The following is a 69,865-nucleotide window of genomic DNA, read 5'->3' on the forward strand; positions in this document are numbered from 1 at the left end:
ATTATGCCCTTTTGCTTCCGATTTCCTCCTGTCTCGGAGCCTCTCCTCGATCTAAAGCCCCCAGTGCCCTCAGACCTTGGGTAGGGTGGATCCGGAACAACACTAGGAGAGCGCTTGTCTTGTTCCTTTCCTATGGTTTGGATAGGAAATTTTGGGGACTGTGAGGTTTCAACTCTATAAATCCCGATCATCTTTGGACTGGCTGACATGGCGGTAGCAGGACAGTCTGGGGACTGCTCTACTTTGAGGGCTGTGCCAGCCTTCCCAGGTGGGGACATTTGCTGGGAGCACTGAGCCGGGGGTACCTACCACTGTGGACACTCAGGGTGACTTGTTGGGTCTTGCCCCGGTCTGTGTTCATGCCGGTTCCACAGGCATAGATGCCACTGTCACTCTTGGTCAGCTCGGTGACCTCTACTAGGAACAGCTTCCTATCTGGACAAGGCTTCAGGGTGACTCGGTGCTTGTACTCTTCCTTGACGAAGTTCTTGTTGGATACCACGGTGGCACATACTCCGGATTCGGCTATTTCCCGGCACAGATAGAGCCTCACGTGCATTTGGGGAAGTGGGCACTCAATGGTAATGGATCCACCAAGCATTCCCTCCATCTTTACTTCTGGGAGGATCCTCAGAGCCCCAGCCACTGCAGGGAGAGGGAGTTCGTGTAGAGGAAGCCGCAGGCCCAACCACATCCCCAACTCCAGGCCCCAGCCTAGCCCCACACTCCTCCCCAGCTCCAGCCCCAGCTCCATCATCACCCCAAGCCTCAATGAGCCCTCAGCCTCGGCCCCCTCCTGCTCTCTTGCCCTTGCCTCATCCTCTGCCCCCCTCTCATCCCTAACCCTACATGTACCCTCAGCCCGGCTCTATGCCCTGTTCCCTTTTGCCCAAGCCTGACCCAGACAGACCTCTCCCAGCCCAAGCCTTAACCTAACCCTCAACTTCATTCAGACCCAAACCCATAAGATCCCAGACACCAACCCCCTAAGAATATAGTCAAACCTCCTGGCCCACCCGAGGATGAGATGCTGTGCCATGGTGGCCCCAAACAGCACATAGCACCCAAGTGACTTCAGTGTGGTGTTGGGAGGCACAGTGGTGTTTTGCTGCAAGAGGTTTTCTATCTAGTTTTATTTTGCTCAGATCCACTCAGCCAAAACGACTGTTCAGCCTCGGATTTTATTTTTTTAAGTCATTAAAAAAAAAAAAAGCATTTATTGAGTGCCTTTCATGTGGCAGGAAGGTAGCTGGCATCCCTGCCTTGCACATAATAAATCATTTAGCAGGTGATAGAAGTGAACAGTCACACAGCACAGGGTAATAAATTCCACGACAGAGATACACAGTGTTCCTTGGAAACAGCAGAGACCCCAGGACCAGGTTGTTGCAGAGGAATAGTGCAGTCTGAGGAAGGGTTTCTGGAAGAAGTGATGTCTCAGTTGTGCCCTGAGTGTGGAGGGCAGTGGAGAGAACTATGGTCATCCTCACTGAAGTAGGGAACACAAGGGTGTGTGTGAGTGCGTGCATGTGTGCATGGGTGTACGCATACTGCATGTGTGCTAGGGAGGGTGTGAAGCAGGGAGGAATAAATGCATGGTTCATGAGCCCCTGAAATCAAAAAGCTCACGCTTTGGCTGAGAAAAGGCAGGTCTAATGCGGTTGAGTCAGCTGGAGAAGAAGGTAAGTCCAAGTATGATTAACTATCACCTAAGTGGGTCCCAATCAGTGTCCACATATTTCTGGGAAGAGGAGCATGGGGTGACATGTGTGTGTTGGAGTGAGGCCCGGGGACTTGAGTGGAGGAGGAAAGACTCTTCTGGGCAGTGAGTACGGCCCCCAAAGAGGCTGGGATATGAGAAAGAACATGGCATGGGGGAGGGGTGGCAAAGAGGAGCCAACAAATGTCTTGAAATTCATACACTGACCACACATTGAGCATAGCTCCAACGAGTTTAGAGAGATGAGGACAGTCAAGGAGAGAAGCAGAGCCTGAGGCTCCCGGGTGAGCAGAGAGAGCTGAGGAGGACGTCTGGGGAGAGGAGGACGTGTGGGCAGCAGTGAAGAGGTAGGAACGGCCGTGGGCGGGCCAGGGCAGAGGGGCCGTGAAGGGAGCATTTGCTGGGGCACGTTCAAATCTCAGAGTGTAGCTGGTGTTAACGTGGTAGGGAGGAGCAGAGGGGCCACCGGACACGAAATAGCTGACACGGGAGCCTTCACATGCATAATCCGACGCTGCTTCTAATCTGTTGGAAACTGAGGTGTGTGAGGCAGCCTCATGGGTAGAGCGTGACCCATTCAAAAGACAAAGACGCAATCCAGGGGGTGGGGGAATTACCCTGTGCGTCCAGACAGCCCACACCTGGGTGCAAGGCCGTGCACTTGCCAGTGAACATGTATTTTTAGACCAACTCCGCCAGCAAGGGGAGTAAATACCACTTTCCCAAGTGCAAGATGCTACTGTGTGGGCAGGGGTGAGATGGAGCAGGGGAGCGAGGGGTGTCCACCTATACAGACACCTCAGTGACCTCACTCTGCTCAGGGATGATCTGGTAAAGCCCTGGCTGACCCAGACCCTCCGTCAAAGGTGTTGAAGCCCTAACCCTCAATGTGGTGGTGGTAGGAGGTGGAGCCTTTGGGAAATAATCAGGGTTAGATGAGGTTCGTGGAGCCCTCATAATGGGATTCATGTCCTCATTCCCTCCTTGTACACAAGAAGAGGCCACGCGAGCACCCAGGGAGACAGTGGCTGTCTATAAGCCAGGAAGAGGACCCTCACCAAGTGCAATATTTGCTGGCATCTTGATCTTGGGCTTCTAGTTTCCAGGACTGGAAGAAAGAAATACCTACTGTTGAAGTCACGCTGTCTATGGTAGTTCACTGAAGCAGCCAGACTGTGCAAACTCTGAATGGATGAAACACAAGAAAAGCTGCTGGGTACACTGAGCTCTGGCCCCAAGGAAGCACGAGTTGGCGGGATACGAAATGATCAGACCCCAGCTCTCCTTGGAGTTCGTGGCACCTTCTAACCCATACCCAACGCTCAGAAAAGCAGATTTCCCAAAGAGAGAAAAGTGAGAATATCTCCTGGTTTGGAACTTAATGCACAGTGTGCTCAAGATTCATGTGGGAGGAACTCACTAGGCTACAGATGGCTTGATCTTCCCTTTTGGCAAGGTGGTTACATCCAAGTAGGGTGGGGCCTGTGGACCTGCATTTCATGTATTTTATTTTATTTTATTTGAATTCAATTAATTGACATAAAATGTATCATTGGTTTCAGAGCTAGAGGTCAGTGAAAACAGTCTTACGTAACACCCAGGGCTCAGGACATCACGTGCCTTCCTTAAAATAAGCATCCCAGGTACCCTTGAATTTTTGCAATTCTGAACTATGTGGTTATTAGCTCCAAATGATTCTGGGGACTAAAGGGCGGGGTGGGAGAGATACCCAAAGGACCCACCCTGCTTACTATTGGTATTTTAGAGAGGCTATTGTAATGTAAGTGACATTAATCTCTAAATTGGTGACTTGGTTTTCCATGATGATGGTAGGGGACAGGGATACATGCCGTTTAAAAAGTCACTCTCAGTACGTAATTGGATATAAAGATATATATTTGGAACATAGGGAAAACCACAAAATTTCCATATTTCCATAATGAGAATCATGGCAAATGCCCACAGGCCTTGGCTGGGGTGGTGCTCTGGAGACTGGGCTTTGGATTCTATGTAGCGATGGTTTTTCCAGATGAGAACCCTGTCAACTTAGAGCAGAATTATTTCTGGAAGAAGGAAGTTAGCTTGAGGTTTTTAAGTTTATCACATGGAGTGTGAATTTCTAAAAAAGAATGAGAAACGTCCTCCCCAACTTCCCACCCCCACATATGCCAACATGTGTGTCTAGGCCGGCTGTCTGCTCTTTGTCCTGTCACAAGAAACGGAGTGTCCCCTCTCCCCCCAAAAGCCAGTCCTTCCTCCTGCGACCCGAGTCTGTCCTGAGTCACATTCTTTAGACCTTCTCCTGCGCCGCCGTCCCTTTCTCCTCCGTGTACCAGTGGTCTCCTCTCTGCCTGCACGGCTGTGGCCTACGCGCTTGCTCTGATGTTGCGCATATTGAAAAAGCCCTCCTCTTACTTTTTGCCTTCCCTTCAGCTGCTGTTCTCCCCTCCTCTGTTCGCTCTCCCAAACGCGTCATTGTGATCATGGAATCCACCTGCACACCTCCCACTTCCTCTTCACCCTACACCTGTCAGAGTTTTGTCTCCAACATTCCACTAGGATGGCTGGTCAAGGTCAGCAGAAATTTCCTTGTGGCCACATTTGGTGGCAAGTCATTGACGTGCCCTCTTGGCAACATCTGAGGGAACTGCTTGAAATGCTTGCTTCTTGTGGCTTCCCTGATGCCACAGTCTTTTCTTCTCCTTCTCTATCCGCCTCTCAATGTTGGGCTGCCCCAGGGCCTGGAACTTGGGCCTGTTCCCACCTGCATCTTCCCTTCCTCCTCCTGCACTAGCTCGTTTACTCCCATGGCTTTAATGCCAACTCTACATAGATTTCACCAGAATATTTTTCTCCAGTCTTGTCTGTACCTCTGAGCTCTGGAATCACCTTTCTGATAGCTCCACTTGGACTCGACTTGAACATCTAAGATATATTTCAAACTCACGAAGGCAAAACAAATAGACAAACAAAAAAGAAGAATTCTTGGTTTCTCTTCCAAAACCTGTTCCTTCTAAGCTCTTCCTATTTCAGGGGATAACACCAGCATCCATCCAACTGCTAAAGTCCAAAACTCATTCCCATATCGTATTAAAGAATCAAGAATAAATTTTAGGATTGTGTGTGTGTGTGGATGCGCGTGCACACGCATGCACACATGCACAGACCGGGTCACAACATCAAGTGTATGTATTATCATTTTTTGAGTCAAGGTAAAAAAAAGATTTGAAAGTCCACACCACGTAACACTGCCTTGCTTTATTATGGAGCTTCATCTAGGGCTGCAGCCAATGTGGTCTACGGCTTGGGCCCCATGCACTGGGCCCTGGGAACCAGGACCACCCCCCAAATTGGTACAAGCTGGGGCAGAAATACAGGTAAAGGCCCAAACATCAGACATGTAAGTATTTTAAAGTTATAAACCAAGTTAATGAACTGTTGAATAAAATGTGTTCTATGCCCTGTCTTGGCAAATTCACACACTTTTTAGATGTCCACTCCAAATCATTTCTAGGTGGGAAGAATATTTCCTGTTCCTAGCCTCTGTCCCCTCTGCCTTCTTTTCTCAGCACCACCTCCTGCCCACACCACAAGGATCCTGGTACGCACACAGCAGATAACCCAGCTGACATGTATTAGCTCCACCCATCTTATTCCAAATGATCACCTGTGGCCACCCTTTTATAGAATTAGAATTCTAGGATAGAAGACCTGGGATAGAGGTCGCACAGTCATTGAAAGTGGGCCCATAGTCATTTGGACAAGAAACTTGAGGTCTAGAAGAGGGGACATGGGTGCAGGCTCAAAGTGGACAATCTCCTTGGGCCTGTGAACTCCTCACCCTGTGGGAAAGGCTACAAATGGAGACGGACCAGACCTAGACCAAGGATCCCTCTGGCCCAGCTAGAATGGAGGTATTGCTCAGGACAGACTGCGGTGGTACAATTTAAGTACTCTTCATTCCTAGAGTCTTTGACCCCCACCAACCCCTCTCTCCTCTCAGGCCTATGTTTAGTTAACCATCCACTGGGTTCACATGAGCCCTACTACCACCTCTCAGTCTGACATTTCGTTAAAGCTGCATTTCCTTGGTCTTTTAGGGATTTTTAATCTTCCACTCAACAAATATTTGACTTTATTCCATATTCAAGACATCAGGAAGAAAGCAAATAGAATTAAAAAATAATTTTGACCCTCAATTAAATAATAATTTTTAAGCTTATCGTTTAATCAACAAGATGAACAGATGCCAAATCACAACATAAGGCAGAATGAGGCCCACTACGGGGATTCAGAAGATAGGGCTCTGGAAAGTGTATGAGAAGGAGGTGGAGGCTGAGGTGGACTTTCAAGGATAAAAGGTGGCGATGAGAGGAAGGATGTTCCTAGCAGAAGGAATGGCATGAGTAAAAACACGGTGGCAAGAATGTCCTAGCACATGTTCAAGGAGAAGTCCTCTTTGGCTGGAGGTTAAGAAAGTGCAGGGGAGGGTGGTAAGGTCGGAGGGTAAATGAGGAGCACAAAGGAGGAGTTTGTAGGCAGTGGGAGCCACTGAAGGTTGCTGGGAAGGGCAGTCCTGCGATCAGAGTCAAGCATTAGAAAGCGTAAGCTGGAGCCACAGGTGGGTCAGGTTGGAGGAAGTGGGGATGACTGTTCTTTTCCTTTCCATTCCCTTGAGGGGAGACTGCCACTGCTGCTCATTCTGGTAATGCTAACCCAGAAACTACATGAAGTGGCCATTGATTGGGTCACAGTCTGGGTGGGGATAAATGGGGAGACATGGTGAATGGAATACTACTCAGCCATCAAAAAAATGAAAACTTGCCATTTGCAATGACATGGATGGAACTAGAGGGTACTATGCTAAGGGAAATAAGTCAGTCAGAGAAAGACAATTATCATATGATTTTACTTGTATGTGGAAATTTTTTTAAACATTTTATTTATTTGACAGAGAAAGAGAGAGCACAGGTAGGGGGAGTGGCAAGCAGACGGAGAGGGAGAAGCAGGCTTCCACTGAGCAGGGAGCCTGATATGGGGCTTGATCCCAGGACCTCGGGATCATGACCTGAGCTGAAGGCAGCCACTTAACTGACTGAGGCACCCAGGTGCCCCTCATATGTGGAATTTGAGAAATAAAACAGAAGAGCATAAGGAAAAGGAGGGAAAAATAAAACAAGACGAAATCAGAGAAGGAGACAAACTATAAGAGACTCTTAGCTATAGGAAATAAACTGAGGGTCGCTGGAGAGAAGGGGCGTGAGGGGATGGGGTAAGTGGGTGATGGGCATTAAGGAAACCCTGTGATGTCATGAGCACTGGGTGTTATGTAAGACTGGTGAGTCACTGACCTCTACCTCTGAAACCAATAATACATTATATGTTAATTAATGGAATTTAAAATTTAAAAAAAACATTAAAAAAATATTCTGGCATTTTTCAGCTGATATTGGAGATAGTTAAGATGGATAGGAATTTGAAGTGAGATTTTAGGCATGTTGCATTTCCTATCTTGGTGGAACATAGAAATGGAAGTTCCCAGAAGACAGCTGTAAAGTGGTATGGAACTTGGGGAACGGATGAGGGTTACTGAATGGGAGAGGGAGTCTTCATTTAAAGGTGAAGCTGTGGGACGCCCGGGTGTCTCAGTGGTGGAGCCTCTGCCTCCTGGGGTCCCGGGATCAAGTCCCGCACTGGGTTCCTTGCAGGGAGCCTGCATCTCCCTCTGCCCATGTCTCTGTCTCTCTCTGTATCTCTCAGGAATAAATAAATAAAATCTTTAAAAAAAAAAAAAGCTGAAGTTGAAAACCAGCAGCAAAAGAGATTCAAAGAAAGAGAAGGTAGAGGTAGGAAGAAAGGAATTTGGAGGCACTTGCCTTAAGATCCCCTATTATCAGGCTAAGATGTCTAGGAGAGGTGACACCTTCAGCCCTCATGAGTCAACATCGCCCCGCAGGAGATGTGTCTGGAGTGGAGAGAGGGGCTCTAGCAGAGAACGGGGGAGGCTGCCCAAACTTCACGTGGTCTCCATCCGGATCCCATCCTAGTCTGGTCTGCCACTGGTCTGCCACTAAATCTGTCCAGGGACGTCAGAGCCAGAGATGGCCCGCAACTCCCCTACCTGTGGCCAAATTCGAGCCTCATAAACCGTGCACAGTGCTTTCCCGTGGCACTTACCTGGCAAGAAGCAAAGTGACCAAAGCCAGAGGTCCATGGCTCCTTCCAGAGCAAGGTCCCATCCAAGAGCCCCTGGAGATGGGAACAGAGACCCCCTGCTCACCCAGGAAACCTTTACAATCTGGAGCTTGAAAGAGATCTCTGGCCTCACGAGGAGCAAGGCTTGAAAATGAGGAAATGACAACTTGTCTTGTTTGCTCTCTTGTCTTAGACTAAAAAAGAAAATCGCAGCAAACCACAGCGGAAGTTAGGAATTGAGAAAACATGTTATGTTGAGTGCAAATGGGTCACCAGGGTTCAAAGGGCTTCTAGGCAGCTCCTAAAAACCATTAGAAACTCTCAGGTATGATATTTCTTTGCCTTGGACACTTTTTCTTTATGTAGATTCACTAACTTGTGAGCTCGCGTCACTTGCTCTATCCCTGTCTTCAGGACGAAAGAGACCTGTCACCAATTTTCTCCATCTGAGGAAGACCGGGTGGATAGAGGCTCAGGCCTGAAGCCACAAGATGCTGGGGGTAGCCCTTGAATTTCTTTGATGGATTATTTTGAGAACCTGCTACGTGGGACTACTAACCACAGGTTTTGGGAATTCCCTCCCTTTCTCTAAGCCTAGGTCCCTTTATCTAAAAAATGAACGTGGGACTAGATGGGAATAACATCCCCACCCATTGGTCCTGGAGTCTTAATTAACCCCAGTTTCCCCAGCACCTCATATCAACCACCTCCCATCTCCCCCAGCTGTGCCCTAAAGGTGTTGCCCTCTGGCAGGCGCCCAGGCCACCGCCCAGTGCCCACAGGTCCGTGCAGGAGATGATGCGACAGTGCTTAGGGTCACAGGCAGCCTGGCAGAAACGGCCTTCAAGCCCCTGATGGTCCACGGGGCAGGCCCAGTGACTGACGGAGAAGAAACAAATGCTGAGGCGGTCGGTCGTGAGGTATCACAGGAAGAGCTTTGGGTTCCAGTCAGATTGTGTGGGTTCTGGTCCTGACTCGGTGCTTGCTAGCTTCGGGCCTTAGTTTCCCGGACGTCCCAGGGCTCCCGGGAGGCCCAGCGGAGGCCATGGTCATGGAAGTGCTTGAAGGGCCCTTTCCCGTGGAGCCGCACGGGGCTATTCCTTATCAGGAGATCCCCCGGGCTCCATTCCTGACGGTTACATATCAGGTGGCTTCCCAGCGTCCACGCCTCCAGGCACGGCAGCCTCTTGAGCCCGTGGAGGCCGGAGGCCCTTTCCACCCCCTTCCTGGGAAAGCTCTCGGTGGTCCTGCGCCCACTGCTGCCCGCCGGCCCCCCCACGCCGGATTTGTCACATGCTCTCCAAAACATAAAACGACAACATCCGCAGTACAAGTAGCGTGTGAGGCCCAGAGCAGGTGCAGAGGAAACGTGTGTGGGGGCGGGCAGCCTGCCCTGCCCTGCCCTGCCCTGCCCACCCCCACCTGGGTTTCCAGCAGCCCAGAGCTGAGGTCGTCCTGATTTCCTCCAACCACCAAGTGGCCCAAGGTGGAGGGGGCAGGCCTGAGGCCTGGTCAGGGTGAGTGACCACCAGAGGTCTCGGTTCTGGTCAGCCTCCACCTTTCCCTACTTGCAGGGCTCTTCCAAATCCCCGACAGCTGTCCCACAGTGGACATCTGCCACCTGCTGGGCTCCAGGCCTGCGACCGCCTCTGGAGGGAGAGAGAATCCATGAGTGAATGTGCCATAGGTGTGCCAGTGGGCGTAAGAATGTGTGCGGTGTGTGTGTGTTGTGTGGTTGTGAGTGTCTAAGAGTGTGCGGGGTGTGGCGTGTGAGTGACGAGGGACATATGACTGTGCGCGTGTGACTGAGCGTGAAGGACACGCCATGTGGGATGCGGCGAGGGTCGGCCCGGGAACGCGTCATGTGTGATATGTTAGTGTGTGGGTGTGTGGTGTGTGGCGCAGGGATGGGTGTGTGGCGCGTGAGGTGCGACTGTGAATGTTTGGAGTCTGAGGAATCAGAATTCGGGCCCCGGGTGGCCCTGTCCCTAGCATCCCCAGGCGTGACCCCAGGGTCACCGGGCCTGGGCCCCAGGGGGAGGCGGGCCCCTGGCTAACCTCAGAGCCCGAGACCTTTGCTGTCTTCATCCTCTCCCCCCTCTCCTGGCTTCCTCCACCGAAATTTCATGTCTCCCTTCTGACCCCAGTGCCCTGAGTTCCACTCCCCGGAGAGGGTGAGAGGCCGGAGCACGCCGGGAACTCGTTGGCCTTTATGTCTTCTGGGGCCGGTGCTGCACCAGAGGGGATGAACCCCAGGGGGAAAATCCCGAGTGTAATGACAGGCAGGTGGATAGCACAAATGACACCAGGTACCCCGGGAGCTGTTCTAAGTCCTCCAGGTAAATGCACTTAGTCCCCATAATAACTTGGGTTTTATCATCCTCCCTATATCACAGGTGGGAGAAGAAAACTACTGTTTTTTTTTTATAAGATTATTTATTTATTTATTCATGAGAGACACACAGAGAGAGAGAGAGAGAGAGAGAGAGACAGAGACACAGGCAGAGGGAGAAGCAGGCTCCATGCAGGGAGCCCGATGGGGGACTCGATCCCGGGTCTCCAGGATCGCGCCCTGGGCCAAAGGCAGGCGCTCAACCACTGAGCCACCCGGGCTGCCTGAGAAAACTACTTCTCACGAGGTTGCTGTGAGATTGCCCGAGGGAAGCACCACAGAGGGTCTCGCACGATGCCCGGAAGGTAGGGTGAGTGCCGTGGAGAGCAGCCCTGTCGTGACGGTGGACGTTGTCCTTATGGGTTGTGCTTGGTTGTAGCATCACCTGACTGACCTCCTACGTCACCAGACTTCGAACAGCCGCCTCCTGGGCCTTTCCAGACTGAGCGCTGAGATCCTAGGTGGCCCTCCCCATGACCCAACACTGCTCTCCCCAAAGACAGACTGTGAGAACCTCCACCCCCCCACCCCCGCCTGCTGGACTCACCAGAGAGCCCACTCGGGTAGAGGTACCTGGCTCAGGCATCCTGTCGTTCCCGCTTTCCGAGAACTTGGACCACAGGCTTGCCTGTGAGCCACTCTGCAGGAACGGGGCTTCGGGAAGGTTCACTTTACTGCTAGCCTACTCCTGGCTTTGTGGTACAACAAGTGGTAAGACTTCTGCCCTGAATATGGCTCTACTTCTGTTGGTACTCTAAGGTTAGAACCCTGATCCGTAGGATTTGGCATGAATTTTAATGTGACTTATAAGAAAAATCTGGAATTTAGAGTATTCCCCTCCACACATCTAATCAAAGACTTTTGACTCTAGTGAGGGTGGATTGGCTGCCCATTTTTTAAAAATCAGCCTTATGAGGGACATTTCCACTTGTGGAATCTTACAGTGCCATCTTCCTTCTCCTACCGTTTCAGCTCCCCCGGCCAGCTGGGGGCCAGAGGTCTCAGTTTTACGTCACTTCTCTTGGTGTGCCCCCTGTCTCCTCAGATATGTGGTCTTTCTGAGGTGATCCCTTATGTAATTTTTATTGTGTAGACTCCCCTGTAGAGTTCATCATTTCAGAGAAGCTGATGGGGTGGGGTGGGAGGACTGTCCTTGTTTCTCTGCCTTGGGGACCAGCTTCAAGACCTTCCCACAGTCAGCTCCTCTCTGCTGTCTCCTCTCCTGAAGAGAAATGTTCCGTCCTGACTCTTGGGAAAGTCTTGGACAAACGACGTATACATCTTTACACACCCAAACCAACGACTATCAGCAGATATTTCAGCCACTATTGGGTCTTAGTATTATGGAATCATTATATTACATAAAAGATTTTTGAAAAGAAAAAAAAATCAAGATAATTCAAGGACTTGAGGTTTTTTTTTATCATCAGAAATATTTCAGTGGTTTTCTGAGTGTTTGCTGGATACCGATCGCTGCTATTTGGTTTATCATTAATCCCGCAGTTGATTGTTATTCCCCAGCACTGGGCTGAATAGTGTCCCTCAAAATGTACACCCACTGGAATCTCTGAATATGACCTTATTTAGAAATGGGCACTTTGCAGAGGGAATTCATTAAGATGAGGCCAAACTGGATTTGGGTGGGTCCCAAATCCAATGACAAGGGTCCTTGCAGGACACTACACCACGTGAAGACACAGAGAAACACAGTGGGAGAAGGCCAAGGGGGGATGGGGCAGAGGTTGGAGCAGTGCAACTGTGAGCCAAGGATCTCTGAGGATTGCTGGCGGCCCCTGGAAGCCAGGAGAGAGGCCGAGCCTCCTCAGATTCCCCCTCACATCTCCCAAAGGGCTCAACCCTGCAGACATCTTGATTTCAGGCTTCAAACCTCCAGGATGGTCAGACACTAAATTACGGTTATATTAAGCCACCCAGTTCATGGTACTCAGTTACAGCCACCCTCGGAAATCAATACATTCCCCCAAACTAGTGACTTTTTAACCTATGAGATATCCCATTTCAACTACAGACCAGCTCCCTTCTTCATGAAAAGATTTAAGGTGGACTTGGGGTAGTATGTGATTACACTGCTATCACCTATTTATAATATCAATTCAGAATCATGTAAGATTGTCTATGGCTTTAGTGGCATTTCTTGGCCTTTGATTCTAGGGACTGGGATAGGCTATGTGAGCTCAGGATTGGCTTGTGGGTTATTGGCACTAATACGGGCGCTGCATCTTAATACTTCTGCCCCAGGCATGACGCTTTGCAGGTCGGGGAGCAGCTTCCAGGGGAGAAAGGAGTGATAGGTTCTGATGGACCTTGTAGTTTTGTTCTTCTGGAATGATGGTCCATTATTATATGGAATGATGGTCTATCGCCATTACAGAGAACAGAGAAATAAACATTTCTGACGACCACCTCTCTGGGTCGGGGTGGAGCCGAAGGCTCTGAATGAGGTCATGGTCCGGGAATCAAGCCCAGGAACTGCAGTTGGTAGAGCAGGAGGGGGGAACAAGGAGGAATCTGATATCTGAGTCTTGTCAGGGGCAGGCTTAGAAGCACAGCGTGTCAGAGGCAGTATGTTCGAGATCAATGTGGAAGTAAAGTTTCTGCCCCACATCAGGCAGGATAGAAGCCTGGAAAGAACTTTCTCCCAGAGGGAATTCTCATGTACAGAAGCCCTGAGGATGAGTCTGGCACGGGGTTGGGGCTTACAGGACATGACAAGGTGCAGTGCCAGAACCTAGGAATGGCCTTGCGGACATGGGGGTCCTTTATGTAATTGCTGTTCCCCAAGACACTTTGGGTCAACTGTTCTAAAAGCTTGGTTATCATTTAACTAGCTTCTAGTTAATATTTCTATGGAGGGAGTTGACTCATTTGGTTACTTGATTTTTTATTAATAGCCTCTCCATCTGGGAGGGTACCCCAGGAAGTTATGAGATTCAAGGTCAAGTATTCCATGGATGCTTAGCAAAGATTTTTTTTTTTTTTAATGCCAAAGAGAAGCACAGTTACATTTGCTTTTGGTGTATTACATTCTGTAACACAGAACTTTAAGGTCCTGACCATTGGTGGAGACCCCAAACACTTCTTTTATTGAAGATCATCTTGGTCCCAGTTGTAGGCAGTCTGCTAGCCTCCCTCAGCCCAGCATTGGAGGTGGGGGGAACTTTGACTAAGGGCCACAGCATGGGGGGCCTAAAAGTGGGACCAAAGCAAAATACTCTGAAGGGGTTGTCTGGGAAATGGAAGGTATGGGGACAAATGCAGTCTGAGCCTTCTTGGTGGCAATCACGGTCTTTAATTATCAATGAAGTCACATTTTTGATTTGTAAGCAACTGTCAGCTGGTAGGTGCTGGTGGAAGTACAGAGCTCAGAGGGGAAAAGACCTTAAACCTTAGCTCTTTGGAGATCAGCCCCTCCCTGGCATCATCAAACACCTCCTTTCCTTCCCTTTGCTTGGAAACTCTTGGCATAAGTGGCTTCACATAAGTGGCTTATCCACGTAAGTGTATAAAAGAGTGGCCAAACACTCTTTTGGGTCATCTGAGTGACAGAAAGGGAAAAGAGTCCTCCTCCCCGGGGGGGGGGGGGGGGGGGGGGGGGGAGTAGGGCATGTGAAAGACCAGTCTCCATTATGTTTTTCTCTTCCTCTTCCTCCTCATTATTCTAAAACTCTGCCTCCATCAGGAGTGCAGGGGCTCTTGTAGAGAGATTCCTGGCCAAGAGGACAGGAGACGCCACCCCTGGTTTTGACACTAGTTTATGATACATGGTACCTTCGAGCAAACCTCTCCACCTCTCAGGACCTCAATTTTGTCTGCTGTGAAGTGGTTAGCATATGTGTTTATGATTCCTTGTGTGTATGCCCATGTTACATGATCCCTCAGGCCCTAGGACTCCAGACAGGTTATGATTTCTCCCACTATGGGCGGAGGTGAGTGTCCCTGGTGAGGATTTCAGGCCTTGGTGAGTATAACTATACTGAGAAGAACTGCAGCTTCCGAGGATTCAGTGGTGTTTACCTAAAGGCTGTTGGCTGGGTCTGTGGTCTGTGTCCCAGTGTCTAGAAGAGCACCTTGATTCTAGTGCGTATCCAAATATGTATTTGAAGGAAAAAGAAGAGAAAGAAGGAAAAGATGGAAGGGAGGAAAGAAGAGAAGATGGAAGGGAGGGGGAGATGGAGAGAAGGAAGGGTGGAGTGGAGAGGACAATCCCGTTGAGGATCCCATTAGAAATGTGCAGAAAAGCCTTCTTTCTGAACTTAGCTCCCCACCCATGTGATCTCTTTTTTCTGAAAGGTGCCTCTAAGATCTTAATTCTCCTATATCTTGGGTTCTCTTGGTAAAAGAAGCTGCAGAGGGAACCCCTCTGGACCCCTCAACCCCACCAGGAACAGTTAGGCCAGGTTTGAGTACTAACTGAGTAGGGACCAGCAAATCCTCTGAGCGCAGGTAGGAAAGTGGAGTGTGAGTGCAGTGAAGCCCCCTGGAGCTGAGGTCCCCTGAGGATCAATATGATTCTGAAGGCGATTGTCATGAGTGGTGGGAGAGGACAGAGCAGCTGGCGGGCGCCTAGGCTTCCCCGTGGCCCTCCTGGACGTCGGCAGCCATGTTGTTGGTCTGGAGCAAGAAGGCGGTGTAGGCCATGTCGGCTTCCTCCTTGGAGGACTAAGGGGGCAACAGGACAGGAGTCAGTGTTTGGGACACTGGCTCAGGGGGTGGGGGTGGGAGGGAGGGTAGGCACTAAATATCCTGCATCCGTAATCTTGGCCTAAGCACTCCAAGCCTGTGTTGCCCTATTGCTCTCATTCTAGTTCTCCGTGCTCACCAAGGACTAATTTTGAGAAGCGGAAAGTTACAGTTTCTAAAAATATCTCCCCTTGTCTCACTACCGTCTTCTGACACGTAGAGTGGAACCACCTCTGTTGCTTGGGCCTGTCCCCGGAAGCTCTGCCCACACAGTCCACAAGCGAGGTGCTCTAGACTGGTGTTAGCCACATTGGTTCATGTTTTTCTTTTACCACCTGCTCCGAGATGGAGCTTGGCAACGACACAGAGCTGGAGGGGAAAGCCATCTCCAGGACCAGCTTAATCCCCTACTTGTTCCAGATTTGGGGGGCTCTGCTGCTTCCAGGGAGAGTGGATATGATAGCAAGCATTAACACCCTGGGATTAAGGAGGCACAGGGGGTAGGAGGAGGGTGATATGTGACCCAGTGCCAGGAGTCACTTCTGGTAGGATTGCGAGTTATATGGCACTTGGTTGGGGCGGGGAAGGGCTTCTGGTGACTACCAAATTGCCCAGTGCCAGCAAATGTCTTTCAAACCCAAGCAGAAGGCTGGTCCTGAGCAAATGCTCAAGGGAGGCTGGGTGGCGTCAAGTGCACCCGTTCCCTCCGCAGCCCAGGAGAAGGATCCACCTAATCACCAGCATTTGACATTTGACCTTTCCCACCCTGTGTCTGCAAGCGTCTATGCACTTTCTTCTTAACCCTCAGCCTCGCTGCCTCCCACGTGTTCGCAGCCCATCAGCTCACCCCCTCCCCCTGCCTCAGCCACACAGGTGCCACAAGCAATAAGACACATCTTGTCCTCCAAAAGTTCTCCCGAGCACGATTTCCACTACCTTCCCTATTCTGACATCAGCTCCCACCCACGTTGAGGTAGTTTCTTCTGAAGTCTAACTGCTGTCCCTCATGTTGCACTTCCTTGTCACACAATGAGGCCTCCCTCCTCCTCCTCACTCTTACTCGTTTTGCCTTCTTGGGTTCTTCAGACTCCATGGTCTTCTCGGTGGTGGTGGTGGCAGCACTGCACTCTGAGGAGCAAGGTGGGGAGATTAGCCTTCACTGGCCTTATATTCCCACCCCAGAGGCAGGGTCAGGTCTAACTCTTGCTCTCCCAGGGAGGGGTGTGGTCAGGCATTCCCCTGAGTGAGAGACCTACCATCATGTCCTTCGAGAGTTGTCTCCTGAATGACTTGAGAGGCTCCCATGTTGTCATTGGCACCAAAATCCCTGGAGTTCTCAAAGTCTGACATGCTAATGTCGGTCCTGTAGCTTCTAATCGAAATCCGGTCTGTCCAGGAGAAAGAGGAGTTGGCGGAGGGACAGAGGACATAGGCGGGCAGGATGTGCTGCCTCTGAGGGAGCCCCGCAGCATAGCTGGAGGGGGCAGCACGGCAGGTCTCTCATCTCTGACTCCGACCCAGAGCAGAATGGAAATGATCAGAGTCTCCTTCACCCTTCCCTTCTCACGGAGAATCAAGACTCAACAACCCCTGACCTTTCTTTCTCTTTTCTTTATTTTTTTTTAAAGATATATTTATTTACTTATTTATTGAGAGAGAGAGCATGGGAAGGCGATGGGGCAGAGGAAAAGTGAGAGAAAGGGAGAGAAGCCAAGAGCGATGCCCAATGTGGGGCTCAACCCCATGACCCTGAGATCATGACCCGAGCTGAAACCAAGAGTCAGATGCACAACCGACTGAATCACCCAGGCACCCCAACAACCCCTGACCTTTCAAAGCATAGTGCTTCCTTCTGTCCTTGCATCAGCCCTGTGAGGCACTTATTACTATTATTACCCCAAGTCCTGGGGAAACTGAGGCATGAAGTGGGGATACCCGAAGTCACACGGCCAGCCAGTTCTCAAAGTAGGCCAGAAGCGTCATTCCCCCTGCATCCTGAGTTCCTCCTCCTGGCCTCTGAACGTGGGCCCTGAGCCATTACAGGTGGCCTTCCAGAGAGAGCAGCGCTTCATGTGAATTTCGAGTACGAGCTCATCTTTGCCCACCCCACTTTCCCAGAACGCTTTCTCAGGGACCGTGGCAGCCCCACGCATGAAGGCAGCTAAGCACCCCGGTGAGGCCCAAAGGCTCAGGACTGGAGATGGAGGGTGGGGCAAGGGCATCCCGGGTACTCACCAACATTCTTCCTATGCCGCGCTCTGAGCACCGCCACTACCACGGCCCCCACTGCCAGCACCAGGCCCAGGGGCACCAGGGTGGAGAGAAGCACTTTGGAGGTCCCGCTTTGTCCTGCGGAGCTGGAAAAGGGACTGAGTTAGTCACTGGAAGGGAAGCCTGGGGTCCCAGGATGTGCCAGCAGGTTGGGTCCCACTAGCTTCCGTTCCCTCCTCTTGATACAGCACCCAGCTCTCCTCTTGAAAGGAGACTTTCCAGACATGGCAAAGGTGGGGACTGGGCCTTCTCTGCGTCTCAGGCCTGGGAAATTGAACTGAACGGTGGACACCACCTAGGCCGCAGGAGAAGGGTAGAGAGCACCACCGGCCCCTCCTGCGCACACACCAAGGCAGTGAGGGCTGCCCCACCAGTGAGAGGCACACAGGCTCTCCTCTGTGGTCCCCACGGCCCAACCTCAGGCCCCCCTCCCCTGGGAGGTTCTCTCTCACCTGCTGGTGTCTACGGATGCTCTGTTCCCACCAGCAGCGTCTCCAGTCTCCACTGCTACGTTGTCCACCAAAAGCCTGGGATTCTGAACGACTTTGCTCTCAACCTTCCGGACATTTGACTCTACCGCCTCCTCACCAGGAGCAGCATTCACCTGGCTGACATCTTGGGACCCTGGAAAAAGACAGGGGGGGCTGGATTATTGTTCTTTCTCTGTTTTCACTCCTTGAGGTTAGGGAATCCGAGGAGAGGGATTTCATTAGCAATCACCGCGCCAGGGTGAGGTCTCGAGGCTCTTAGAGTCCAGGAGAACTAGAAACAGATGGCCTCTGTCCCATTCGCACCAAATTCACTTCCGTCTATAAGGCTCCACGGCATAGATCCGGCTCTGCCTAAGGGCTGACCCATCATTTGGAGACACGGAGATTTTTCTGTTTTTGTTTTTGTTTTGTTTTGTTTTGTTTTGTTTTTTGATTTTTCTGTTTTTGAAATCCTGCCCCCGGGTCTCCTGATGGCAGGGCTGAGTGCAGTCATGCTGCCCCCTGCTGGTAGCTTGGCAATGGGCCCCTCGGTGAACCAGACCAGTGGGACCCAGACACAGTAGGATTTCTAGAGGGACTAATCATACCCTATAGGGATAAAACATTTCATGCGACGTATTAAAAAGAGCCTTAAAATGCAAACATGCTAGAAGAAGTTGCCTTAATTTTCTCATCAGATCTTATACATGAATATATCTGGCCCTTTTTTGAGAGTAGGCTTTGGCAGAGTATAGTGCATGGGATAATGACTTTGAAATTCCACTGTGTAGAAGATTTCTTTTATAGAAAGGGCTTCAAAATAGCTTGAAGGGGCAACCATTGGATTTGTCTTGAAGCTGAGGTTGTACGGCAAACCCATTTTTTTTTTTTTTTTGGTTTGTACGTTTATTTCAGATGCTCCTTATATAGGGTAAATGAGACTAGATAAAGGATAAGTCTCCCCCTGCTTCCAGTTTCTTGTAGCCAAACCTGGGAGCCACCTCCGTTAGAATAGCTGGTAGGTAGGAGGCTGCTCTGGTGTCCTGGGGAGCACAGACCATCTTGTCTTCAGAGACTTACCTTTTACCTTCTCCTTGACTGCCACGTAGACAGCCATGGTCTCTCCGTATCGGAGGCCGTTCTTCACTCCACACCAGTACCAGCCTTCATCCTCCTTGGAGACTGGGTCCAAAGACAGAGAAACGATCTGGCTATTCTGGTCACAGTTCACAAAGGCGTCGCTGGGCCCTTCGCCTTGGCTGGGCAGGATTTTGCAATCTTTGTTACTCCATTTGCACCAGTATTTCTCATAGGAGTAATATTTGCATGGGAAGTGGCAGGGGAGCTTCAAAGTCTCTCCTACCAAAGCAGTGACATTGTTGGGCACCTTGAGGCTCGGTTCTCCTAGAGCAGGGAGGAGAAAGAGATAGGCACACAAGTTGGCATTGGTGATACTGCAGGAAAGTGGGTATGGCGGGGACCTTTGTCCATGGCCTATTTCCTCTCTGGATAGCATTATAAATAAATACATTATACTGGATGCATAAAGAATGTAATTATGTGCCCACATAATAATTATTATTGATGACCCTCATGCATTAATCCAGACTAACACACTAATCTAGACTCTCGCACATTGACCTCAGTTTGCTTTCCTTGTTCTTCTCTTCTAGACTCAATACAAAGAGCTGTACTCTGCTTCAGCTGGTGGCACATATACTGTAAAAGAGGCCAATGTTTTTGATAATAAAAGGTGCAACATGTGGTAGTTCGGAGAGCGCGGGGTGTGCACGGGAAAGGGTACCTGTTACAGTCATGAAAACATATGTCGACAGGTGGGCCCTCTCCTGAGGTCTGTCCCATCAGTGAGATGGGAAGAAGGTGGTTGAGGGAGATGTCACTTCTGACTGGTAGGTCCTAGGGCTGCCCACCCCCCTTCCCTTGGCCCAGTTCAGCTCTTACCTTCGACGACCTGGAGCTTCACCATGGACCTCCAGTGAGTATCGCCGTTGGTCAGACACCAGTAGAAGCCAGCATCGTTGGCGGTGAGCTGGTTGAGGATGACCGTGTAGGTGCCATTGCCTGGCTCTTCATGCAGTGCGAGCCTGCCCTCGTACTGCTCCGTAACCCCCCCATCACTCTCCACCAGAGATCGGCAGAGACCATTTTGAGTGTCTTCCCAGCGACACCAGTACTTCAGGCTGTTTGTTTCCTTAGGCTTGTAGGGACAGAACACCGCCACAGAGCCTCCGACCACACCTTTCACCACAGAGGGGCTAGGAGGAATTACGGTCTCTAGGAGTACAGGCAGAGATGGAATGGAACATTACCAACATGGTATAGGCCGCCTCCCCCCCATGGTCTCTGCGAGGGTGGAGAGTCAGGGGTCGATTATTTGCCTCATTCTGCTCAGAAAATGAGAAGGAATTTCCTAATGTCACAGAGCCTGGAGCTGGAGACGTGCAACCAGACTCCAGTGACCTTCACTCGTCTGGGTCTCTTGTTTCCTCTCCCCACCTTATTCTGTGCAGAGAATGGGAGGAGTTTAAGGAGAGACCATCAGTTCTTCTCTTTGGGCTTCTTATAAAATCTCTCTCTATCTAAGTTTTTGGCTGTTTATTAGCTCATCCCGTAACAATGACCAGATGGTTTTTCTCCAAATTAAGAAAATACATTTAGGATTTGGTGCGATTTAAAATATAAACTGTGTAGCACAGAAGCTTTACTTGCTGAAGACCCCGAGGGCCATCTCAGAAAAAAAGATGGCCATTCTCCAAAAAACTAAAGCTGACATCCGGTGGGAGCACTGGATGACTGAAGATGCTGAGGAATGTGGTGAGGATCAAGCTAGATATACAAGTGACGAGCAAGGAATGGGAGCCCCTTAAGCAAAAAGTCACAAGTGACAATCAACTGCAAGTACTGGTTTGCTGTTTCTCATGAGGGTAACTATGCAGGGTGCTCCCAGGTGAGGGCAGCAGGGATCCAATGACTTCACCACCTTGCTGGCTTGCCAAACTAGAGCTGAGTAGGCCAGGTGGTGGAATAACAAATACCCCTGTGAGATGTTGAAAGGGAAAGTTAGAGGCTGGGGCATTGCCTTCCTGGGAGAGCGCTAAGACCAAGATAAGCCAACCTTTCTCCCATTCGAATGTGAGGGATGAGGTGCCATCCTGCTCAAAAGACAGGGAGAAGGGACAGGTGGCCCTTGCAAGCTCTGCCATGGCACTGGGATTCCATGCTAAGTCCTCATAGTGGCTCTCTGAGCCCCAAACAACCTGCAGCCTTGCCTCAATGAGGAGTGTCCCTTTCCTTCTCATTAATCAGGGACAGCCATCAAAAGACCTTTGACAGAGAAGAATTAGTAAATAATGCAAGGCTGAGACTGTGTTTTCTTGCTCTCCTGTCCAGCTGTCCACATAGCATGTAGTTTAAGGCTCGATGGGGAGCAGATGACATTGGCGACTGTTGGATATTGGATAGACTCACAGGGTGTGAGCCAGGCACCCACCTGCTGGGCTGACTCCCCTCTTCCCCTCCCCGTCTCAGGTCTCACCTTCATTGACAAAGAGTTGCCAGGCCTGGATGGGTGAGCCTTTTTGAGGCTCGCCATCAGAATGGGCACCACACAGGTAGTTCCCTGCATCCTCTTTCCTCAGGTTGGTGATATGCACGCTGAAGGAGCGCTTGTTCTTGGGAATGAGCAGGATCCTGCCCTCAAAAGACCGATCCTTCTTCCCCAGGGTGTTGATGACCACATCGCAGGCTTCCTCATTGCTCATCCGGCACAGAAATTTGGCCATATTTTCCACGTCGGAGCCCAGGGCACAGTCAAAGATCACGGAGCCCCTCAGATCTCCATAAAGCAGGTTAGGCTCAGGCTTCAGCACTTGGAGGTCAACGTTGCTCTTCTCACCAATGGTATCTTCCCCAATCTGGCAGACGTACCTCCCAGCATCACTGAGCTGGACTTGCTTGATAATGAAGCTGAACGTTAATTGGTCGGTGCCCATAATTTCGAGCTCTATTCTGCCACCATAGTCAGAGTTGACTTCTCCAGTGGAGTCAATGACTGTGACACAGCCCTTGTCTGTCTTCTTACACACAGACTTCTTCTTCTCAGAATTCTCAGGCTTGAAAGGGCAGTTGATGGTCACTGTGCCACCCAAGTCAGCTGTGTAGACTTCAGTGTCACCTAGGGGCCCAGGACCTGCAAGATAAGGGGTGATTTCACTTTCTTGCAACACAGGGCAGCTCAGTATTCCCAGTGGGGGTCTGGGTGTGCCTATCACCTTCATTGCCCTCCTTCCCAGAGGGACACTGTCAGAATATGTCTTCCAAGACCCAGCCTTATTGCTGTCTCCTCCGTGAAGCCCCCCCACAAGCTGACACTAGTCTCTTCTTCCTCTGGGCTCTCATGACACTTATATTTGTATCTCTTATTACAATCTGATCTCGCATATAGTTAATTATGTTCCCCACAGTCTGGCAGTCCCTTGAGAGCAAAGACACGCTTTACACAAGTTTGACTCCCCTGCAGTGCCAGGCATGATGCTAATACAAAGTAGGTGCCCAAATTAATGTGTGTTGAAATTACACAGAATGGATGTTCATATAGGGTGATGGATTTCAGTACATTGTGATAGAAATTTCTAAAATTTACAACCATCCAGACATGGAATGAGCTGCTTTGTAAAGTAATGAATTTCTGCCACTTAAAGTGTTTAATCAGATGCTGTATATTCATTGTCCCCAGCGTTCTTCCAAGCATCCTGTATAGGGTCAATTCCAAGCTCTCCTCAGCTCTTAAAATTCTTCCTTTTTATGACTCTCCATGACCACCTGAATGAACTCTTTATTCAGTTCACAGATAACACTGGGCATATCCCAAAGGAATAAAACATATCTTTGAGAATCCTTCCAATTTTCTTCTCTTAAGACCTCTTTCTCTCTTAATTTCCCTTGATTATCTAAAATGCCCTGTGTTGTTGAACACTTGTCAGAAAGATCTTCCTATTTTTCTTTTTCCTCAACTAGAATAGGCTTGTTCAGTGGACCACTCCTTAGGAACTGATCATTTAATTTATGCTGAGGGTGTTGATGGCCTAATGGGTACCAGGTTTTTAAAAAATGCATTTCGTAAGAAGCCTTCTGGTGACCTAAGGTCTTAATCTGAAGGGTGCACTAATGGCAGGAATTTGAGGATCCCTATAAATCTCTCCCTGCCTTTTCTGTCTCCCTCAGCTCAAAGACCTCTTGCCACACCTACAGCAAACACAGTGAGAGAACTTGTCCTCCTGATGCTCTTCTAAGCTACTGCCTTGGTAAAACCCTACGATGTTATAGGCCTTGAAGACCTAGAAAGTGTACCCATCACCCCCAAGGAGGTCCCATCTGTCTCATTTCCAGGTTCTATTATGAAGAGTCCTTGCCTCTGGGAAAAGAACTCACAGCCTTCCCTACCCCGTGCCAGACACTCTTCCCTCTCAGGAAATTCTTCCTCAAGCCCTCCCATTGCAACTGAGATGAGTCCCTCTCACTCTTCCAGAGGAGTCCAGGGAACCTGGATTCTTACCCTTGCTGACATCCAGGCTCACATCAAAGGACAAGCCTCGGCTGTTAATGCCCAGACCACACTTATAGCGCCCAGAGTCATTCTGGGTGAGGTGGTCAATGTTCATCACAAATGTGCTGCTGTCTGGGAAGTTGGTGATGTTGGCTCTGCCCTCGTAGTCCTTGGAGACGTAGCCGTCCGAAGAGATGAGGGTTGTGCAGCGGCCCTTGGCTCCCTGCCGGCACCAGTACTTCCGGGTATGCCGGTTGACAGAGGTGGCTGGATAGTAGCATGTGATGGATGCTGAGCCACCTTCCACAATGTTCACTTCCTGGGGACCGAATATGGGACTCTTCGTGGAGACCACTGTGGGGACAAAAGACAGAGGTTTTCTGAGGCCCTGGGAGGTAAAGCCTACTGAAAAGATCCAGATAGCCTGCCCCAGGAGATGAATATTCCCCCCAGCACATGTGCCTTCTGTGGATTATTTGCTGTGTTCTACAGTGGGACAACTGCTACTAGACAACGCTACATGATTTGCTGCAATTGGGTAAAATGGTTGATTAATCATTATTAAACTCTAACTGTAACACATTAAAGATCACCATTTTAAGGACAATGGAACAGCAAACTTATTTAGTGATATCCTTGTTCATTAAAAAAGGGGCACTTTGTGGGGACTACCCCATTGCATTTGCTCTTTTTTCTTCCTTCCTTCCTTCCTTCCTTCCTTCCTTCCTTCCTTCCTTCCTTCCTTCCTTCCTTCCTTCCTTTCTTTTCTTTCTTTCTTTCTTTCTTTCTTTCTTTCTTTCTTTCTTTCTTTCATTCTTTCTTTCTTTCAGACACACAGAGAAAGAGGCAGAGGCATAGGCAGAGGGGGAAGCAGGCCCCCTGCAGGAAGCCCGATATGGGACTCGATTCCAGGAACCCGGGATCACGCCCTGAGCTAAGGCAGATGCTCAACCATTGAGCCACTCAGGGGTCCCTATTTTCTATATTCCCAAAAACATTTTGTAGATTCTTTTCTCTTTTTTTTTCCCCAGATTAAAATATTGACAGCCAAGAAGGATAAGTCATTTCCTCAAAACCCCAGAGCAACTTATAGGGATGTCTGGTTCGAGGTCAAGGTCTTTTTTCCCGCCCTCCTGGGGAAGACCTGGTGAAGACTCCTGGCCTTGAAATGAGGAATTGCCATTCCTGTTCCAGACCCCCAACACTTGGTCATTGTGGGTTTTTTTGAGACGTGACCTTTCTGCATCGTCTGTGTGACTCCTCCTCAAGGGAGTGCAAGTTTTGAGAGTGACATCTCTGGGTATAGGCATGATTTCAGTGTTCCCAGGGAACTGGGTCCTGGAGGGATGGGCCAGGGCCTGAAAGACGCACCTGGAAAGACAGCCAGCAGGCAGGCGAGGAAGAGGGGCCTCATCGCTAGTGGCTCCTGAGGGGGCTGTGCCACTCAGGTCAACTTCTTTGTGGGAAGCTGAAAGACAACAATACAAAAGATGACAATCTTGTATTTTCCAAGGCCAATTAGGCCGTCGAGTTCCTGTAACACCTGTTTGGTGTTGTACCTCCAGTAACTGACATAAATCCTTTTGAAAGAATGAATGGCTCCACCTTTCCCATTACACTTCCAAGTCCCATTATCCCACAGTGCTTTTTATTCCTTAATAGTTATGTGTCGATATTTGTCTTCTCAACTAAGCTGCACGTTCCTTTTGGGGTAAGGACACAGATGCCATTTTTCCTATGTCCCCATCTGGGAGGCATGGTCCTAGGCAAGATCTGTAAGATCTCAGGAATAGCTCACTGGATGAATGGTTATAGCCACAAGTGGCCCCATCTCTCTGTTTCAGCTGGGGCAGGGGGTGCAGTCTGAGGGTCCCAGGGATCGGCCTCACTGCAGCCCAGAGGAGGAAAGAGGGGGACAGAGGAACGCCACTTTCCCACGGACTTCAGTAGGCTTTAACCTTGGAGTGGACTTGACAATGAGAGCATTAAGGGAGAAAACCATGTCAACAAGCACGGGGCAGTAATGAGGACCTATAAAGATAAGGAAGCTCTAAGCACTAGGAAGCTCAGGGAGTGATCTCCCAGCTTCCCTTACCACCCTCACCCCTGCTCCCGCCCCCAGAGACTCCCTTCATTTGCTTGAGCCAAAGGCAATAGAGCTGTTTGTCTTGGTTATTTCTTTTCCGTGGGGGAATTCCCCAGCAAGGAACCTTTTTATTTCCTTGTGCAGATAAAGGCATTCTGTTTCTCCAGTTCTTTGGAAGAATAAGGAGTGTGGGTTAGGGAAGGAGGGCACAGATATGGGTGTCAGGTGGCAGCCTGACGTTTTCTTGATTCTAGTTAATTGCCCCGGACCTTTCATTCGAGGCCAATGATTAACTTCTAGGGTAGGTTCTTAGCCAAATGCCAGCATCAGCTCCAAACTGGATACACTCGGGAGATGCTGGCTAGGGAAACCATCTGAGGGGACACTACGGGTCACCATGAGAGAGACTTCCAGGTGGGACCAGATGTCAGAAGGCTGAGAAGTCTGTCTCCTCTGGAAGGCTTGGAATGGGCCGGCTGCAGAGACCCAGGGAAATTACCACCTGCAGTTTGCACTGGCCTTGAGGGCAATGACAAAATGCCACTTGATTTTAAGAGTCAAGCCAGCAGTGCTTTCCTTAGTTCTGGTTCCTCTTCTCACCTTTAGATAAGCAAGCTCCTTAATATTTCTCTGAGACAAGAATAGGTCTTCCCATGGGCTGAGCTGAGGGATGCAGTACCTCCTCTGGATTGATAAAAGTGATTTGCTTGCAGTTATTGAGAGGCAGATGCCTGCTTTTCCCAAGTGGGGGGCAGGCCACAACTTCTGGCCCAGGCTTCCTCCATTTGTGACCTGATTAAATGGCTGGGAATGTCCACCTGGGGAGAGGATACGCACACGGACCCATAACCCTTTGCACAGCCTCAGGCCAGGGACAAGAGCATCAGGTGTGCACAGCTGGGAAGGCAAAGCAGGCAGAGAATGACTTTGGTGAGGAACACAGTATAATCACAGGGGAGATGATGGGAGGGCGAGGGCGCCCCCACTCTCAGGACTCTGTTCAAAGTCAAACTTGAAGCATAGTTTCTCTGTTTCTCTGAAAGGACCCTGGGACTTGAGTATCATTAGAGATCCCTTCCTCTCCAAACCAGAATTTTCTCTCAAACCTGGGAAATTCATGTCCCAGGGTCCATGGTGGTTGGAGCTGGTTTAAATAATTTGCTTAAGGAAAGAGCATAAAATTTATTGGGCACCTACTATGGCACCATTTGGCTTTGCTAATTGCTTTTCTTTTATGACTTCATCCATCATCACAGCAACCCAAGAGGTAGATATAATTATCTTCATGTTGTAGATGGAAGAACTAAAGGTTGGAGAGATTTTTGGCCCCAAGACTCACAGCAGAATTGGGTTACTTAGATGAGCAGAGGGACCTGTCCTTTGGGGAATCTACATAGGCTAGGGTATCATGCATGGAGGCACTTTTTCTTGTCCTCATAACCGGAGTTGTTCTTTTTTCCCAGCTAGATGGGATATTGTAAATCATTCTCGTGTTCCCAAGTTACTATCTCTGACATATTTATAACATGTCTACACAATTGTGGATTGGGACAGAGTTGTAAGCTATGCTGGAGAACAGAATTTGTTACCTTAAAAAACTAATCTAGCTGATTCCCCTTCCATTATTAGAGTGACTGAACTTCAGCTCTACTAGCTTGGGATCCAAAACTTTGTCCATCGAATCTATAGTTTCCATTTTTATTCAGAGGGAGAGGGATCTCCTGGACTAGGGCTTAGCATGGCTGCTGGTGGACCACATGGCCTTTAGCCACTCTGAGCTTTTCATCTGTTTGGTACAGAGCAGAGGGTCAGTCAAGGTTCTTACAGCCCCACAGGCTTGAGGGAGGACAGAAAGCGTGTACTACAGAGACTGAAGCCAAGTTGGCAGTTTCTGGTGACTTCCTGTGAGTGTGAGCTTGGAGGAGCAAGAAGTTTGGAGCTCAGAGGAGTGGGGAGTGACTGGCCTGGCTGGGGATGGGGCTTTCCTTGGCCTGGACTGAGAGGTGCCTGCCTACTTCTAGGAGAGGCACTGCCTGAGTCCATTTGGGACTATCCCTTCTATCTCCCTTGGGTGCAGGAGCAGAGCATATACTAGAGTGATCCCAGAAACTGCATTGTCACTAAGGGAGAGACAGCAGTCTGTGTGGTTTGGAAGGGCCTCAGGCTTGAAATGACAGATAGGAGCTTAGGAGAGTTTATGTGATTTATAGAAGTCCTAGAGTGTGGGAGACTCTCCAAGTAAAGGCAATGTTGGGGGAAGGGAATAAGAATTCTAGAAGGCAAGAAAATAGAGAGAGAACAGTCAAGGGGCCTGAAGAATGTATGAGCTAGAAAGATCCAAGACTTTCTAGTCCGGTCCCTGTCTAAAGTGGCCTGCATTTATGCAAAGTTTAAGCATACATTAAGCATTTGAAATACCAGCTCCATAAAGCCCTGGGATTAAGCTTCGTAGAATTCCAGACGATCTTTCTGCAAAAATTTAGAACTCTGTTCTTGATTCCATCCCATCCTGATGTGTAGATACTTCTCTCGTCTGCTCCTGCTCCTGGAAGCCAGGGCCAACGGAGATCGACCTCTACAACCCTGAGGGGCCTGCATGAGAGCATCTGGCAACGACCAGCTGCTCAGCAAAGTCAAATAGGATTGGAAATGGTTACATCCCCATCCTGTCTGTGGGAAGGGTAAAGTCAGGGCTGATTTCTTTCACTTTGCCAAATGCCTTCTTGGTTTGGGGCATGCAAGGCAGAGTTGCATGAAGAGGAGCTTAGAGGATGGACGAGAACTCAGAGGTCCTGAGAGCTGTCACAGCCCCCAGGAGAGCTGTATCACTTGGGCAAAATATGCTGGCTCAAATCCTTCATCTGTAAAATGAGCATCACGGTCTCTTGAATCTTTTAGAGAGAAAGGTTTCTGCGGGATGCGGGAATATGGAGGGGATAATGGGATATGCATATGGAAGTGCTTTAAATAGCATGAAGTGCCCTTCAATTGTAGGAGGTTACAATCACTCTTAAGCACAAGGGAGTGGGGGTCTGTGCACTTGACTTTCACGGTTGCTGTGCACGTGAGCGTGGCACACAGCATTAGCTCCACGGCTTGGTTAACAGCTCTCTCACTTGGGGGCTGTGTGATTTGGGGGCAGGATATTTCAACTCCGTGAGCCTCAAGCCCTCATTTGTAAACTGGAGACAATTATACCGGGTATAGAGAATCATTATAAGGATTAAATGAAACAGCATATGCAAAGTCCTTAGTATGGTGTCGGCTTAAAAAATGTTAGTTCCTTTCCCATCTCCCTCCTAAAATCAACACGGTCTTCTCCTTTCCCTGTTCTAGAGTGAGAAGACAATAGAAGTCTGTTCAGTGGGTGTCCTTTGAGGACTGGGGGTGAGCTACTCTGATTGGACCAGCATGGTCTGAAAGAGGAGAGTAGGTTCGAAACGGGAGATATAATTATAGCTAGCATATATGGAGTTATTTTCACGTGCTTCACCCTTGTTTCCCTCACTTATTCTCCCTCCTAAGGAGAGAGAATGAAATGGGCAAACCCCTTTCACTGATGAGACAATTGAGGCAGAGTGAAAAACCTGCCCAGAGTTACAAAGCTGGTAGGTGACTGCCATGGGATTCAAATTCAGGTACTCTGGACCAAGAGTAGAGGCGATGCTGTCTTGAAATGGAGAAGAAGCGCTCAGGAGAGGAGGGAGCTAGAAAGCCACTCTTAGAAAAGTTAGTCCGGGTCTCTCCTCTTCACTTTTCACAGGAAAGATAGTTCCTGTGAAGAGACACTTAAACCCAGAGGTAGGTGCCAACAGGGAAATTTCTTCCTAAAAGATAATAATAGCTGCTATTTATGTAGCCCCTACCACGTGTGAGGCATGCTATGTTTGTTTCCTGTAACTGGACTCATCGCCTCCAAAACTTCTTCCTACGTGGTCAATGCCAGGGACTTTGGGATCCCAGCCCCAGCCCACCCAGAGACAGGGCAAGACATATCTGAGGAAGGTCTCCGTCAAGTACATGCACGGCTAATATTACTTTTTTTTTTTTTAAGTTGGGTATTTTGTCTTTTTTTTTTTTTTTTTTTTAACATGATGTCAAAAGGTCCCCATGACCATGGCAAAATGGTTATACCAAAATGTCACCTCCTTGCTGGGTGAACTTATACCACTCACAGTCACCCATTCACCCATGGAGGATTAGTTTCTTCAACTATAGATGGGATTGTGACACCTGCCTTGCCTACCTCCTAGATTTGTTTCAGGTGGGAATGAGGTGAAGCTGTGAAAGCTTGGGGTGCGTGACTTCACTACATGGAATTTGTGGTCTTCACACTATCGATAAAATAAAGCCACAGAGGTCTAGAGGTGATAAGAGGCCGGCAATGGTCACAGAGCTAGTGGCTCTCCTGACTCCTGGTTCATTGCTCTTTCTGTTACATCACCACGTCCAGGGCCAAGGAGAAGGCTGGATGGATGAAGAATCCACAGCTGGCTCTGGGGGAGCAGACGGCTGCCTTCTACCCTAACCCATGGACGGGCACATCTCCTCTCCAGAAGCTCAAGAACCCACCATTCCCCTAGTGAAGGGGGAGAGCCATGGCACCCGCAGTTCTGGTGGTCCCAGGCCTGGGCCAGTTGCCCAAGCGGAGCTGAGGGCGCTGGGAATGGAGCTTGTGCAACCGCTGCACTTGGGGCTGAGGGTCCCATGGCCGGCTGGGGATGCTGTCGGGATGGGCAAGGGGGGAGCATGGAGGGTGGGGGGCCTCCTGGCTGCAGAGTCGGGGGCCGGTGGAGAGCGGACTCAGAAGGCTGTATGTGCCTGGGAGGGGCTCGACCCACCTCACCCTGGGAGGACCTCCTTCCCCCACCCTAGCGAGGGCAGGGCGATATGATGGGGCCTATGATGCCTCCGTATGCAGGAATCAACTGGAACAAAGCTAGGTTCAAACAGGAAAGGATCCCAGAGCCCCTCTGAGGCCCTGAAACAGGGGCTGCAGGAGCCCTCCCCAGAAAGGAGAGGTGGAAAGCCTCCAAGACCAGAGGGGCACCTGCTACGCGCCGGGCACGTGGGATGCAATATCTTATCCAGGTCTCTGTGGTGCTCAGTGAGTCCTGGGGTAGCTGAGCTAACTTGAAAAACACCCAACAATTGTCATTTTGCTCCGGAGGTTACAAAGCAACGTGACACCTATTTTCTCATGCGAACCCCGCATACCGGAGTGAGAGGTATTATTTGGATCCCCATTTTACAGATGGAGGAACTGAGGCTCCGAGAGCGATGGGGTGACTTGCTTAGGGTCACAAGGTTGAACTGCGGAGGAGTTAGTCAGGAATTCAGGGGACGAAGTGACTACACATGCTGACCACGGGCATTCCTCCTTCCCGGCAGCTGACACTTTGCAGAGAAGGGGTGGGGGGTCCCACGCACACGCGCGCCCTTGCTCACCTCTGGGCGGTGACTCTCTGCTCCCCGACCGCTCGCTCAGCCACGCGGGCTGCGGCCCCCCAAAGTGCCGAGGGTTGCCTAAGCCACCATCCCAGGCCCTTCCCAGATGCATCCCTTCGCAGACCCCGGAGCAGCCACACTTACTTTATGCCACTTTCTCCTCTCCTGGCAAGTCGGTTTCGGGGGGCGCAGCCCACTGGCCAGTCCACAGCCTGGGGCTTTCCCAAAGTTGCCAGCAGGACACCGGATGGTGCTGCCAAAACTGAAACTGTGTGCAGGGCTTCACCCACACCTGGGCTCTTAAAGGGACACTCTCCCCGAGGCCTGGCGGCCGGCCAGGGCCACGTGACTCTCACAGATCCCTTGCTTTCCTTTCCTTTCGGCTTTTCTGACTGGTTCCATTTGCTCCCCTTGACCTTGGGGAGGCCGTTCCCAGGGAACCCTCCATCACTGCAGGATGCAAGACAGAGTATCAAGCATGAAGAGCCTATTCCGCCTTTTTCTAGCTGCAAGATCCTAGGCAAGTCACCTTTATATATATGTTTTTTTTTTTTTTCACTGAAAAATGGGATAGTAATCCCAAACCTGCAGGTCGAGGGTGTAACCAGATATTAGATGTAAACCCCTGGTCCAGGTGTGGTATGAGGTTCCTGTGCAGGTGATGGGGCACAGGTGGCAGAATGGCTCGCAGTCCCTGGCCTCATGTCCCCCCACCAAGTCGGGAACCCTCCACTTCCTGGGGTATTTCGCCCGGAGGAGGTCTTCTCTTCACACATCTTCTGAAGAGCCCCCCACTTTACCAGCCTCAGTGCTTCCGGGAACGCGTGGGACTGTGGCTCTTCCCACTTCGCTCCCTATGCAGGTTAGAGACGGGCTGCTTCTGGGCTCGCCTGCAAATGGTGGACCTTAGAGTCCCTTTGGGACCCGGGCTCTGGGCCACAGCAAAGTCGGTGTTGGTGTCCCGAGCTGGGGCAGGGGGTGGAGGGGATCCTCCTTCCCTCTGTCAGTGAGTCCTCGGTTGTCTCCCCGATGTGATCCGGTTAGGCCTCCCAGAGGTGCCCCAGATGCTCTTAGCAGCCCCATGTCACACCAGTGAAGCCCACTCCCCAACACACACGCACGTGTGCCCCCGCACCCCTCGCCACACACCAGCTCCCGCACCGTCCCGCCCCATCCTACCTGTGCAGGATGCCCCAGGCTCTCCCTCCAGTGCCCACGGGCCGCAGCCCAGAAGGGGAAGGAGGAAAGGAGAAATAGAGTCCCAGAGAAACACAGGCGGTCAGAGCCCCGGGTCTTATTTTAGCTCACCCCTCCCTCGGGAGTGGATGTTAACCTGCAACCCTACAGCTGATGGCAGGACTAGAAATTGTATTTTCAAGCACGGAGCTTGATTTCAGACCCTTCAGCGCACGATCTGACTAATGTAAGAAAATAAAATTCCTTAGTCACTCCCGGGCAAGCTCGGTCCAGTTCAATGAGCTCCGGGTCGTTGTCACCGGACTCCCGATTTAAAGCTGAGTCTCAACTGGGACTCAGTTTCCCTTTCGTCTCCCTTCTCTCCTCTGGTTCTGTTAAGTCTGGGGTGAGTGGGTCAGGGGCAAGGGGGTGGCTCTACGTCACTGTCGGGGCTCTAAGAAGGAATGTCCGATTATTCTGACCCGGCTCTGTCGCGGGTCTACCCTGGCTTCCTGCTGGGGCACGAACAGCCCTGTGCTCTGAGATGGGACTTGGACTGCTGGTCAGTGGCCCTGGGCCCCGCTCATCCTGAGACTCCCTGTGGTCCACTCTGTGCCGCCCTTGTCCCTACTTCTGGGCTCCTTCGGGTAGGACTTTTGCTATCTCCCAGGCCTCCGTTGCCTTTCAGGTGGATGCCGGGGCCTGGGGCTGGCCTGTACCCTCCCGATGCCGTGGGGGGTCCTGTGCAGCAGGCCTCGCGCTCCCCTGGCTCCTCCTGGCCTCCGTCTGCGTGTAAGTGGAGCAGCAGCGCGAGTGGCCAAGACCGTGGACCCCTGGCCGTGCTCGCAGGACAAGCAAGGCGCAGGTCCCTGGCTCTGGTGCCTCCCAACCACTCGGGATACCTCCACCCCTGTCCATCTCCCGACCCCTGAAAGGCCCCACTGTGGGGCTTGGGGGGCACCCGGGTGTGCAGTGGCTGGGCAGTCTATCTCCGGGGCCCCTAGCAGCGGGCACGTGGGAGGGGAGATGGGGGTGGTGGGGGCACGGGGCTCGGGCAAGCCTGGCCTGCCAGGTGGCAGCTCCTTCCACAAGCCCCCCTTCTTGCACTTCTCTCCTTCCAGACCCAGTCAGCAGGTAGCCGGCTGTTCTCTTGGTTCTCCTTAACTCACTTTCCCAAGCAGAGGATGACTCGGATCTCGTCGGGTGGACTGGAGCAGGGGGCACGGGAGGCCCCCTGGGTGCTAGGGCTGAAACGTGGTCAATGCTTGCAGGGCTGGGGGGAGGCACTCCCAGGAAATGGTCACCTCTCTGGCTGCCTTGGAGACTGCAGATCCCCGCCACCCCTGGTTCTTTGTGTTGTACTGGGGAGAATAGGTCACGTCCCGGTGCGTGCTCCCAGGAGTCCCCAAAACTGTCTTGGCAGACCGTGTCAGGCACACACACACGTGTGCACAGCCCACCTGGCCTACCGATCCAGCTCTGGGCAAAGAGAAAACCAGAAGTAGAACCTAGGGAAGAGTCGGGAAGTCGAAACCCTGCATCTTATTTTGGGCTCAGCCACATGCTGGTGGTGTGATTGGAGCTCCCCAACTTCCCCTCTGGCACTGTGGCTTCCCCATCAGGAACTCGGTGGCCCTAAAGCATAACCCCCCTGCCTCCCTGTCCTGCGTGGGGAAGGACTGGCCAGGAGGGGCCCACGGCCCAGCTCAGCACTAACGACGATGAGAGCAGTAATCGCACCTTCTGAAACTCGCGTCACATCATGTGCTTTAAACTTACCCCCCCCCCCCCCGTGAAATAATAACACGAGAAGAATATACCAATAATGAGAACTAGGGCTTCTCGTCTGAAGGGACTCAGCAGGAGCACTGGCCTGGGCTCGGAACACACGTGTCCCGGTTCGGGCTCTGCCTCTGACTTGCCAAATGACCTTGGCCACGTTGCTTCCTCCTCTAGGCCTGCAGTTGTTTCCTCTGCTAAATGGGAGGACTGGGCCACGTGGTCCTCAAGGCTTCTGCAGTCCTGGGAGTCTGGGCTCGGGTGAGCACGGCCTCTGATTCCCGGGGCTGCTCTAACACATCGCTGTAGCTCCGGCCGCTTGAAACCGCAGAAACGTGTTCTCGGTTCTGGAGACCCAAAGTCAGAATCAAGGTGGACAGAGCTGTGCTCCCACCGGAGGCTCTGGGGGAGAAGCTCCCCACTCCCGCCTCCCCCAGCTTCCGGCTGCTGTGGGATCCCCAGGGCAGCCTTTGGCTCCTGGCTGTATCACCCCAGTCTTGTTCTTGTGCTCACGTTGCCTTCCGCGTGTGGCCTCAGCTGTTTCTCTGCTCTCTTTTACAAGGACACCTGTGATGGTGTGTAGGGTCCATTCGGATAATCCAGGATGACCTCCTCATCTCAAGTCCCTAGACTGAATCATATCTGCAAAGACCCTTTTCCCAAATAAGGTAACATTTACAGATTCCAGGGATCAGGGGGGTGACTGTGTCTTTGGGGGGCCACTTTGGAGCCTACTGCAAGCATCTACAGTGCCCATGACCAGTTTGGGTGAGGTCCAGGGAGATTCCAGAAGTGTGCATCCGTGTTCTCCAAGGCTGTATGCTCTAACTGAGGAGGCACGACCCCACACACCGCTGCCAAGGAGCAACACCAGCTGGGCGGTAGCCAGCATGGAGAGGCAGGCCGGCTTGGGGATAGCTCACGGGACCCAGAATGCCAGTTTCATATCCAAGCCCTGGCACCTGCTGGCCCCAGGGGACCCTCGACAAGTTCCATAGGGTCTTTGGACCTTCGTTTTCTCATGTATAAAATGGGGCGAATTACACTTACCCTGTGTATTTGTTACAAATACTAAGTATATTTATTATGTGCAGGGGCTGGCATCACGTAGGTGCTGAGGATTCAGCTTCAAACGAATGGGGCAGCCTAGGCTCTCAGAACAAAGAGTGGTTCCCGCTGATCGAGGAGGAACCAAGGGCAGAGAAGTGGCATGATTTGCCCACGTTGCCCCGATGAGGCAATGACATAGACCGGTCAAGCACCAGGGTCCTCCAGCATTAGGAAGTTTCTTCCACTTCCCAAAGCCTCTACTCTCCAGATGGATCTTTTGAATTGTGCTTCCACGGGTGGCAACAGACTTCGATTTGCACCTTCAGTGCATTCAGGGAAGACTGGAGAGGACCAAGGATAGACGCCTGTGCAGGTCCAACCCTACGGGCTGGTGTCATCAGCTGGATGCTCCAAGTCCCTGGGTTGACCCCATAGAGAAGGGGAGGCCCAAGCTGTGGGCTCCTTCCCCAGACGTCCCCTGCTCTCCTGGCATTCTGGTGTCCCTCGCTGCGGATGGCGCTTATGAACGCAGCATTTGCCAGCCCAGCGAGATAAGAGCGGACAGATGAAGCAGCCTATCACTGCTGTTTACTGCCCATTCTCTGCTCCCATGTGCAGATCTTTGGCTGAGTCAATGTTTAACCCCATCTGGAGTCAATGTTTAATCCCAGGCCAGCCAGCCCCAAAATCCGGCATTCCTCAGCAAACCAATCATACAGAGTCATTTCAATGTCAATCACTGAAAAATAGAATTGTGACAGTGAACCCACCAAAGCTAAACATCAAGCCCCTCTCCCCCTCTTTGGGATTGTCATGTCTAAGCAGCCCTCCCCTCACCAGCAGCAGGTAACATTCTGGCAATTCCTGGGCCTAGCTGTCCTCGATGGGCAGGAACACAGCATGTGCTCTTCCTGTCCTGGGCGGTTCCCCCACCACCACAAGCCCCGGGATAGGGACTATTACCCTTGGTGCTTAGCTGAGTGCTGCTGGCTGGGAGGGTGGGTCCTAGTGTGGTCGTGCCAGGAGTCCCCCTGTGGAAGTGGGCGCTCCAATAGTCTAGTTGGTTGGGCTCAGGTAGGCTTTGGGGGAGTTCTCGAGCCCAGACGTATGTTCGGAGGCCTGAACCTCTTCCCAGGTGAGCTTCCCTGTTAGGGAGTAGGTGGGGTGGGGAGGAGGAGATTAGCTATAAATACTCTGTATTTGCCTGGCTATTGGGTGATTTCATAGAGGCTCCCCAGGCTGTTCTTAAGGAGCTGGGAGCATGACATCTGTGACTGGCCAGCGTCATGTCAATGGCAAGAACAACCTCTGTGAGGGACAAGCCGGAGGATGGCCAGCTGGGTGGTGGATACGTGGAGAGCGGGAAGGAAGGTGGTTCTGGTCACTGGAGAGTGTTGGGGAAGGCAGCTTCCTGCACAAAATACGCATGAGAGCCTCAGAGCTCTTCTTTCTCCTATGCACACTCACTGAGCCACCTCGTTCTCCCTGACTACCTGCCTCCCTGTGTCGTGGCCCAGATGTCCAACCCCTCACCTGTTTCCCTAATTCTGTTCACTCCCAATCAGAGAGTGAAAACAACATTTCCTCAGAGGCTCCTGGGGCGGGGAAGGGGGGGGTGTCTTCATCATTTGGGTGGTGGGGCAATGAAGGCAGAAACTGTAGTCGGAGTGTCTTGCCCCGAGGAACCTGCTGTGAAGAGCAAGGGGTAGTGAAGCCGGGCTGGAAAGTTGGCCATGGTCCAAAGGCTGTCTCAGTTTCCCCGGGGCCAATCCCAGGGCCCCAGAGACTTTCATTCTCTGCTTCTGAGAGGCAGGAACAAATGAACAAATCTTTTCAGAGGTTACCAAACTGCTCTCACTGCTCTCTTGGCCTCTCCCACCTCCAGACCCTGGCCAGGGAGGGGCGGAAGGAGGAAGATTTTTAGAGCAGACATCCAAAGTCAACAGGCAGGGTGTCAGGTAACAGGGCCCAGCCCCTCTCATAAGCCACTGGGGTCCTCCTGTGGACTTGCAGTTTCCTTGTTCCTGGTCCGAGCCTGGCCTTCAGCCCACCGTTTGCCTGTCGGCCACTGGAAAAATATCCTCGGAGATCCCCTGCAGCCCATGCCCATCGGAGCCTTAACATTCCCATCTGTGCAATGGTGTACAATCCGCTTTTTTCTGGTGCTGTATACCATGATTAATTTTGTAGTTGTCTGCGCTGCACAGGTGGTGTAGTGTGCTGGCAAAATGAAGAGCTTAGGCCCGTTGCATTCACTCACCAGTCTGTCCTTCCAATGCCAGGCTCTGAAGAAGCAAAACTCCCCGATGTCCTCTCCCTGAACTCTCTTGTCCAAAGTGCAACGTCTACACTTGCGGGGCAACTTGGAAAATGCCTTTGGTCATGGTAGTCCGGGCTCTCCTCCTCTTAGCTAAGATACTCAGGGTTGGGGAGGCAGGAATTTACAACATTAGGGAGAGAAGTGGCCCTTTTTTGACCTTCTAGACTCAGAGCAGAGCTGATAGATCTAGATCAAGTCAGCAAATAAGCAAAGGTTGGGAACTCGGACAGAGGTTAGAAACGGTGGAACACAGAAGAGGCCAGATGCTAACCAAGGAATGTGTGTCTTCAATAAAATGGGACCAGGGTGGGAAATAATGGCCCTACTGGCCTCGTGCCTCAGTGTCCCTGATTTCTACATGCCTCCAGAAGTGTGGCATAGTGTCCCTTCCTGCCTCTCTGCTGCCCTTCTGGGCTTCAGCCGACCCCTCGGAGAGCAGGTAGCGGGGTGACCATTCATCCTCCTGCTGATAGTGAAGGGAGCACGCCAGAAGGCCAGCACCCGAGAGCCAAGTTGCATCCCTTCCTGGGGAGGGGAGAGCTTGGTGGTGCTGGACCCTGCCAGAGGGCCAGATTTCCTTGTGTGTCGAATCTCCATTTCCATTCAACATTTGTCAAGCTCTTAGCCCTAGAGTATCCATCCCAGTGGAAAATAATCACACGATTCACGTCTACTTGGCTGAAGTGCATTACAGATCATTCCATGGAAATACTTTCTTCTTCGAGTCTGACTGAAACTGGTTTTAAGCTGATTCTGAATTTCCCAGACCACACTGGCTGCTGGAGGAGAGGAAGAAACCCCCCAAAATCTTAGTGGAGAACAGTGACAAGTTGGGGGGGAGGAGGGGGTCAAGCATTTGCCCCGGGTCACCTGCGATGGATAGATATCCTCGCAAGGAGTTAAGGATCTGAGCTCTATTAGCACAAGGCCGGTGAGACCTCGGGGTAGTGACCAAATATTTAGCTCCCAGTTCCAGCTCCCTGAACTTTTATACTTCATTTAGCCAGAATAGGAATAAGCCAGTTGGGTGACCAAAGAAAACAAGTTACTGGAAATGATTATAAAACCTTCTACACACAGGCCTAACAGAGGAAAACAAAGAAGGCTCTAGAACGCTAAACAGGAAAGGACCTGATGAGATGCCAGGGCAATGACCCAAGTGCGGAGGAAGAGGGCAGTGTGGGGGTCAAGGATTTAACCATGGAGGTAGACGGCTTTGTGTTCAGTTCTTGGCTTGCCCTCTCCCTGGGAGTGTAGCTGGCTTCAGTGTTTGCATGTGTAAAGCGAGAATCATCAGACCTGCCTGACGGAAATGTTGCGTCCAATGCAATGTGAAAACCGAGGGTAGGGGCTGCTGTGTGGAGCTGCTAAAGCAAGAAGCCGCAGCATGAAGAGTTGCGCCCTTGCAGGGAGGATCTGTTCGATCTCAGGAAAGTCCGTGCTCCCTGCATCTTGGATTAGAAATCTCCATGGAGAAGGACAAACATTATATGGTTTCATTCATTTGGGGAATACAAAAAATAGTGACAGGGAATAAAGGGGAAAGGAGTGAAAATGAGTGGGAAATATCAGAAGGGGAGACAGAACATGAGAGACTCCAAACTCTGGGAAACGAACTAGGGGTGGGGGAAGGGGAGGTGGGCGGAGGGTGGGGTGACTAGGTGACAGGCACTGAGGGGGGCACTTGAAGGGATGAGCACTGGGAGTTATTCTGTATGTTGGCGAAGTGAACACCAATAAAAAATAAATTATTCCCTTCAAAAAAAAAAAAGAAAAAAGAAATCTCCATAAAGACTTCTCTCATTGCAACCTAGTGATGGATGTTTCCCTGCCCCGCGTGACAGTGATGCGACTAGCCTGCTAGCTGGGGATAGAAAATGAAAAATAAAAATAAAAAAATGAAAATGAAAAAAAAAAAAAGAAAATGAAAAACAAATCACAGACAATCCCAAGTTGGTCTACTTCGTCTGTTTGACTCCTGCCCCACTCCAGGCACCAGTGAGGCCATAAAGGAGAGCAGTAAAGACTTGGGCTGCCCCCATTTCCTTCCAGGGGAGAGTTTGACTCACATCTTATCTCTGCCCAGCTCCCAACCGTAGGCCCTGAGACTAATCTTGGCTCTGCTCTGACGCTTTGAACTTGTACTGGCTCTTCCTCCTGGCAGGCCTCAGCTTCCCTAAAGCACCCTGACGTGGCAGCCGGTTCTACTTCCAGAAGTCACCCCTGACTCCGGCCACTTGGGCAACACCCTTGCCAGGTGGGTCCCCTCCTTCCCCAAGATGAGATAGTCGGGCAGGGCACCCTAGCTGCTGGACCCCAAGAGAAAGTGTTACAGGACTCGGGAGGAAGGAGAGGTCCCCGAGAAGGGTGGCCAGGGGGAGGCTGGGAAGCTTATGAGGAAGAGTGGGGTCTGATCCTTGACATGAGAGCGGGAACAGAAGGTCTTGTATGCTCTTGTGGCTTAGTTCAGGGATCGGGATTGGCAAATCATGGCTCTAGAGCCAGATCCAGCCTGACACCTGTCTCTGTAAGTAAAACCGTGTTGGCTCCCAGCCAGAGTCCTTCCTTCACGTGTTGCCCCTGGTTGCTTTGGTGCTACGTCGGCAGAGCTGCGTAGCTGCGACAGAGGCTGCTTGTTCTACAAAGTCTAAAGTATTTACCATCAGGTCCTCTACGTAAAAAAGTTTGCAGGCCCCTGCTCTCAGTGCATCCAGCTTTCCCAAGCAGAGCGATCTGAGGAACCCGGTCCGGTGAGGTTGCTCCACCAAGACGGGGGAAACAGTCATGGTGCCTCCACACCCCAGGGCTAGTCACAATGCCCCTTAGTGTATTAGGGCCTCCAAAAAAATCATACACAGAAGAACCTTTTTACTGTTCAACAAGCATGTCCCAAACCTGTTTGATCTCCCGAAACTTTTTTTTTTTACCTCTTCACAATCTTGAGAAGCTAGCATTCTGTGGACGCCCCTGGTAAACACTAGTTGGGTGGAATGACCCTGTACCGCCTGAGTTCTCAGCCTGACCCTGCCTCTAATGGGCCAAGTGACCTTGGCTGTATTACATACACCCCGGGGCCAGCTTCCTCATTGGTTGAATGCGGTAGTGTGGCTGTCCTATCTCGGCCTCTTGCAGGTTTTTCGGGTAGGTCACTGCGATAGCGTTCATGAAAATGATCTGGAGCAAGATGACTGTGGTGTCATTGATTTTTTTTTTTTAATTTTTATTAGTTTGGCTTCGATACACTGTTTAGCAATGGCAAAGTGAGGAAAGCACAAGATCAAGGTTATGAGGTCCCTTTTCTGATCCTTGCTCAAGTACCCACTGGGTTTAACCAAATTCTTTTCCCCACAGGGCCTCAGTTACTTCCCCTAGACTCTAAGGATCTATTAGCTCTGAAAGTCTACAATCCATTTGGCTAGATACATTCAACGCCCCCCACCCCTTATCCAAAAAAATGGGGTCTCTCTCACCAACCTTAAAGACCAAACTGCCATGATTTTCTGTGGACAGTGTCTGTGCTCGGTACCAGCTGTGAGGAGGTATTAATGAAGGGTTTCTACTGTGGCTGACAGCATGGGAGGAGGCAGGGCTGATTCTTCTGGAAATGTCGACCCGACAATTCTGAACTCGATATCAGAGTCTTTCTTCTCTTTCTCTTCCAAGGCTCAAAGGCTGCTTTGCCCAAACATGAAGCTTAGACGGCTGATTAACAGATTTGACAAAATAAAAGAGCCGTGGGACCAAGGGTAGAGGGCAAGTTCCCCAATAGGCATGGGATGAAATGGTCATAAAGCAGAATCCACATAAAATTCCTTCTGGCCACCTTTTCTGTTAACACCTCCCTCCCCCTAAAATGACCATGTCTCAGCTTTATCAACAGTCCTTGATATCAAAGATTTATAAGCAGTTGAACAAGTGGAGCTTTATGAACAAGGTGAGGATCTACTGAAAAACACCCTCCTCATCCATGAATTTAGGAAAACCCCAGAAAATTTTGCCTGGGTCAAAGGTCTAGAGCGTAGTGAGTGAGGGCTCCTGGGGAGGAATGATTTGAGGAATAGGGGTTGTTCTTTTTGGTTTCCATGGAGAAAGCACCTGCTGGTGGAGTCAAACAGGGGAACTTCCAAGTGTGGGGGGCTCAGAGTATCTCAGAGGCCACTGAGCCCATGCCCTCCGGTCAGCCCTCCAGTCACAAATATTTACTGGGACCCCCACTGACTTGGAAGTTGTCTGGGGACATAGTGAGGCGGATCCAACATAATTACTGCTCTAAAGGAGCTTAGGATGTACTTGAGAAGGCAGCCTCGTGTACATGAATATGATTAAATGTGTGCAGCAGGTCGAGTGCTAGCAGACCTCAGGAAAGAGGGCAGCTAGCGAGGGCTAGGAGTGATGCCTAAGATGTCACAGCAATTGGCAGCCTCTTCTATTATCAAATCCCCAGGTATGGAAATCCCACTTTCCCCGGGGACCACCACCAGGGTTTAATAAATCCTTTCTTGAAGCCTCTTTTGAGTCAAGCATCACCTTTGGCTGTGGGAAATGCTTGACCTTCCTAGGCCCAGGGATGGCTAGCCCCTGCCTCCCCAGATGGAGCCCCAGCTCCATTAGCTCCCCTTCATGCAGGTGGAGGAAGGATGAGAAAAGGCTGAAGTTACGGTGTTTGGTCCTGGTTCTCCTCCCATGGTGACTGAGCAGCTTACTCTTCTATTCCTCGGGGTCCGGGGTGCCTCTCCGGGACTGTCAGACTGGCCTGGGGAGGACAGTCACCCCGGAGCATCTTCCTTTCTATGAGAGGCAGCTGGTCTGGCTGGAGGCTCAGTTCCAGGAAATATGTCATCTGAATCAAGGTGACCCCTGCAGTCCTCTCTGTCTCCTGAGCTGCACACATACAGAGGATGCTGTGAGGGGACTGGGGACTGAATTCGATTCCCTGGGAACCCCAACCCCCAACCCCCACAGACTTTGGGAAACTCCTGACACCAGAAGAGTTGCAATTGAACCCTTAGATTGAAAGGGGTTGGGCCAGACCTTTGGGGTCCTGGGTGTGATCAACTTAGCCTCTTGCACTTGCTCCCAGAAATCTCACCCTCTCTTCAGAAGCGCTAAACACCATAGAGCCCCTCATTTTTACGAGTATTTAAAACTGGGCTGGAAGAGATGCCCAGCTAGACTGTGTAGGGACGCAAGTGCTGTCTGCTCCTGTATCTGATCCCAGCCCTGCTGCTTGCTCTTGTGGCACACATGCCTACCAGTAGCATGTGTCTTGCCATCCCCTGAAGAGCTTTCTCCTTCAGCCCTGGGAGGTCGCTGAGGCATACGTACAGAGATGACTTCCCCATTTTATTGATAAACCAGGAGTGGTTCAGTGGCTCAGACGAGAATTTAGCATTTCTACATCCAGAGGTCCTGGCATCAACCCTGACCCCACCCAGTCCCAAGGTGTCAGATGGGAACAAGCACTCCCTGCACCCCCACCCCCACCCCGGGGGGCTACTGCAACTCAACTCACTCATCCTCTTTCTCCGGAGCTTCTTTTGCAATAGGCCAAGAGCCACAAGCGTAACGGGGAACAGCATAGATACCGGAATCAGGATCCAAGATTTGTTTTTCTCTCCTGGAGTAGCGCTGGAGTAGATGTAGCCAGTGAGTCGGGGGAGGGGGGGGGGAGTGGAAAGAGCACAGGGGAGTGGAGGTTGGAGTTGGATGGGAGACTGAAGGGCGTTTGACCCTCGCCGCTCACTTTACAGGTGAGAAGCTGAGGTGGGGGAGGTGGGCTGCCCTCATTCCCACAGCAGGTTAGTAGAAAAGCTGGGACCAGAACCCAGCCCTCAGGTTCCCAAGCCCTGCATCCCTGTCGCTACTGTCTTCCCTGCCTGGGTACGGGCCCCACCATGTGCCCCAGTGGGAAATAGCTGAGTGAGTCAGGGAATCTACCCTGGGCATTTGGCTCCACCACAATCTTTCCTTGTGGCTTCAGCAAGGACCTCCCATGTCTAGATTTTTTTGTTCCTCATCTTTTAAAAAAGTCCCAAAGGTTCCACCTAAATAGTCTGTTTTCCTAATGTTTAGATTTTACTTGAGAACCACATGAAAATACTCGGGGTTTCTTAGCAAGGACCCTTGAACAGGCAAGGGAGGGTCTGTGATTTTGATGGTCTTTGCCCTTCACTGTCCTGGGCTTACAAAGAGGAGTGAGCAGATGGAGGGGGGCACAGAGGTCAGCCCACAGAGGAGCATGCGGAAAGTGGGGCAGAGGCAGGGCCCCAGCCGAGACAAGGGTCTGGGAGTTTACCTCTTCATGGGGGACCCCTTGCCCCAGGGCCTCATGGACCCAGCAGCTGGGGCCTGGCTCGGTGTGGCTTGGGGATCGCTGTCTCCAGCAGGCCTGTCTAGGTCCCCTTGGGTGGTTCCTTCCTCGGATGCCATCTCTCTGCTGGTGGGGCCCAGGGTCCACACACCTGCAGCTGGAGCAGTTCCTTCAATGGAGCCCAGAGCTTGTGGCTCAGAAACAGTTGTTGCTTCTCGAAGGATTCCCTGCACCCATTTTTCGGAGACCAGAGTTGATGGCCTACGGGTTCCTGTGACCTTCGCAGCTACATCCGGGGCTGTTCTGACCCTCTCTGTTTCTTCCTCTGCTCCATCGGCCTCAGTAGTTGTCTCCCCCGCTTCCTCGCTGGGCCGAGCCCTGTTGGCTACCGAGCCTCTGGGGTCCCACACCCAAACATCTTCTGTTGTGTCGGACACGCCTCCGATCGCTGAAGCCGGACTCTCTGGAATAGGGACCGTTGCCCAGACAGAGGCCGCTCCCTGGCTGTCCGTCCCTAGAGCTCCTGCCCCTGTTGTTCCCAGGGTCTGCCTTCCCTCAGCTGTTGTTCCTGGAGTCCCAGCAACTCCGGCCCATCCTGTCCCCTGTCTTTCTATGGTCTGGGTGGCTCCTGGGGTCCGTCCGTTGGCCGCTGGTGATGCTGTTCCAAAGGATCCCGTGACGAGCTCAGTGGCAGCCGGAGTGGCCGTGGGGATGGAGCTGGAAGGGCCTGCGAACGGCAGGGGGACACCCCATGGGAAGGCTACCCCGGCTACCCGCAGGAGTCACCAAAGGGCGCCAGGCCTAACGTGTTCGCTCCAAGGAACGCGGCCTCACGAAGCAACAGCCTTTGCTCAATATATGGGATAGGATAAAAAAATTAGGGAAAACCAGGTGTCTTCTCTAGCCTGTTGCAAACATTGACGTGCTTTGGTCCTTCCTCCTCGTGTGGTGCCCACACATGCCCTCCCGAGCCGTCCGGCAGCCCCTGGGCCCCAGCCCGCCACGTGGGGCTCTCGCCAGATGCTTAGGCAAGTGCGGTCCCAGGCACTGCCCCCTCCCTTTCATGCCCCCTCCCAGGGCTGCCACTGCCTGGGCACCCTTCCGTGGACCGTGGGTCCCCAGCTCCAGGTCACTTCTCTGGAACCTTCCACGCAGAGCATGGACCTGGGAGGCGCCAGACGTCTGCTCAGGGGCCCGGTCTCAGGAAGAGCCTCTTCTGTGCTCGTGTCTCACCTGCTCTGCTTGTCTGAACAAAGAGACATCGTGAGCCCAAGCGGCCAAATTATCCGATTCACTCCCTTCTCGAGTCCTGTCCAAATACGCCTGCCACGAGCCGTGGGGGAGCTCGGGTGGGATGGCCCGCCTGCGTTCCGCTGGGAAGGGTTGCTCAATATCTACCTTCCTTCTGAAGGTGATTTTTTTTCTGAAATGAAAGCCTGCTTCCTAGAGGTCTGGCCTTACCCCCAGCTTTTCCTCATCACCCCCCCCCCGGCGGGGGCAAAGCCCTCTTGGACCCGTGCAGCATCTCCTGCACCTGCCTTCCCTGCACTCTCTTCATCGGACTTGACCCGCCAGCCGTGAGCGCGTACCTGCAGAGACGGTCAGGTTCATGCTAAAGAAGAACATGTTGTTCGTGTTTCCAATGCCACAGCGGTAGCGCCCCACGTCATCCGGGGACAGCTGGGCCAGCGTCACCACAAACAAGCTTCTCCGCGGGAAGTCAGCGAGAGCCACGCGGCCGCGGTAGCGCAGGTGAGTGTAGTGGGTGGTGGACACGATGGTGTGGCAGATGTGTGTCACGGGGCTTAGGCGACACCAGTACTTCCTGTCGTGCATGTTGATGGTCAAGGGGGCGTAGTGGCACCGGATGGTGACATGCTCCCCCAGGCTTCCCGGACACCAGCCTCGGGCCCTTCAATGCACCTGCAGCTGCAGGCAGAGAGAGGGGGAAAAAGTCAGAGGAAAGGGGGCGTTGAGTGTGGTCACCGTTTGGGGAGTCACGAGCTCCACGCTCTGCCAGGATGAGGGGACAGGTCGGAAAATGGCCTCATGAAAGTGAAGAAAGAAGAATCAATATGGACATGTCAGAGCTTAGCCCCTGGGTCCAGAGCACCCCAAGACATGGAATGGAGCTGCATCCAAGGCCCCATCTGAGACACAGAAATCCAAGGATACTCTTACCAGCTATTAGCCAGCACCTGTCCTGTGCCAGGTGTCAGGTGTGGTCACACAAGTCCACCCAGAGCCTGTGTCAACATGTGCAGGTCTGTGGTGGGTTTGCTGGACTGCAGAAGAGAGAGGATACGCGGGAAAGGGAGGCTGGGCTGCTTTCCTCTGAGAGGGGAGGGTGCCCTACACACAAGAATCCCGGTCCCCCTGGGGGGCCGTCCCCAGACCCAGGATCGAAAAATGTTCGCTCCCGGCACTCTTCTGTAGAAATGTCACCGTCACGTGCCCCCATCAAAGCACAGACTGGGACCATGTCTGCTCTGGCAAGTGGCATAAATCACGCCTGACCCAGGCTGTGGCCTGTCTACCGAATGGCACGAACTTGACCCGGTGTGGGCAGAAGCAAAGCTTGTCCTTTCACTGTCTCTTCATATTGGCTCTGCTCCTTCACGCATCTCAGGCATCCTTTTGGGGACAGTAGGTTCTGTCGTCTCACCCGGAGAGGAAAAAGTCTGGTCCGGCTGAGAATGGCATCTCCAGGGCAGTGCAATGACCGGTTGCAACTCCAGGCTCTCCGCGCTCCTCCTTCCTCTGTTCAAAATCGCGGTGTAGGCCCCTCGGGGATCGCATACGGAGGGGCAGAGAGGAAGGTGGGGGGAGAGTTGTGGGCTGTTCGCCTTGCTCTCTGGGCACACTCATGTCCAGGGCCCTTCCTGGGACTTTGGCCCCCCAGACTTTCCCATGCTCTCTGGCTGCTGTTCCTTTCTTGCAAGAAGTGCCTGTCCTGCTGGCCTTTGGGCCTCCTCCACCTCCACCAAACCTATGGCTTCTGGCCACCCGCCCTTCCTTTTGTGGTCATGGTCCCTTCTGGGGGGCCTTTGTGGTGGAGTCCCCATGCCAGCTCTTTTCGTAGGTGCCACATTTGGTCACAGGAAGCATAGTTTTGTCCTGCTGTCCAGAGAAGCTGGGACACGGGACAGCATGTTGCGTAGCTTTCTACAAGTTTCCTTCTCTTGCTGGACTGAACGTGAAGGGGGAAGTAAGCCCTCCTGTCTGTCTCCTGGGGGTGGGGAGGGGGCAGGTGGAGGAGAGCACAACACGCTGACATCTCTCTCCAAAACAGCTCTTACAGGGAGTGTGGCCACCCTCTCAGGATTCCTCAGATGGGGGGGGGGGGGGGGCTGTTGCTCGCACAACCAGCTGTGCCATCTCTCCCCACAATCCTACACAGGCGGTTAAATATCTTGCTTTGGGATGTCGGTGCCTGGCATCTATCAATTTGTTCTATGTCTCTAGGGCCTCTGAAGCCAAGAAGGTTCAGTTTTTGTTTGTTTTTAAAGATTGTATTTCTTTGACACAGAGAGAGAGAGAGAGAGAGAGGGCACCAGTAGGGGGAAGGGCAGAGAGAGAGGGAGAAGTAGGCTCCCCACTGAGCAGGGAGCCCGAATTGGGGCTCAATCCTGGGACCCCAAGATCATGACCCAAGTCGAAGGTAGACATTCAACCAACTGAGCTCTCCAGGCACCCCAAGAAGGCTCAGTTTAATATCTAAGCTTAACAATATCCTGTGGCCAGAACTGGCTACAGAATCGCAAAGCCCAGTGCAAAACGAAAATGCAGGACCCCGCTGTTCGGAGGCTATTAACCCCCGTTCTTTATGGTAATAGCAAGGCAGTAAACCAGGGGTCTTCTGAGGCTGGAGCCCTTGTGATGCATAGGGCACGCGCTCACGGAGCTGGCCCGCCTGCTGCGTATGTCTTGAGGTCTAATCATAGGGAGACTCAAGGCCGTACTTGCCACGACTGTAGCAATGTTCTCACTGTAGTTTTAATTAAGTGACGTACATCCAACTAGGCCACGATCAGTAAAGCTAAATGGCAATTTATCATTGAGAGAATTTTCAGGATTATAAACAAGGACCGTCGTCTTGGGACAGCGTGTTGGGGCCCTGAGTAAGTGCTCACACTCTAGCTTCGGGAATTCTTACGACCTGCGGGGCGCACACTCGAGAGACTCTCTGCCCCATTAGTCAACAGGATGGGGCAGTCTGACTGCTCAGGAGAAAGCTGATTGAGAATCCTTAATGAGGGGTGCCTGGTGGCCCAGATGGTAAAGCGTCTGTCTGCCTTCAGCTCAGGTCATGACCCCATGATCCTGGGTTCGAGCCCCGTGTGTCGGGCACCCTGCTCAGCAGGGAGCCTGCTTCTCTGTCTGCCTCTGCAGCTCCCCCTGCTTATGGCCTCCCTGTCTCTCTCTCTGTCAAATAAATAAAGAAAATATTTTTAAAAGGAATTCTAAATGAGCTCTCGCAATGAACATTTTTTTTCTTTTATTAATACCAAATTGTCCTTGCCCTTGAGACTCGTTTTATGGATTACTGATCAGTAGCTCTTAGTTATATGTAATTAACGTATATGTATATATATTATATTATATATAATTTGGAATATATTTGGTAGGTATTCTAAGTAATTTGGAATTTTTTATTAGTCACCTGTGGGAATTAAGGAAAGGGCTAGCATTTTAGGATGAATATGGTGCCCCCCTGGGGTGCCTGCGCTCATTCCCCCATCATTTCCCTGCGGTTGTCTGTGGCTATGGCTCCCCCTGGGAAAGAGCGAGGGGGGGCCAGCAGATGGAGGGAGGCCAGGGATTGGAGACAGACTTGGTCTGAGAGAGCAGGAGAGGTCTGAGGCAGGGCAGAGGGAGAGGGGTTGCACCTGCGATGGACGTCTCCTCCATCAGGCAGAGGGGCGAGAAAGGAGTGAGTGATTCATTGGCCCAGAGGTGGGCCCCGGAGGGGACAGGGCCATTCCACAGGCATCTGAAATGGGGTCTTCTGTGTGGAGGGGTCAAAGCAGAACCTGGGGCAAAGGGAGGAGATGGACCATCAGGGGGCCTCCTAAGTTCACAAATGCACCCACGAGAGACAGAGCCAGCTCTAAACTCCCTGCCAGGCCAGATTGCTGGACGCCCCCCATGGAGTAAGAGCTCCCTGCCTCCTGCCTCTCCTCCCTTTTTGCTCCTGTGACCCTGCTGGGGTCCCAACATGGGGATGAGAGGGGAGAGAGGAACAGAGCAGACAGTCACCACGTCCCCTGCACTGCCTCCTGACCGCAGGCCTTGGGTGGATGAGGGGGCTTGTCTTTGAAAAAAGATTGAAGTCCTGACCAAAACATTTAACTACATCCTTTAAAGTATCAAATTCAGATTTGAGACCTAAAGGAATTAAGTCAGGACTCTTACCTACGTTAACATGTTAGCAGAAAAATCACGGGCCTGCCTGAGTTTTCATTTGGGGGCAGGGGGATGCCTGCCTTCTACTGAGAAATTTTATTTTATTTTATTTTATTTTATTATATTTTATTTTATTATATTTTATTTATTTTATATTTTATTTTATTTTATTTATTTATTTTTTTTCTACTGAGAAATTTTAAAGGGGCGCACGGGAGATTGAAATAAGAGATGGTATGATTATATCACAGAGAGTCCTTGCTCAAAATGAACCTTCGTTTCCTGAAAATTCTGATTTGTTTATAGGCCAAACATAATTATTAATCTTTTTTTTTGTATTACCATAGCATTTTTTTATTCATTCATTCAATGGTTATTTGTTCAGCGTGTACTCAGGACTAGGTTCTAGGTACCAGACGCTCTGGGCAAACAGTCACTACATTTCTCAAGGGTTCCCCATTACCATTAAAATAAAATCTAGACACCAGGGGTGCCTGGGAGGCTCAGCAGTTGAGCATCTGCCTTTGGTTCAGGGCGTGGTGATCCTGGAGTCCCAGAATCGGGTCCCACATCGGGCTCCCCATGGAGAGCCTGCTTCTCCCTCTGCCTGTGTCTCTGCCTCTCTCTCTGTGTCTCTCATGAATAAATAAATAAAATCTAAAAAAAAAAAAAAAATCTAGACACCGCAGCACAGAGACAGGGCTATGTGTCATCTGAGCCTTGATCTATCCAGCCTCCCAACACCAGCCTGCCAGGACCCGGAGGGCAAGGGCTGTCTTTCCCCCACTGTCGCTGTGGCTGGCGTGTCATCGGCCCTCCGTGGATGTGTGTTGACTAAACCAGTGGATGCAGAGATGTAATATCATCTACCCACCTAGCTTCTTAGTAGACTCAGCACTTTGGGGTAGGGCAGGTCTGCATCTCAAAGTCCTCAGTATTGGGCCTGGTGCTGTTTTTCTTTCTTTTTTTTTTTTTTTTTTAAGGTTTTATTTATTTATTCATGATAGAGAGAGAGAGAGAGAGGCAGAGACACAGGCAGAGGGAGAAGCAGGCTCCATGCCAGGAGCCTGACGTGGGACTTGATCCCAGGACTCCAGGATCAAGCCCTGGGCCAAAGGCAGGCGCCAAACCGCTGAGCCACCCAGGGATCCCTGTTTTTCAAATGAGTGGGAACAAGCAGCGCACCTTCCATCTGTTGCCTTTCATGCCCTGGACCCGTTATCTTGCAAACGCAGCTGACTTTCAGTCAGCAATTTGAATGGAAGAGAGCAGAGACACAGGGAAATGTCAAAACAGTGATTATTCTAGAAATGACCAAAGCAGGCATATGCCCTCTCTGGGGAGCTCTTGCCTGTCTCATTCCCCCTGGAGCCAGACCTGACCACCCCCTGGATCTTGCATGGCCTGGGGTCCAGGAGGGAAGGCCAGGGGTAGGCCCGGACTGCCGAGGGAGCTGGGCGGCGTGCCGTGCATCCCTGCAGCCTGGAAGCCACGGGGCTGGTTTTGTAAGCTCTGAACCGGGGCTGTGTTGGGGTCTCACCTTGCAATAGGCACACCATGAGGAGGACGGGCATTTTCCATCCTGCCCTCCGGTTGGTGACCTGCAAAGAAAGCACTATAGTTGAAGAAGCCTGAGGGGGACCAGTGAGAAGCTGGGGTGAGCAGCAGGGAGACCTGGGGTGAGCTCTCTCTCACTGCAGGACGTCCACTCGCGCTGTGTTGTGCTGGGTGGGCCGTGCCTAACCAAGCGCAGGACGCGGACTCCACCGCGCTCCGAAGCATGTGTGTTTGGCCCGGGGCCCCATCACCAGGGCTCCAGTGTCCCTGCCCTTGGGGTATCTGTGTTCAGCAGAGTGGGGGGCTCCCTCTGTAGGATCCCAGCCCCTGCACCCACACGGCGGAGCTGGGAATCCGGGGGAGCCTTGTGTCACGGAAAGGCTACAGGCTTGCAGTTTGGACCCAGGCTGGGTGGTGGGGCCTGGCAGGCTGGGTTCCTGGCCCGGGGAACGAGCAAGTGCGTCAGGGGGCCGTTGTGCAACTGGAACTCGACTGTGCCAGGGGCGCGGGCAGTGTGCAGGGACCGAGCAGTTCCCGCCCCCCCCCACCCCTTCTTTTTGGCCGAAGAACAGCTGATTCCCTCAAGGGGAGCTGCTGCTTTGCTGGCGGGGTGCCTCCGCTCAGTCACAAGGACTTAAACATTGGCTCACGGGACGAGCAATTGCACAAGGGCCCTAGTTCATTCTCTTTCTTCTCCAGGACTTCTAGAAAGCCCTCCCTGTCCCCTGGCCAACGCTGATCTCCCCCGCCAGAGACTCGAGGGTGGGCCTGTGTGTGTCACCCCTCTACCCCAGGGCTCTGGACAGGAGGCCACAGGGTGTGGGGGCACCGCGGGCTCTCGGGAGCGGGACTGACCACTCCTGCGACAGACGCCCTGCCTGTCCCCACCAGTCGGCTTTCATCGCGTGCTGATTAGAAATGCCTGCTTCATCCGTGTTCCCCTAGGGTTTTCACGGTTGCTAACTGACGGATCCCAAATCTGTGCTTGAAATCTATGTACTGCCTGCGGTTCTTGGGACCTAGAAGGAAGGAAGGGAGGAAGGGAGGGAGGAAGGAGAGAGGAAAGAGAGATGCTGAGAGAAAGGGAGGGAGGGAGGAGAGAGGAAGGAGAGAGGAAGGGAGGAAGGAGGAAAGGAAGGGAGGGAGGGAGGAGAGAGGAAGGGGGAAGGAAGGGAGGGAGGAAGGAAGGAAGGAAGGAAGGGAGGGAGGCAGGGAGGAGAGAGGAAGGAGAGAGGAAGGGAGGAAGGAGGAAAGGAAGGGAGGGAGGGAGGAGAGAGGAAGGGGGAAGGAAGGGAGGGAGGGAGGAAGGAAGGAAGGAAGGAAGGAAGGGAGGGAGGGAGGCAGGGAGGAGAGAGGAAGGAAGGGAGGAAGGAGCAAAGGAGGGGAGGGAGAAAGGAGAGAGGAAGGGAGGAAGGGAGGGAGGGAGGGAGGCCGGCTGGCTGTCCTGGGGTCCTTCCTCCTCTCGTCCCTACCTCACTAAGGTTGAGAACAGGTGCACAGTCAGCGGTCTGGCCCCGGGCAGGGGACCGGCACCTCCCCAGGGCCCAGCCGGAGTAGGGGAGGAGGGGAGGGAATGGGAGGGAGGCCCTAAGGAGACGGGGCGGGGGTGGGGGGCGACAGCAGGGGGGTCGCTGGAGGCCGGGGCTGGGGCTGGCCCCGAGGGAGCCCCGAGGGGGCGGCCCTGGAAGAGGCCCCCGCCCGCCCGCTGGCTGCTGGCCGCCTGCCTCCCCCGCCGGCCTCTGCCAGGTGCGCTGCCCTAATCTGCTGCTTGATTACCGCCCACCAAGCCCAGGTCCGCGGGGGCGAAGTTTTTCTAGCACGTTGGGTGCTGACTCTGCGCGCCGAGGCCAAAGTCTGCCCCCCCCCCCCCCCCCCCGCCCCCGCGCCAGTGCGGGGAGGCAGCAATCTCCAGGCTCAGGAGCAAAGGCACCTGCCCCGAGGGGCAATGAGGAAGCTCGACCGAGATAAGCGGCCTCGGGTTATCGGCCTTGACTGGAGGCTGGCAGGGGAACACTGCAGGAAGTGCGCCCAGGCTCCTGGCACCCGCCCCGCCCGTGACCTCCGAAAGCCTTTCTCCGGAATACCGGGAGCCCCAGCTCAGCAGCCTGGGGCTGCAGGCCTCGGAGTAACGCCCAGCACCTTGGGATTGAGATGAGGGCCAGGGTGGGGGCTCTCGGCCCCCCCCCACACCCCAGTCCTGTCCTGCCGGGAAGAGCATCTACCCCATCTCCAGAACGGCGCGGGGGGGGAGCGGGGGGGGGGGGGGTTGGGAACTGCGCCCCAAATCCCCACTGCCCCCCTCCTCCGGTCCCCCCAGGCCACTTCTCTCCTGTTCCCTGCCCCTGGGGACAGCCCACACGAAAGCCAAGGAGCCCACGTTGGGTAGTGCAGCCCAGAAGCAGGACTCAGGAGCTCTGGCTGGCCCTGCCTGTGGCTGATCGAACCATAGAATGACCTAGAGCAATGCATCCTGCTCCAGAGCTCTTTGTGACGTGTGTGGGTCCTACGTGACTCAGGGAGTCGCGTGTCAGGGTGAGCAGGAGAGCGGGGAGGCAGGAGGGACACGCCTGTCCCGGGAAGGGCCCCCACTGCACACGTGAGACTTGCTGCTGCGAGTCACCACCCCTCCCCGGGGAGACAGGACCCCAGCCTCTGGGGACAAAGCCAAGGCTCACCTGTCCTCCTGGCTTAGCTGAGGCTTCTGCAGCCATCTCAGTCCAGAGATAAGATCCACCCGGACTCTCCTTCTCTGTCTGTCTGTCTGTCTTTTTGAGATGCTGGTGTTGGAACACCGTCTAGCTTCTTCTCCTTAACCTTGACACTGAGAAGGTAGCACCGGGGGCTGGAAAGCAGCTGGAGCTGCACTGGAAGCTCCAAGTGCGAGAGGGGCTCTCTCTGCCCCCCGCCGCTCCGCACCTGCAGCAAGTCGCTGCACCCCGCGCCTTGGCTTCTAGGTCTAGGAAGGAGCCAGGAGCCGGTCCTTGTGGTCCTCGCTGTCACTTACTCTCGCAGAACTTTTCCAGGGGTGGCGACCGTGGTGTCAAGGATCTACATTCTCCAACCTCTCGTTACCCCTCCGGCCCAAGGCCCCATCCTGATCTTTCAGGATGCCCCAGTGTAACTGGCCCCTTGAGGATAAGTAATGCAACCAACAATCTGGGGAGGGGAGAAAATTTGGGAGAGGAATTCCCCTGTAGGCTGGCTGGACAGCAGGGGCCTTCTGCTGGCCTGGCCCCTTCAGCCACCAGGGAGAGCCAGTTTGGGTCACGGGCTCCAGGTCAACTGCGTGCCTGGTAGTCCCCGATTCATGCTCCAGAGCGAGCACAATACAGGAAATGAGACGGGCTCCATGGAAAGAGAGCACTGACAAGTGGTGGCCCATCCAGGAGGACAACATGCTTAAAAACACCCCAATATGTTGCTTTGGAAAACACATCAGGGGTGGGTTCACTTCCTCTTAAAAGATGTAATGCCTACCTCTGTTGGTTTTATTTATTTATTTTTATTTTTTATTTATTCATGATAGAGAAAGAGAGAGAGAGAGAGAGAGACAGGCAGAGGGAGAAGCAGGCCCCATGCAGGGAGCCCGACACAGGACTCAATCCCAGGTCTCCAGGATCACGCCCTGGGCTGAAGGCAAGAGCTAAACAGCTGAGCCACCAGGGATCCCACCTCTGTTGGTTTTAAACTGACATTAAAATGACAACTAAGATGCTCCAAGGGATGGAGGTGCTGTAGACTCCAGTGAGGGACTCCCACCAGGGCCCCTAATGGGCACCATAGCACCCGTAGGCCAGTGAAAAAGGGCACTTCTTTAGAAAAATCAAGGCAGTTGATATATTGTTGCGCCGTGACCATAGATGGCAGCACGTATTACCTATGCATTCCCCCTTCCAGGTTTGGAGATAGATTGTGGGTAGGATTTGGGTCACTGACAGCAAATAAGGGAGGAAAAGAAGCATTACTGTAGGATGTCCAGGGTGTGGCAGGGCCAAGGTGGTCTTGGGCACGTGTGTATGCCAGTTACTGTGTGCGGAGCGGCATGTGCCACTATTCCAGGACGTGGTTAGACTGCCCAGATCTTCATCGACACCTGTAGCCTCTCCTATAAGTTAGAATACATGTACCATGGAAATGGCATCCCCTTAGCTGTGGCATGCTGACGCAGTGCACAACCTGAAGAACTGTACGTGATGGCCCCCCTTATCCCCAGAATTGAATGGTGGCAGAGAGGGTTAACGCCCAGCTAGATTCTCCATTCCCAGCTCCGCCGGGAGCAGTAGAGCACTGTGTGGTTGATCACATAGACTTTGGAGTTAAGACTCCTTCCAAGTTAATATCCCAGCCCTACTTTGTACTGGAAAAGTGATATGGGTCAGATTACTTAACCGTTTTTACCCCTTGTTCTCCTCATCTGAAAACAGGAGATAATAGCACCTACCTCATAAAGTTTGTGGATTAAGTGTGACAATCCATGTAACTTAAAGTTCCCTGCGTGTAGCAAATTCTCAGTAAATGTCAGCTGATAATATTAATAGATAATATTAATAGATTAGTTTATAGCGACAGAGAGCAGGTGTCATTTAATGATCACAGCCTCAAAAAACAGTCCTTTCTGAAGCTTTTCCTCTATTCAGCAGCCTATTTCCTTTTTTCTTCCTTCTTTCTTCTTTTTTGCCTTTCTTTTGCCTTTTTTTTTTTTTTTGCCATTTGATTATTTTGGCATCTGAAAGATGAAAAATAAATCAATTTCTCTAAGGACATGTCCAGATTGATTTTGTATTTTAAAATAAAAAATGGTAAAATTGTATTGTTTAATAAACCAGGCGGACATTTTACAGCCTAAAGGATATTTTTGTCTAGTTTATCTCCTTTTGAACATTTTGGAGACTTTTTTATTACTAGAGAGGTAAGCCATAGTAAAGCCCAATTAGTTGTAAAGTCTGGGGCCAGTTTTCAGAGCCCTGACCCGGAGCCAAGTGCTCCCTCTCTGAAACTTTATGGGGGAGAAAACTCTGTACTGGCTACTCCTCTTGAGAGTGTAACTGAATTTTTTTTTTTTTTTTTTTTACCTAGTATCAAGCCACGGGAAGCCTCTTTATATAGGTTTATGACACTGTGACCTTCTGATTCCAGGTCCCAGACTCCAGAAAGAAAACGAAATAACGCATAGACCAAATGTTAGGTATGGGAAGTGTTTTTGCCCACTCCCTGCCCCCCTCCCCTAGTTCCCCCAATCCCAAATTTAGCAAAGGATCATTTGCTAAACAGACGCACTGAAGTAAAAATCAGAAATCAAGAAGTTAACCAAGGCAGGGAAAGCTATTTGTGCTATAACACAATCTGTATTGATCTCTTCCGTCTCCAAAACATGTTTTCTAATGAATAAATTAAGAGCAATATGTAGAGATGCTTTATGCATCCAGGTGGCCGTCCTCAAAGCTCACATTCCTCCTTCTGCATCACTGCCGAGTTTTCAGCTGGCTCTACCTACATATGCAAGCTTTTCTGTTCTTTGTTTTTTAAAAAAGATTTCATTGGGCAGCCCGGGTGGCCTCAGCGGTTTAGTGCCACCTTCAGTCCAGGGCGTGATCCTGGGGACCTGGGATCGAGTCCCGCGTTGGGCTCCCTGCTTGGAGCCTGCTTCTCCCTCTGCCTGCGTCTCTGCCTCTCTCTCTCTCATGAGTAAGTAAATTTAAAAATCTTAAAAAAGATTTCATTTATTTATTTTAGAAAGAGAGAGAGGGAGAGAGAGAGGGAGGAGGGGCAGAGGGAGAGGGCAAATCTCAAGCAATCTCTATGCTCAGCACAGAGCCTAATGCAGGACTGGACCTCAGGACCCTGAGATCACTACCTGAGCTGAAACCAAGAGTCGGACGCTTAACCAACTGAGCCATCCAGGTACCCCTGCAAGCTTTGTTCTATCCTAGTTATTAGCAGGAGAGACACAGTCCTTCTCCCCCTCCCTAACTCAAGTCCTGCATGCCCAAGAAAGCGTTGTTTAAAAACACCTGGATTGCCACCACCACTCCTTGATCACTTAGAAATTCACAGAGGAAGGTGAACTATGAGACTTGTCACTCTTCCAAAGGATAAGAGAAGAAAGTATTTGTATAGCACAAGTAATCATTTTATAATGACATTAGCAGGCTTTTACAACGTCCACCATCATTTAGCTGATAGCAAAGATTGCAATCCAGCGACATTCACAGCCCTCCAAATCCAGAAGACATCCCAAAGGCAATCGGGCGAGTGCTGAGTGGTTTAAGTTCATGGACGGACTGCTGGCAAAAGCGCAGGGGAAAGAATCCCCGGGGATCATTTCATAGTTCATAGGAGGAGAGCCCAAGAGCTTGGCATAGATCACCGCAGGAAACCGTGATCAACAACAGCTTCTCGCACAATCCGTCTGAGTGATGAGTCTGGGAACTGAAACAAATCTATTTCTTACCAGTTGGGATTATTTAATGATGATGCTTTTTGGAATAGACACTGTCCTGTGATCATGAATCATGAGCCCTTGCAGGATGGAAGGGACCCCCAGTAATTAACTTGCCACCGAGGGATGGTGTTCTGCGGTGGGCTAGGGGTTTGCTCTCTTGCTGGCAGGGTGGATGGTCATGAGCAACAAGGCCAAACTCAGCCTGGGTTCGGAGGAGCCGATGCTGCTTGTGGGAGCCCAGGCATGGTGGTCCCATCCCTCCGACTGTGACTACTTCCCTCATGTCCCTTGTGCCAGCACCACGGTGGCCAGTGCCTGGAGTTGGCTGATGTCAGACAGCCAAGCCCTCTGTCTGCTTGGGGACAGACTGCTTCCTCCGCAGAGGGCACTCTCAGTGGGATTTAGCATGTGAGGCAAAGGGCTTCACACCTGATGTCACTCCCACGTGCATCCACGTGCCTCCGACCAATCTTCCACTTTCTCTCCGCCCAGGCCTCGGTGCATGTTCTAACGTCTGGCTGCTTTTCCCTGTGCACAAAGTAGGACATCAGACGCACTGCCCAAAGGTCTGCCTGTTGGAAGGACTTTCTCTTGCCGCTGTTCTTCAGGGCCACTCCGTTCACGTTCACCGTGAACCTACATATGGAACCAACTCATCTGTAACTGAAGCTTGGGTTTTGGCTCCTGCCATGTGGTTTATCAGGTATGCTCCTGTGTGGCCCTTCATGAATGGAGGGAGGGGGACGCTCGTGCAACAGGACAGCCAAAGTGAGGGGCCGGCCCGCGTGCTCGTGCAGCTTGCTGGAGCCCCACGTCCCCATGGCCTCGGTCCCAGCCATACCACTTCCCATTTACGATGAGCTGCTGCTGGCCTCCCTGACTGCATGACTCCGTGGCCATAATAGCCCTTGGTTCATGATGGGCAGTTCCAGATACACACTCATCTGGGATCCGGCGTCCAGGTGTTATATCTCGGCCAGGCCCGTATCACACCAGGAGTCGTTTATCAATGACACATCCATCTCCCGTGCAGATGGCAGGGCTGCGCAGAAGAACCCCAGGGGGTTAGGTTGTGATTCTCCCACTGGGACTGACCATGAGCTCCATACAGCATCGGTCCCAAACACCCCGACCTCTGACCTGAAAAGGCTGCTTACAGGTCAGCCTGGCCCTGCAGGGCCCTGCCCTGCTCCCGGCTCCAAGGTAGGAGCTGTGAACTCCTCATTTGAGACGGAGCCAGGAAACCCTGAGGGGGGCGCTGTCCTGCACTGACTGCATCGCAGCCCGAGGAAGGAAGATAAAGGATTATCTGGACGAGGGGAGGCGTTTTTCCACATAGGAGTTTCTCTCCTACTTTTAAGTAAAAAAGAAAGAAGATCCCTCCCCGCCCCAGCAACAATGCAGCAACCACCCCGTGTGGCAATGAGAACCTGCCACAACCTCCAACACTTGTTCTTCTCCAATGAACTTTTGTTTAAAACAAGCCTCTCCAATTTCCTCCTGAAACCTAATAAAAGCTGACCTTCCCCCAGCCCCCACCCGTCTCTTTGAACTTGCCTGTGGTTCGGCAGAGTTTGCTTGTCTTGAATTGCAATTTCTCTCCTATTCCCCCCAAAACGCATTTTACTGGTAAAATAACCTGCCATTTTATTTTTAGGGTTGACAAAGCATTTCATGCCACTTGGTGTATGGGCTGGAGCAGTATTTCTGAGGGTGGTGTTTGCTGCCTCCAGAGCCAAAGATGTTCACCAAGTTTGGGCTTCCTTCCTTGTGGTGGGAGGTGCAAGATGGAATATGTTGTCTTTTACTTGGGATGAGGTTTCCTGGCAGGACCCTGATCACTGGACCCCTAAAAATACCACTGATGTGACAGTCCTCTGATCTTCATGAGATTTACCTCCTATCCCCTGAGGCATGCATGTCTTAAGTCCTTCGATGTGCTAGCCACTTCTTGCTCACATGGCCTGATTAGCATAATATCGTCCATAAATAATGGATCAAATGTGACATCCTTCAGGATGCCCCGATGATCCGGATCCCTTCGGACTATATTATGACAGAGGTCAGGGGAGTCAGCACAGCCTTGGGAAATTGTAAACATATGTTTACATTTACCCTTATACATGCAAATAATTTCTCCTCCCCTTCTCTGAAGGGAATAGTGAAGGATGCACTCAGCAAATCAAGGCTACATACTATGTCCCCAAGGTCACATCACTTCTACTGTAATAGATAAATGGACACAGTGGCTTGAATTGGGGCCAATATTTGGTTGGGTTCGCAGCAATTTATAGTCATCCCCCAGGGTCCACTAGGTTTCTGCAGAGGCCAACTATTGAATTGAATGAGACATCATGGGAGCTACTACTCTGCATCCTTTAGTCCCTCGGTGTGACACTAATATCAACAATCCCCCCACTATTTGATTTGTTTTGTATTTATTGTCTTGGCTGGGGGTGGGGCAGTTTCAGAGGCTTCTACTTGACCTTCTCCACTACAACAGTTCTTGCTACACAAGCCTAAGACCCAATGATCCAACTAACAAGCACGTCAACTCTAATTATACTTTCGGGGACTGGAGAGCTTACCTTTAGATGTATCTGCAGACACAGTGGGCACACTGTAAGCCAGACTTGGCCAGGACTTTATTTATTACCTGGCCCCCATAAGCCCCACTAGTTAGAATAGGGGGTCATGAGGAGCCTTGGGTTCTCCGGGTATCATGTCAGCTTGGACTCTTGTGTTCTAACATCAAACATTTGGGAGTCCCTCTTCACCAGTATACGTGTCCCCAAATAAATGACTGTGGATTCCTTTGGAAAGGACCTATGGAATCATTACTGTGTATGTTTGCTGTGGTGTTGCAAGGTTTCATCTCCTGGGAATCTGGCTGAGCCTGAGTCTGAAAACTGGCTCAGGTCCAGCAAATGAGCAAGAGATCATGACATATTATTGGGGCCACTGTCTTTAGACTCTTTGTCATCCATCCTTAACTTCTCCTAACGGTACAAACTAAAAAAAACAATTTCATTGGCTGAGTGTCTATTTTGCCTCTAGGAATGCCGTGTTCTTTTAATCACCCCCATTACTGTCTGCGGGTCAGGCTCCTTTGGCCACTGCTCCGACCCCCTTGCTCATCATAATAACTGCATCCATTTGGTCTTTTTGAATCTGGACCTATCATCATCATTGGTATCACTAAGCCAAATTCTCTACCTACCTCTCCTAACTTCAGCCCTGGCTTATAGAAGAGCCTTGATTGAGTTTTTGAAAATGCTGGTGTCCTTCTCACTAGCTCATTTCTTTTAGCTTTGTGAATGACGTATTGCCCAGGCCTTCTGACAGAACAGAATTATCTGGTAGGTCTTCCAGTCTTCTGGTATATCCACTCTTAGCATGCTCAATTCCTGAGTCTCTTCATTTCTTCCTCCACTGCCTGCTGGGGCAGTTCTGACATTTCAACCTCATATAGCTTGGGTCATCACTTTTTCCATACTTCTAGGAAACGTTTGAATAGCATGGTCATATACTTCCTGGAATCGCCGCCAGGTGTTAAAACTTGTATCTCTGGATTTGCTCCCTAATCAATATACTCTTCCCGATTCTATCTTGCTGCTTCAGCCTCCCTAGATCCAGCATTTTCAGAATCCAGTCCATATGAACTCCTCTGACTCTTGCTGACATCTGCTGAGTAGACTTACAGCTCACTTGAGGTCTATTTCTTTTGAAAAATAGCCCTAACATGGAGCCACTTGTACTAAGCCCCACATCAACAAACCAAAACGTAATACCTAATAATTCTCGTTTCAGTCTCTTCCAGGAGTGAAACCTTTAATCAGTCGATCTAGAATTGCCTGGTCAGCACTAGTGAGGTAACCTGCCCGAGAGACCCCTGCCTTCCCCCAAAGGAAGGTGACCTTGCAAAACAATTCACTCTTTGCTAGAATCACTTCATTGCCCTACCTCCTGCCTATAAAGTCTTCCATTTTGTACAACTCCTCGGAGCTCCTTTCTAAATCTGCTAGGATGGGATGCTGCCTGGCTCGAGGATCGTTAATAAAGCCAATTAGATCTTTCAATTTGCTCAGCTGACTTTTGCTTCTTCCATTAGCAGGGCCAGAACAGCCCCGTTGGGTTATGCTGTGACTTAAGCCTAGTAACAAGCTTAGTTACTAGGGGGGAGGCGGAGGGGAATGGTCGTTGAGGTTTCTTCAAGCAAGGTGGAAGTGGGAGTAGAAAGAGTAGTGTTAGCTCTTAATAGGGAGAGGCAGGCTAATTCTGCAGGCCCAGAGTTTAAAAGAATCTAGGAGTTAAACATTGTGGGTGGGGGAGGGGAGGAAATCATCCACCTAGATGTCCTATCCCAAGATCTGGGGCCCCATCGCCTCCACAAGTGTCTCCATTCCCCTTAGACTTAGCCTGTTCGTGTACATGGACTAGAAAGGGCAGGTCCAGCTTTCCGTTACAGACAGATTATCATGGGACTTGCCCAACCACCTGAAATCCCACAGGAATTGATAACAAGGGGGTTCTCAAGGGCAACTTATATCGAAACAAATGGATGTATTTAGCCTCCAGATTTATGGCAGTGGGACAAGCTCCATAATGATGGGGGATTTCATTTCTGTTTGTTCATACTATCACCTTTTTAGCTCTAAGTAAAAAAAAGAAAAAAAAACTTAATTTGAGGAGGTAATTTATCTTCAGAGATCATTGATCTTAATCTTTCATTCATGTGAGTTTTTTTAATGGCTTCTACATGAAGATACCTGAAGAAATGATGAAGCTTCACTTCGCATTTCAAAAAGTGATGCATAGGTTCCCCAGTGTTCCTGGGGTTATGTCCTTCCTAACTGTTCAATTTATGCAGCTGAGGTTTATCTTGAAGCAGAGGAGGGGATGGAATCCTGCAGCCCCACCTACTTCAGCACGGGAGATTTTTCTCCCTAAAAGCAAGACCCACCTGGCCTCCCCCTTCCCCTCTGACTACTCTTTATTGAGCACCCAGTGACTATACAGCACAATGCTGGGTGCACTGGGGAGAGGGTAGTAAAGCACAGATACAAGGTACGTCCTCCAGAAATTTACTACCTCCTTGTGGAAGGAACTTGAAAATGCAAATGTCCATACAAACATATATTCCCAAAAATAAGGCCTCAAAAAAGTAAGAGAATTCAATGGACCAAAAAAAGTTAGGAAAGGATTTTCATGGAATCATAAATCATCATTGGATTATAAAGTGTATGCGAGACTTAGAAGTGACCTAACTCAAATCTCTACTTGATGCACAATATCTTCCAAGACATCTTTAAAAGAGAGGCATGCCACCTCAGGTTGATGACCTCCAGTGACAGAGTTCATGCACAGCCGAACCCATTTGCAAATATTTCCAATTTTTAGGAAACCTTAGCTGGGAAAAATCTAACTACTTTTAATACCTACCAGTTGGTAATACTTACACTTTCTAGAAAGGAAAATACAAGATTTAATCTATTCCTTCCTTCATTAGCATTTGAACTAGTCCAGTAAAGTCTTCCGTTTGCTCATCTAAATAGTCCTCATTCCTTTGGGTTATTACGGACGCAAATATTTATTCTTTATTGAAGGTTGATTTCTGCTGGCCCCCATGCCTGCCATGACCTCATTTAAGCATTGCAATGACCCCTCAAGTCAGTATGACTATCCTCACTATATAAATAAGAATCTTGGGTCCTCAAAGAAGTTCAAACCCTTTCTTAAGTTTCTCCCTTCTAGATGAGTTTGTTTGTCGGAATGCCTTGAAAGCAGTTGTTTCTTGAGCAGGGTAATAAAATGGACAAAATGTATTGGAGATTAAACATCTGGAAAAAATGAAAACCTGTTAGGAAATTGTGACAATTACCAAAGGTGATGAGGTTAGGATGGTAGTGATGAGTAGCCCAGGTCAGGCTGACATCCAGGGGTGTGGGGTAGGTGGGTGGAGGGGGGGTATGAGAAGAGATAGAGAGATTACTTTAATGGGTCCTCAAATATTTATCCAGAATAAATACACCAGGAGCGTCTGAGTGGCTCAGTTGGGTGAGTGGCCGACTCTTGATTTCGACTCAGGTCATGATCTCGGGGGTCTGGGATCAAGCCCCATCGGGGTCCTGGTTCAGCGGGGAGTCTGCTCGAGGATTCTCTCTCTCCCTCTCCCTTTGCCCCTCCCTCTGCTTGTGCACACACACTCTCTCAAATAAATGAACAAATCTTTTTTTTTTTTAAAGAATAAGTACACCAGACACAATGCTAGGTGTCAGAAATGGATAGAGAACCAGATAGGTATGTGCCTCCCTTCGTGGAGCTTCCAGTCTGGTGGGTGTGGGGGGTGCAGGAAGAACAGTAACTTGATCAGCAGAGAAAGAAGTACGTAATTAAATGTTGATAGCTCCTCAGGAGGAAAAGAAGAGGGCTCAGTGCAAGTGGGGCAGGACGGGTCCGGATAGTTAGCTGTTCTGACAGGTGGGAGCCCATCTCCTTGTTCAGAGGGATACGTTCCAGGCTCAAGTTCAGCCACCTGCTGGACCCTTGCCGCCATCGCTGGATGGAGTGAGAACCCAAGCTGGATGGTGCCAGTCATGACGTGCCCTCTAGTGTTAAGCAAAGGAAAGGAATGCCCGCAAGGAAGGGAGTCGGGTAAAGAAGGAAGAGTGTAAGTGGGCCCTTGTTTCAGAAGCGGGGGCCGGTCCTTTACCTGGGCCAAGGAGAAGCCCCCAGGGATCTGAGCTGACAGGTTGGGGAAAGGGTTAAAGGCAGCACCGCCTTGGTGTCCGGAGCACATACCTGGTGGTGGCCAGTCACGCAGACCATGAGCCAGGAACTGTTGGCCTGCTCTGCGGGTTTTACACACGCTTCACAACAGCCATATGGGAAGGTACTGGCAGGACCCTGTTTGACAGGTTTGGCAGCAGAGGCACAGAAGTTAAGTGGCCCCGCCGAGGTCACAGGCCTTACGCAGCACAGAGCACAATCCATAGTCTGTTATTATCCAAGGGACCCCAGCAGGTGTCTTGATCCCAGGGCAAGTTCTGGACGTTTCAAAATGTGCTTCGCTGAGCTGCTCTTTGCAACATTTGGCCCGAGGGCTGATAAGGCAACCCAAACTGTAGTTCTCCTGCAAGTGACGTTCTGTGTGGGTTGGCAGAGGGCTCTCTCCCCGGGACAGCCCCCTCTCAGGCACCCAGCTCCCTCCATCCTGCGTGCGGCACTGCCCTCTCAAGCCCTTGGGCTCCGTGCTTGCTGACTCAGGGCAGAAAGGGATGGACGAGACACGCTGGCTCTTCAATTCCCCATCCCAGGAGCACCCACCAAACGTCCTTGGCCTAAGTTATTCCGTGGCCCCAGCCAAACTGCAAAGGAGGAAGGGAAAATGTCGAGACATGGACAATCAGGACAGCACTGTCCCTTGTCGCTGCCATAGAGTGGGACGGACCCTGGGCCCAGAAGCAGAGGCAAGGGAAAAGTGGGGGAGCATGAGCAGTGGCTCACCCCATCCCCAAAGGAAGATAAGACCCATCAAATTCTGGCCAGACACAGCCCATCCTTGCCTCGGATCTGCCCATTTTCAGCTTTCAGACTCCGCTCCTGCCCCTGGACCTGGGGGCTTCCTTCTACACCATGGCAGCAGGGAGAAATGGGCAAAATTGGGAAGAGGATCACCCCACAGCCCAGTGGGAAGTCGCTCTCCACTTGGGAATGGGAAGGAAAACATAATTTTTTATCTTTTGGGTTTCTGGGGAGACAGTGACCAAGGAGAGCCACAGAGACACGAGCTCCTGGAAGTTCAGTCCAGGAGCCCAGCCCCCAGGAGTGTGTGTCCCCCCTCCGTGTAGAACATGGTCCCCAGGGCCCCCCAACCTCAGGGTGTTCCTGCCTTTCCCTCAGCGTGGGGTGAGCTGTGACTTACTTTCACCCCATAGAACACAGCAAAGGTGATGAGAGGTCACTCCCGTGACAAAGATGCGGACGATTCTAACACCCATCTGGCAAGGAGACTGCTTCCCTCGCTGGCTCTACCGAGGCCAGATGCCACGCTGCGAGCCGCTCTGTGGGGAGGGCCACGCGGCAAGGCCACGAGGGCAGCCTCTGACCTACAGCCAGCAAGAAACTGAGGCTCTCGGTCCGGCCACCCACAAGGGCCTGACTCCTGTCAGTAATCGTGTGAACTTGAAAGTGGATGTTTCTTCCCCCAACTGAGCTCTCAGGGAGAGCCCAGCCTGGGCCAACACCCCGACTGCGGCCTTGCCCAGAGCTCAGCTAAGTCGCACGCGGGGCTCTTGACCCAAAGAAACTAGGAGATAACCACAGCCAATTTTCTCATGGTTCTTGAGGCTAGAAGTGCAAGAGCCGGGTGTGGGCCAGGCCAGGAGGCCTCTGAAGCCTCTAAAGATTTTTTTTTTTTAATTTACTTATTCATGAAAGAGAAAGAGAGAGAGAGAGGCAGAGACGTAGGCAGAGGGAGAAGCAGGCTCCAGGCAGGGAGCCTGATGTGGGACTCGATTCTGAGACCGTGGATCACACCCTGAGCCAGGGGCAGGTGCTCAACCACTGAGCCACCCAGGTGTCCCCCTCCAAAGCCTCTAAAAGAGAATCCAGCCTCGCCTTCCCCAGCTTCTGGCCTCCCCAGGCGTTCCTTGACCTGGGGTGGCAGGTCCCTAACTCAGACCTCTTGTCTTCTGCGCCAGCCCGGTGGGACTGAGGGCCCGCTCCACCTGTGCGGCTTCGTCCCAACTAACGGCATCTTTGATGTCCCCATTTTCAAATAAAGCCATTCCGAGGTACCGGGAGTTAGGGCTTCAACCTACCTCTTTTTATGCAGACAAAATTCGACCCCATCACAGGAAGAAAAAAAAAGAAGAGGGCGGACCCTTCATGTATCATCTGGAAAATAAACCTCTTCACGAGCCTGATGACACCTGCAGCTTCAGTGCAGGGACTAGTGTCTTTGTATGTGGAGATCTCAGAAGCTGCTGGGGGAGAGGACCCCCCTCCGGGGATCACACAAGCAATGCTTGAGGCAGGGCCTAATTCGGCACCCTGAGAGCATGCCTCCTGCCCACCCCCACCCCCGTGGCTGTCACAGCTGCCAGCCGTGGTCATGCCACCTGCCCGGGGGCAGGGGATGGACAAGGACTTACAAGTGCTTGCAGGCCACGCTGCCCCCGTTTCACAGCCCTGCCCTGGGTTACCCAAGGGGCCACTTTCTTTGCCGCAGACCCTGGACCTGCCCCACAGCCGCAGGACGTTTTCCAGTCTGGGCAGATGCTGCCGCCCTGTGGCAGGAAGGTTCCACGGCCAGGGCGGCCACGTGACTGAGCACTCAGTCCTGCACACTCTTGCAAGTGAAAGTGGGCATTTTTAGTTCTTGTGTTGGGACAGCAGTGTGAATGGGGACTTGTCCCAGGCGGCCCGGGACACAGGGCGTTGAGGGAATAAGAGGCCGTGCAGGGTTCTCTCGAGGCCAGTCTGGCAGTGTGTCCCAAACTGTCCCACCTTCCAGCCCTTCCTCCCAACCTGAGGCTTCCTCTGCTACCCACGTGGGCCTCTGCTCGCCTCACACAAGGTTAACAACACATGAAAGAGCTTTGCGTTCCTCTGACACCAAGTATAAAGAATTTCCAACTGTACCTATTAAAAGGGGGGGGGACTCTTAACTCTGGAAAACGAACAAGGGGTGGTGGCAAGGGAGGTGGGCGGGGGGGTGGGGGTGACTGGGAGACGGGCACGGAGAGGGGGCACTTGATGGGATGGGCACTGGGTGTTATGCTATATGTTGGCAAATTGAACTCCAATAAAAAAAATAAAGACATGAAAAATAAAAACAAAAAAAAAACAAAAAAATAAAAATAAAAACATTAAAACATTTAAAAAAATTAAAAAAAATAAAAAGAGGGCCAAGAAAAGAAAAAGCAAAAAGATCTCCTTCTACATTGCCTGTGGACACAGCATGCCTCAAACACACTTAAAGTCCTGTTCTGACTTCAAAGATATGTTTTAAATCAATAAAGGGACAAAAGGCCCAGAAAGGGGCTCCTGTGTGGGGGGGTGTGTGTGTGTGCACGCACGGGGTGGTGGTGGTGGTGGTGATTTCAATATATATATATTACTCAGTAAAATTTTTGTTTTATAATTGCATTCTGTTCTGGATGCTGACTTTTTTTTGAAAATTTTTTATTTAAATTCAATTTAGTTAACATATACTACATTATTCATTTCATTTCATTATTCATAGAATTTAGTGATTCATTGGTTGCATATAACACCCAGTGCTCATGACATCACGTGCCCTCCTTCATGCCCATCACCCAGGTACCCCTCCCTCTGCCCCCCTCCCCTCCAACAACCTCAGTTGTTTCCTAGAGTTAAGAGTCTCTTATGGTTTATCTCCCTTTCGGATTTCATCTTATTTTATTTTTCTTTCCCTTCCCCTATGTTCATCTGTTTTGTTTCTTAAGTTCCGCATATGAGTGACATCATATGGTATTTATCTTGCTGATTGACTCATTTCGCTTAGCATAATACCGTCTAGTTCCATCATTGCATATGGCAAGATTTCATTCTTTTGATGGCTGAGCAATATGCCATTGTGAGAGAGATATATAGCTCACATCTTCTTTATCCATTCATCTGTTGGACATCTAGGCTCTTTCCATATTTTGGCTGCTGTGGACATTGCTGCTATAAACATTGGGGGGCAGGTGCCCCTTCAAATCACTATGCTCATATCCTTTGTATGAATACCTAGGAGTGCAATTGCTGGGTCGGAGGGTAGCTCTATTTTTAACTTTTTGAAGACCCTTCACACTATTTTCCAGAGCAGCTGCACCAGTTTGCACCCCCCACCAACAGTGTGAGAGCGTTCCCCTTTCTCCTGTTGATAGCAGGGACCAGGTGACACTGGCAAGCTACTTTTACCGAAGACTATTGGTAACTTGATTTCTCTCCTTTTCAGATCTTCTGTGGGTAAAGCAGTCAAGTCAAATTTCAAACTCCTAACAGCTGGGAAGGGTCACCCTTTCCTGGGATACTGGGAAGCACTACTGGGTGCAATGATACTGTCCAGCTAATCCCTGGTCCCCAGTAGCTGCCACTGAGAGCCTCATCCCACTTGATGACGAAGGTGCAGCTGGCCTGATCTGGTCCGTGGGCAACATAGTGGCATCTGCCACCCACACCCTAGTCCTTGCTATTGCCTCTGGTGACAAGAGGACCACATTAAGAGTTTCCTGATTCAGAACCTAGGTCTCTTCTGGTCTGTCAGCTATCCCATTCTTCATGAGTGCCAGAAAACTGTATATTGTGTTCTCTGCTGTGGGGGTAGGGGTCTTGGCGCCTGGCCCAGTCCCTGCTACGTCTGCTATCTTGAATCATGTCAGTCTGGCATCTCACCAGTAAAGCCTTTCTCTGCAAGGCCTGTAGTTTCCCCAGGCTCCACCCAGCTTGTACAGAAGGCCAGCCCCTAAAATTCTCAGATTCTCCAAGTTGATCTGATTGTGATTTTATCTCCTCACCTCCTGCCAGCCCCACCTTTTGTCAATGTTTCATCCTGGGGTAAGGAAGGGAGTCAAGCATTTCAGGTGACCCTTCACCCTCTCTCCTCCCTCTTAATACCCGGAATCCACTCTCAGCACCAGGGGGAACTTAGCCCTTCCTCTGTGGTGGGAACTTCACTACCATCTTATTCCATGTTCCTCTCTGATCTGTGATCGGCTCCCTGATCAGCTCTCTAAGCTCAGGCTATCTGAAACTCCTCCAGCATTTTTGTTTTTTAATTTTTTTTTACTTTCTCAACATAGCCTGGAACACCAAACAGTAGCTCCCCTACTCCTGATGGTTTTTCCCTCCCCTTCCATGAAGCTGTGGATGCCATTGATCCAATATATGAGAGCCACAGGCTAATCAGAGTCTAGGCAGTACCAGGCATAATATTTCAAAAAATATTATCCCAGTGCAGTAAGAATTTTGCATTTGATAAACGTCTTCAAATAATAAGTACAGGAATGATAGTCTAAGCTAGCAATTAGAAAGTCAATTGTTCTGATTAATGGTTGAAATACATTCCAGGTGGATTAACTGAACAACTGAAGAAAAATCAAATCATGTTTTAAAACTAACAGAAAATAGAAATGAGTACTTATCATGTCTCTGAAGGAGTACTTTTCAAAGCTTTAAAGTCATGGAAGAAATAAAATAAGAAAAGAGAAATTAAAATACTTTTTAAAATCAGCCCTGCCCCCCCACAGCAATGTAAATAAATAGAAAGGCAAACAAAATCTGCAAAACATTTCTAGAACATGTCAGGGAATTTGGCATATAACAGAAACCAGCATTGCTTCAGTGTAGTGTAAATTGATGTCTTTTGGAAAGCAACTTGTCAATATTGGAGTCTCATTTCTAAGGAAATAATTTAAAAGAAGATTCAAGTTATACACGATTTTTATAATGCCGTTCATGTTGCGCTGGATGACCATTTTACACGTCGGACTCTCCCATCAGACACTAAGGAGACTGTGTTCCTCTCATCTCCGAGTACCAGAGTCTGGCACGTTGTAGGTGGCAAATGAATGGTGCAGAATAACCATTGTGCCATATTTGTATCATGTTAAAAATGGAAACAATCCTAATTTTCAATAAAATACAGTATAGTCACTTGACGAGGATGTAGTCCATTAATTTACTATCCAGTGTTATAAGACATGAAAAAAAAAAGCGTACATCATTGTTGCAAGTACAAATCATAGAGGACTTACTCAGGTGTGCCAAATACTAACTTTCTTTACTCTTCTACAGAAGACTTACGTCCCTCCTCAAGCCTGCATCACATGAAGTGCTTCGTTCCTGGTTGGCAACATTTTGGGGACTCTTAGGAACGTATTAGGCAATTTTGTCCTGTTGTCACCCCCCCCCCCTTCCTCCCAACTGCTTGCTTTTCCCCTGTAGTTGTGCCTGGTACTTTGCT

At 51.1% G+C, this 69,865-nt stretch overlaps 3 protein-coding genes across 5 annotated transcripts in view; all 3 read right to left on the reverse strand.

Annotated features, from left to right (window-relative positions):
* Positions 1 to 8,115, reverse strand: part of FCMR (Fc mu receptor) — a 16,682-nt gene extending 8,567 nt beyond the window's left edge. Inside the window, exons 1-3 of one of the 3 annotated variants that reach the window (XM_025429744.3) lie at positions 7,898 to 8,115; positions 2,779 to 2,904; positions 310 to 645 (exon numbers count right to left, since the gene is read on the reverse strand). In XM_025429744.3, the coding sequence (XP_025285529.1) occupies positions 310 to 645; positions 2,779 to 2,800 (358 nt within the window). In that variant the 5' untranslated portion in view covers positions 2,801 to 2,904; positions 7,898 to 8,115. The remainder of the gene's footprint in view (positions 1 to 309; positions 646 to 2,778; positions 2,905 to 7,897) is intronic. The other 2 variants (XM_025429743.3, XM_035718872.2) reach the window with 2 other exon arrangements.
* Positions 8,116 to 13,594: 5,479 nt separating this feature from the next.
* Positions 13,595 to 31,154, reverse strand: PIGR (polymeric immunoglobulin receptor). Its single transcript, XM_025429745.3, has 11 exons — positions 30,994 to 31,154; positions 24,687 to 24,783; positions 23,325 to 23,669; positions 21,306 to 21,959; positions 19,712 to 20,044; positions 18,830 to 19,153; positions 17,732 to 17,903; positions 17,244 to 17,365; positions 16,265 to 16,396; positions 16,069 to 16,136; positions 13,595 to 14,987 (listed from the first exon to the last, which is right to left on the reverse strand). Exons 2-11 carry the CDS (start codon positions 24,727 to 24,729, stop codon positions 14,892 to 14,894), a joined length of 2,289 nt encoding a protein of 762 aa, XP_025285530.2. The 5' UTR covers positions 24,730 to 24,783; positions 30,994 to 31,154; the 3' UTR covers positions 13,595 to 14,891.
* A 9,224-nt stretch (positions 31,155 to 40,378) lies between these two features.
* FCAMR (Fc alpha and mu receptor) lies at positions 40,379 to 51,349 on the reverse strand. The gene is given in 9 exon segments (XM_049111956.1): positions 40,379 to 42,055; positions 42,687 to 42,802; positions 43,470 to 44,211; positions 45,074 to 45,359; positions 45,361 to 45,413; positions 48,374 to 48,517; positions 50,431 to 50,491; positions 50,833 to 50,884; positions 51,303 to 51,349. Coding segments are annotated over 9 exon segments (1,683 nt in total). The 3' UTR covers positions 40,379 to 41,873.
* Positions 51,350 to 69,865: the final 18,516 nt, after the last annotated feature.

This window comes from Canis lupus, chromosome 7, assembly GCF_003254725.2.
Source record: "Canis lupus dingo isolate Sandy chromosome 7, ASM325472v2, whole genome shotgun sequence".
Taxonomy (NCBI): domain Eukaryota; kingdom Metazoa; phylum Chordata; class Mammalia; order Carnivora; family Canidae; genus Canis; species Canis lupus.

What these genes read in the sequence shown, in the direction of transcription:
- PIGR (XM_025429745.3), bottom strand. Translation starts at nt 24,729, where the DNA reads ATGAGGCCCCTCTTCCTCGCCTGCCTGCTGGCTGTCTTTCCAG. An exon ending in GCAACTCTTTGTCAATGAAG is followed by an intron (nt 20,045 to 21,305) that starts GTGAGACCTGAG and finishes CTGTACTCCTAG; the next exon opens with AGACCGTAATTCCTCCTAGC. An exon ending in GAAGCTCCAGGTCGTCGAAG is followed by an intron (nt 19,154 to 19,711) that starts GTAAGAGCTGAA and finishes TCCCTGCTCTAG; the next exon opens with GAGAACCGAGCCTCAAGGTG.